The 72089-nt window shown below is 37.3% G+C and overlaps 4 protein-coding genes across 4 annotated transcripts in view; 1 reads left to right on the top strand and 3 right to left on the bottom strand.

Moving 5' to 3' along the window:
- The window catches only part of LOC140327713 (protein DVR-1-like), a 3656-nt gene extending 988 nt beyond the window's left edge, over positions 1-2668 (bottom strand). Inside the window, exons 1-2 of the mRNA XM_072407072.1 lie at positions 2414-2668; positions 1-5 (exon numbers count right to left, since the gene is read on the bottom strand). The exon at positions 1-5 is cut by the window's left edge and continues 988 nt beyond it. Coding sequence (XP_072263173.1) covers positions 1-5; positions 2414-2660 — 252 coding nt within the window. The 5' untranslated portion in view covers positions 2661-2668. The remainder of the gene's footprint in view (positions 6-2413) is intronic.
- A 15316-nt stretch (positions 2669-17984) lies between these two features.
- On the bottom strand, positions 17985-41010 carry CERS1 (ceramide synthase 1). Its single transcript, XM_072404639.1, has 7 exons — positions 40140-41010; positions 28918-29077; positions 27408-27588; positions 22459-22620; positions 22208-22355; positions 20048-20187; positions 17985-18298 (listed from the first exon to the last, which is right to left on the bottom strand). Exons 1-7 carry the CDS (start codon positions 40383-40385, stop codon positions 18256-18258), a joined length of 1080 nt encoding a protein of 359 aa, XP_072260740.1. The 5' UTR covers positions 40386-41010; the 3' UTR covers positions 17985-18255.
- A 3909-nt stretch (positions 41011-44919) lies between these two features.
- COPE (COPI coat complex subunit epsilon) lies at positions 44920-56619 on the bottom strand. The gene is made up of 10 exons (XM_072404638.1): positions 56460-56619; positions 54671-54733; positions 54487-54587; positions 52997-53149; positions 49335-49388; positions 47657-47738; positions 47053-47208; positions 46746-46814; positions 45627-45701; positions 44920-45186 (listed from the first exon to the last, which is right to left on the bottom strand). The coding sequence occupies exons 1-10, from the start codon at positions 56556-56558 to the stop codon at positions 45139-45141; spliced, it is 900 nt and encodes a 299-aa protein (XP_072260739.1). The 5' UTR covers positions 56559-56619; the 3' UTR covers positions 44920-45138.
- Positions 56620-56702: 83 nt separating this feature from the next.
- On the top strand, positions 56703-70143 carry DDX49 (DEAD-box helicase 49). The gene is made up of 13 exons (XM_072404631.1): positions 56703-56853; positions 59074-59197; positions 59853-59938; positions 61074-61195; positions 61345-61532; positions 62572-62712; positions 62838-62913; positions 64085-64161; positions 65092-65189; positions 67504-67578; positions 68021-68109; positions 68215-68286; positions 69496-70143. Exons 1-13 carry the CDS (start codon positions 56739-56741, stop codon positions 69670-69672), a joined length of 1440 nt encoding a protein of 479 aa, XP_072260732.1. The 5' UTR covers positions 56703-56738; the 3' UTR covers positions 69673-70143.
- Positions 70144-72089: the final 1946 nt, after the last annotated feature.

The following is a 72089-nucleotide window of genomic DNA, read 5'->3' as shown; positions in this document are numbered from 1 at the left end:
CCGTCCTTTTGTGGTGGGAAAAAAAAAAAAGATACAAAATAGGAATACAGTCAGTAAATGTGTGCAGACAAACCCACGTTACAGTTAAACTTTTCCTATCTGTTTAGATATAAAAAGCTAAAAACTGGAAACAAATTGATGTGGTTTCTAAAGAAAGGCTCATGCTTTAAACAGTTACTTATATACTGCCTTAACCATTTTTTTCTGCATTTAAGACAGATGGCATTTTTGATTTGAGATTAAGTGTCAAGTGTTTAGAATGACTCATAGAATTTCCACTATTTCATAAAGCAAATTAACAATTTACATATTGTTAAATGTTTGTGCACACGCAATTATCATACTTGTCTGAGCTTATTCCAAAACCATGCAAAAGCCATGAGTATTAATATAAAGTTAGCCCCCACCACATTTCAGTTATATCTTGTGGAAAGCCTTCTCTGAAGTGTGACGGCACATGTCTGGGAAGGCTTTCCAAAAATTTGAAGCTGACTTAGAAAATTTTGCTTACAATACCAATTTATGCCTAAAGGTGTTGACCTAGATGTCAGTTCAGGCCACACAAGTTCCTCCACACCAAATTGTTGGGATTATTTGACTAAATTAATTTAGTTTGTTCACAAAGAAAATGATAGATCACCTTGCCACAGAAATGTTTAGCTTCCAGCTGATATAAGGTTAAATTTGGTAACGCTTTACCTTATTAACCTGAACTAACCTCTGAGCTGTATTTAGGAACACATTTACAATCTAAACATTTCCAATACATAGTTCTGTACAAAGAAGTAGGTTGCCAATTATTAGCTGGATCATTATATTGAGCATTATGAGATGAAGAACTAGTCTCCTAGGCCTCAGGAAAGTCTGGGATCCCCTTTTGCCTGTTCTGGTGATACATAACTCCTAGTCATGCCTGGTTTGGTCTCATTGAGCTCCATATTTTGCACTAGTTTATAATCTGAGGGTTGGCAGTTCCTGAAATCTGAACCTGGGGAAATTTGACTCCTACAATAATAAAATCATTCTAGGTGTGTCCACAGAGCATTATAATCACACACCCTCAGAACACCAAAACTTCGCTCTCATTGGATGGCCCATTCAATCACTCCTCTAGCTATTGGTATAAAAAAAAAAAAGTTATGTAAGCCTATCTATCAGAGAAAGCTCTCACACATACCATCTTGTTGCCAATGCCAAGGACAATGGCATTGGCAGCCTGAGCACTGCAGCCCATTGCCTGTGAAAAACAACTGAACATTATACAAATAACCTGGATCTGGGCAAACCAAGTTTCACTTCCCTGCCTGGAGTAGCAGTGGGTGAGACAGACATTACTAAAAGAAGCAGAATCATAACTGCGGTTGTCATGGGTAACGGTTAATGCTTCTGTCTAAGCAAGTGTTGGCAGTCTATCTGTTAGTGTGTTTAGGAGTTAACAGATGGATTAACCTTGCCCCATGACAGCCCTTCTCAGCCTACCAGTGCTTAGATAGTTGTAGAGCATGCTGGGAAATCTGCACAGGTTGTGGGATGGTTTTCTTAGCAATGAGCAGTTTATGGCTCTCGGTGATATTTTTGGCCATCAGTAAGGGTGACATTCTTTTACTGACCATCACAAAAGTGGAGCTGTGATTATAGGAATTATAGCAGGGGGTCCATGAAGACCTGAAAGTCATTTCAAGGGTTTGCTTGAGTTGAAAATTTAGAGAACGCTGCTTTAGAAAATACACCCCATTGTCTTTATGGCTCGAAGCAGTCCATCTCAAACAGATGACAATGTTTCAAAGCACAAAGTCTAAAATGACTTTGTATGCTGTAGCATTATTAGTACTTGTTACTGAAAACACCTGAACTTCATTTACAGGAGTGTCCACATACTTTTAGTATTGTTGTAGATGTTGGGTGTGAAACTTTTGACCACAGTCTCCTGAACCAGAGGAATGAAATGGTTAGGCTTTACCACTCCTAATATAGAGCTGTAAGTGTAAAAAAAAGATTGAAGAATATGAATGTAGCTTCATAACTGCTGCACTTCTAAATGCTGAAGGATACAAAAGCAAAACAATTCATTCAGAAACTAAGGACATCTAGGCATTTATATCAGCAGCTAAACAGGAATATTGTGAGCAAACCTATATTATAAAATGATCAATATTCACTATTGCACATTTTCATATCTGCCTAGTGGTCACATTATGCACATTATGGTCAGGTTTCTATTAATGTAACAAGGAAAAAGACATTTAGATATGAAATGCATCAGAATAACTGCATACACAATAATTAGGTTGATTTGTGGAACAGAAAATCAAATGTCAGTAAGTGTGTTAAATCTATTCTAGCCAAAAACTGAAAAAAGAAATGCCATTTTAGTATAAAACCAACCACAATGTATGCGAATACCCATATCTACCTAGGTCAGGAAATACTCTGATGACACTACCAGATACATTAAACTCCTCCACAAAACAGAAATCTGCTATCTCCTCTGTTTCAGAAGGACCCATCCTCTGATTGTAGATCTTCCATATTGCAGGAGGTACTGAAGGGGGAGAAACTGGATTTGGCTTAGATGTAAAACCCAGGCTGTTTAAAAATAAATTTTCTACAACCGATTCTTCAGAATCTGTTGTCACTGGAACATAGAGCCAAAGTAACATGCCTAGCATAAGCCACAGCATCCTTGTAGCATCCAGTCACAGAACTCACAATGGGGGCTTTTCTGCCATCCTAGTTAAAGACTAATCAGTTCCTATTACAAATACTTGTGGCCGCAATTAGTGGGAGGTAATCTGAATCACTGACTGTTTTAGGCTTGATTCACAGTATTAGTTGTTTTCTTTTATATAGTTTTTTCTTAGTCTTAGTTTTAAAACACATTAGGGCATACATTTCTGTTGCTAGAAAATTAATTTAATGAATAATCATGATTATCTCTGGTAACAATTATCTAGGGCATGTAGCTTTAGGAGGAGAAAAAAGGTCAATTGCTGTAGGTTTTAGCAATGTTATTAAATTGTGTAATTGTGGCAGATAAACTGCTTGCTCCAGCTACTAAAGATCTCTTTTGTAGAAGTTCACGTTAAAAGTAATGCATTACTAGCACAAATCAGAAATTACATGAGCATTTAGTACTGCAACAAAATAACTTGTATAGCCCCAGGCTACCTGTTCATAACAAAATGTTCCAAGCAACAAATAAAAGGAACATAACAATCATATAGAGGTCAGAGGGCAGATCGCTATCACTGGAAATTATCTTTTGTGATCATTTCCCGAGACAGATGAATGAACAAGCACTGATCACACAGCACCATTCTGTTCACTACAGACGAGAGGGGAAGAATCTTTCCTGAATGGTCATTTATCAATCTTCCTTACTGACGTTAGATGTGTTCTCTAAACTGTGTTTAAAGTGCTACTTTTTGGGTAAAATTTGTAGGTAAGGTCCTCTCCTCCCCCCTGTGTCACTGTCTGTATCTGTCTGTCATTTGCAATCCCTATTTAATGTACAGCACTGCATAATATGTTGGCGCTATATAAATCCTGTTTATTATTAATAATATTATTAATAGAAGTGGTGGAAGATGACATACTTAAAAAAAAAAAAACTGCTGCTTGCAGCATCATCCACTGTTTGTCTGTGTGATAAAATTTTCTAGAGTTTGGAGCCCTGTAATAAAAATCAGGAGAGTATGAAATTCCTTTGGATGTGCCAGCTCCCCCATTATTTCTTCTGGTCTTTTTCCTGTTTCCTGACATGGGGGTTTTTAATCCTTCTCCAGTATGGGTCTGTCTGGAGTCCCTAGCTCACACTCCTATCGTACCCTCCTACCTTCTTTGTTACCCATCTGATGCTGGAGGTCTGCATCATGTTTCTAATCCAGGCCACTAATGGTGACATGGCAAGTTAGAGTTGGGTGGTGCAAGACCTCTACTTACCTTGCCAGACTTCTTGTGTTTATCAGGCTGTTAGTAACAGCAGCACACTGTGCTGGCATCATCTCCCCATGCTGTTGCATAACTTTGTCTAATATTCTGTATACTTTCTTCTGTTATCTGCAGTGTTAGCCTTCTTACGCCCTTTTTATTTTCCCTACCCTGCCTGCTTCTTGTCCTGCCTTTTCCTTATCATATGAGTGTGCCTAGTCACTAGTGATATACACTAAGGTGAGGGTGCTTTTTTAAGCATAAATTAATCGTATAGTACAGTGTTTTTCAACCTTTTTAACATTGGAGGAACCCTTGAAATAACATTAAGGTCATAAAAAATCTCTGCTATAATTACTATATACCACAGCTCACAGTAAGTTAGTATGGTGGTCATCAGGCAACAGGGGTGTAGTCGTAATAGAAAGAAGATGGGGCATGGTAATAGTGAATGTTATCCATGGCGAGCGTGCAGGGATAGCCTATACAGGGGTCTTGAAAAAGTGAAGGGACGGCGTGCCTGCCTCACTACACCCCTGGCAGGCATTGCCTCTTACATTGCTGGCCAAGAGAAAAAGTTTCATTCTTACAAATAGCCAAAAAAATTATTAGCTACACGTTACTCATTGCTCAAGGAACCCCTGGTTGAGAACCACTGGTATAGTGGACCACATGCATACCCTGTTTTCTTTGGAGTGTGTTGACTGAGTCCAACAGATGCCCTGGTAGTAGCTGACAGGACAACCCAAAAAGCAGCAATTGAGCTAGTGTTGCCTCACCAATGAGAAAAGCAGAGGTACTCATGAAACTGTGGTTGGACTGGTAATTACAAAAAATAGTATTCAGGTCCAAATAGGACATCTAGTCACCTGGTCTTACTCACTGCAGGGATTCCATTCACAGTCTTGGAAAATTGATTTTCCTGTTTAGGACCAGGTCCAGCACTCTCCTTATGTGTTCTGTTTTTTTCTTGTCATCACTTTTGTTGGAGATAGCACTTGTTAGGCACTATCCAACCACCTTTGAACTTGAATAGCTTCAACTGTGACTGTTTGCAATTAGCATATGAGGAAGTGTGTAAGGCATTTTCTAGACACTTCTGGCACCAACTTATCAATGGAAACACCAATCAAATAGAGTATCAATCTCCTACCTTCCATGTCTAAATGTTTTTACCATTGACAAACTTCAGCTAATTGTATCTGTGAAGCCCCAAATACATTAGAGCCTCTCCTGATCCAGCTGAAAAAGCCACATCAGAAAAGGATCATGTAAAGTCAAAAAAGTCCTTACACATATACAAACTGCAAAGGGCATTTGAGAAAAAAATGTGACCAATTTTATTGGCCACACACCCATACATTATGGTTTGTAGGGTGGCTCCATTCTGTCCCCGTTCAATGTTTTGGACAAAATAGGACCTGAAAGTATGCTGAAGTTAAAGAGGGTGTAAAATTATTCCTATCATTGATGTCACTATAAATAATAAATCCCATTGTCATGCCAGTATATCAAGTATACCAAGCCCTAAAACTGGCATCAGTGAGATAAAAATAAGCCCCTTCAGTGAAGTTACTGAAATAAGTACCAACATTGCTGGTGCAAAAACAATGATAGCATAAAAAAGATCATTGGTATCAGTTAAACTGACCTGAGTGGCCATACTGCTCAAGGAATCCCTAGGAAACCTCTGGAGGAACCAGTTCTGGAGCAGTTCCATGGAACCCTGGTTGGGAAACATTGTTCTAGAGCAGTGTTTCTCAACCAGGGTTCCTCCAGAGGCTGCTAGGGGTTTTCTTGAGCAATGAGAAGTTTGTGGCTCCAAGGTCTGTTAAAACTGATACTGTAAGCATGGCATTCTTCCACACTAATATACTGTAAGTTGTAGATATAGTAATTAAAGCAGGGGTTCCCTGAAGACATGAAAGTTATCTTAAGGGTTTCCCCCATGTTAAAAAGCACCAGAAATACTGTTCTAGATACTCCTGTATATAAGTACTTAACATTTCATGTCATCCCTCAAAGGAGCTCACAAACTAATGTCCCTACCCAAATCATTTGTCTTTTTAATACAGTCTAAGGTCAATATTGTGAGGCAGCCAATTAACCTAACTGCATGTGTTTGGGATGTGGGAGGAAGCTGGAGTACCAAGAGGAAACCCAGGGAGATCCTGCAAACTCCATGCAGATAGTGTCCTGGCCAAGATTGGAACCTGGGATCACTTCTGATTTTTTAATAATTATTATATTATTTACATTTTATATAGTTTTTACACTGCAGTAGTTATAAGAGACTTTGAATTAGTTCAATGTAAGCATTTATTGTTATGACACATCTTGCCTAATAATTAATTTTGTCATTCCAGCCACAAAAAAAAACACTCTACCTGTTGTCCTGCCAACTTGTGCATGTGTCTCTGGGAGTTCCGTGTGTCACTAGACTAGCATTTAGTAACTTATTATTTTATTAACCAACACCTATGGATGTGCTACTTAAACAACCTTGTTGTTTCCTCAACTAAATAAAAAATAAAGTGGCCTGTAAGAGAAGAGCTATAATCACCTTTTTGGCAGGTGGTGTAATAAAATCTGTCTCCTTAAATAGCTCCTGATATTGCAGTCATTACACAATTCTAGGTGTGTTAGCCTATCCTTTAGCACAGAGATCATTTTTTTGGCATCATCCTTTGTAAGTTGAATAATTCAATACTTATATAGAAGCAATAAGGTATGCTGATTCCTTGTTTTATATGCTATACAGACATAGCTTTATGCAAATAATCTGGGATGTATCTTATAATATACATTGATGAATGTTGAGTCATGTGACACATTCAGGCTTTATTTTTCCTGAAGAAGCAGCATTGCAAAATGCATTGGGAGTTGAGATGACCTTATATTTACCTGATTATTGTGGATGATGAATGCATACCTGTACCAAGTAGTTAACCTTAGATACTATAATCTACTGCATGATCTTACGCTTGTATTTGCCTTTTTCTATGAATGAATGTTCTCAATTTGCCACTAAACCCCCTCACTGTTGATGCTCTCAGTCTATACCTGAGCACAAACCCTTTTTTACTTAGGTTTAAAAACGACATAAGCCCATTAAGTTCAACCACTAGGAAAATAAACGTGCTAGAAACCTGCATATCCCAGATAAAACCATAAAACCAACATTTATACAGGTGTTCCCTGGATTGTGAGTGTTACTTCTTTCAAACTTTAATTTCCAGGTATAGTCTGTGCTTCTAAAAAAGCACCCAGCATTTTCCTAAAGCAATCTATAGAATGTTACAAAAAAGGGAGTTTATTGCACATTTTTACAGACCTTACTATAATGAATCTCTTCCTTATGCAGAGAATAGGCTTTTTTTTCCCCAGATGCAAAGAATGTCCCCTTGTCCTTTGTAATGACCTTATCATGAAAATTTTTAAGCAAGTTCTCTATATGGACCTTTTTATATATTTATATGGGAACTGTGTCCAGGAACAGTTTGTCACTAACAGCCCAGGACCTCCTCAAACTATTCTTTCTGGAAATAATACCCAATAGCCCTTTGTAAAAGAACAAATAAAACAGAATTATGAAAAACCCAGAGGGATCTTTAGGGTGTTGTGGGAGTTCAGAGGGTCTATGATTTAAATTCTTTGGCGTGAGCTGACTAGCTGAGGGGGGTTTGCCAGAGAACCAGAGATCAGAGTGTCCAGTCTACTACCCTTAGGCATCTGATCCCTTGTGTTATAGAGAGTAGGTACATAAATCATAGGTTTTCTATCTGGTGTTTCTGTAGAGAAGTTGCTAGGCTTCCCAAATATCTGGGGCACCACTGATAAAAATGTGGCTCACAGCACTAAACAGTGAACATGACTAAAATTTTAGTGTGATTAAACAAAGCCTAGGCTGGAGACACAGAAAACACATAATGCTTTACCTAATATTCTACCAGCAACAGACACTCCAAGTAAAAGCTTTCTTTTTTAAAAAAGGATCCCAATATTGGTCAGCTTCATACACATAGATTAAATAGATAGATAGGGTTAAAGATAAATGTGTCCAAAGTAAAAACCAATGTTTGTCTCCATCTGTACAATTCTTTTGTGGAGAGACAACATTAAGAAAACATATTTTTTAAAGTGCTGAAACGTCCACCGAGATCACCTTTTCCTTCTGCTTTTGTGACAATATACCATTTTGGGTGTTTGGGGCACAGACAGAAATAAAAATTGACAGGTTATAACGTTTCCCAACACTCTTTCACCCTCCCAAAAAATTGTTGGTCTTTGGATATATTCTTGCCCTAAAAATGTGCATTTTTAAAATACATTTTAAACAATGTATTCAGCAGTTTGCCTAGAATTCAGCTTTAGGCATATTTCACACCTTTGAATGGTACTGTAGGTGTGATCAACATTTATTATATTAATTATTATTTTTATTTTTAATGTACAGTAATGTACAAAAGGCTTTGCAGTGCCATGCATTTTGAAAGGACATCCCAATCCACCTTGCAAACACACAGATGCACATGTGTTTTCAAGCTTCCTCCTGCTAAGCAGAATCATCACAACATAGGATGAATACACACTACCTTTTTTAATAAATTAGATGTTAGTTTTAAAGAAAAACCTTGGATCCTACCCTAATTTTTAAAAATGAGGACCTTCTGCAAAACTATTTGATCAATACATCAACTAGATTGTGATCTTGAATGAACATTCTTTGTTTGATGGATATGTAGCAGGGAGCCCTCCCTAACAACAATCAAACCAAGGGACATCTTCCTATAACACAGCTAAGTAATGGCAGGGAGCACCTTCATTGGCTCTTGTTTGATGGATCAACAGTAACCAGTTAATAGGAAATATCCGCTGTTGTGCATCGACCAACCAATGTATGACCACCTATAAACCTAAATGGGAATTCCTGCCACCATATGGACAGTTTGGTAAGATAATAATCCAGTCCCAAAATACTTGAAACTGTTTTGGAAGTGGTCTATTCTCTCCCTCTCCTACATTTTTTAATTCAAACTAGTAGTAACAGACCACACAATTATGTAGCACGGCAGTGTTCTTTATATATGAGCACTTGGCTGCACCAACCAAAGAGTTCTATAAGTAAAAAAAAAAGGAAACATAGTCCCACATAGCTATTTTTGCTGAAAGTCAATTGGCCAGGCACTCATCTAATCATGGGGCTTTTTTTCTGTCATTCAGCAGAAAAATCTCCACCCAGTTTTGCCAACTACACACCGCTGCCCCAACTTTTATAAATAGAGCTGAAGTGGTGCAGTAAGTAAATGAGAGCCTGTGTATACTGCAAATAAGTGTAGGGACAACAACAGAATATCAGCTGGTACATGTAGATGAAGAAATAAATATGCATATAAATAAATGGTGTAAATTCAGAAGGTGTTAAATCAAAAATTTTAGAATTAGAGGCAGTGTTACAGGTAATCAAATCATACATTAAGACATTATTCCAAGATGATTCCTTATTAAAGAAGGAAACACGCTGATCTGCGTAGAAAGGTGTTGATGACTCGGTCACTCTTTTCCTTGACTTGTGGATTGTCCTCTTTATTGTGGACCACCATTTAAATAAAGAAGGTTGTTAAGCACACACAATGCAGGTCAGGCACTGCAACACATTTTGACACATTAAAACTTAATGTAAATGTAAGCTATTCTGTGTGCATGACAACCGCCGTTCAGGGCAGTTAGTGGTGACCATGTGTTGACTTACAACAGTGCATAAATAATGAAAATGTGTAAGGGATACAAATGTATCTGTGTACATAGCCTGTACCCCTAACATACAGACATACAATACAGACATACAATAACAAAGAAAAATGTACAAGATTATAAAGGAATGATGTAGATTGTACTTATTGCAAATAACACATTGTTTACATTTAGCATTCACCTAATGTACACATTATCAACCCTCCGTCACTACCATTTCCAATCTACACATATTCTTTTGACTTTTGACGTCCAGTCATTATTTGTTGCATAGATTCAACAAGGTGCTGGAAACATTAATCTGGGATTTTGGCATAAAAGCATAATATAATTGCTACAGATTTGTTGCCTGAATATTCATAACAGGAATGATCTTTTCCACCACATCCAAAAGGTGCATTATTGCATTGCGATCTAGAGGCTCAAAATTGTCTTGTTTGAGATTACTTGAGCTTTGTGGCATGGTGCATTATCCTGAAAGAATTAGCCATTAGAAGATGGGCACACTGCGGCCAGCAACAATAATAAGGCTACATACACACGTGCAATTGTTCTCGTCCGATAATCGGCTTAGGGACGATTTCGGGCAAGAATCTTGTGTGTGTTCAGTGCTCGATGTCCATCTTCCGAATGATCACCCTGGTGGATCCACAGACGATGGTCAGAGAATGTTCATTATGCAAGTGAAGAGGAAAGAGCACAGTGCCCCGTTATCCCCCCCACCCCCCCTCCATAGAACAGAATGGTGCTGTACAAACTATAGTATAGTACTTGGTAATAAAACAATGCTCAATTTGCACTAAAGGGTCAAAAGTGTGCCAGGAAAATCTCCCCCACCATAACACAACCACCAACAGCCTGGATCATTGATGCAAGTCAAAATAGATCAATGCTTTTGTTGTTGATGCCAATTTCCGACCCTACTATCTGAAATTTGCTGCAATAATCAAGGCTCATCAGATCAATGTTCTTCAGTTCTTCTCTCGTCCAGTTTTCTTGATTTGGTGTAAATCATTGCCTCAGGTGCCTTCTCTTAGCTGACCCAGTGGTGCCTGGTGTGGTCTCCTGCTGCTGTAGTTAATCGGCTTTAAGCTTTGAAGTATTGTGCAATCAGACATGCTCTTCTGTATACTGTACCTCAGTTGTAATGAGTTTGAATTGACTTTCTTTTGGCTTGTGTGCAGGAGATAAAATAGTTAGTCAAGGCTGCCCAGATGCCTTCTATTTACAAGTCCTGAAAAAATCTGAAAATTGTGTGGCATTGACAAATGATTGCAAAATGTTGCATTATGTTTTATGAGCATTTCTTTTGGCCTTTTTAGGAATTTTGTGGTGCATTGCGAAATTACTTTTGTTTTTTTTTTGTTTGTATTTTTTTTAAATGGCTATTTAGTATAAAATGTATTACTATATAAATTAAAATGTAGCAAAGCCCAGCTTACCACTTGGGTGTGAAACAGTGTATTTCTGTCTGTGTCTATGCAGAGGAGGTTTGCCATTACTTTCTATTTGCTGGTGTATAGTTTGTGATGAACTATATCTGTTTATATTTTGCCTCTCGTGGATCCTCATTTTCTCCTCCCTAACAAGCTAATTAAATGATTAAACTCTTTCTTAGAATACCCATGCTATTTTTAGACACAGTGACATTATTACAAGGTATATCAGATTTTCTATGTATTGCAGGCAGATCATGGCTGGCAGGATGTCGTACATAGCTTCCTAAAGATATGGTAACACCCATATGTGAGGTTGAATCCCCATGGCTTAAAGAACTGAAATTCATTGAAAAGGGCAGGTCATGGACAACAAGGCTGGGGATGAAAAGGCATAGTTGATGCCGGACATCTTTCATCCAGGAAAATAGGTGCTGCTGCCTGATTTGCTGCAGCTTTTATTGTAAACCTGAAAACAGATATTGCAGTTATATCAAAGTAAGTAATTTTTGTACATGGGAGGAGGCTGTACAACTGTACAAGATAAAAGGTAAGGCTTTACACTTTAGGGGCCTTCATACTATAGGGATCTGTTTTGTTGTGTTACCAAATGCACAATAATAAGCAGTACTGAAATCAATACTATACATTGTATGGCCACCAATGCACAGCATCAGAAGGAATTACCAGGCCTGCACCTTTTTCTGCTTTTTTTTTATGCAGTGTATCGTAATTCGGATTGATTTTGCCAGTGAATACCATGCTTTCTAATTTTAAAAGTCTAGCCATAAAAACCAGCCTTTTTAAATTACATGTTACTTGTTACCTGCCATTTATTACAAATTTTGTGGAAAAGTGCTATAGCTACTTGATTTAAAGTTCAATAACAGATACACAATTGTATTTTACAATTGGAGTGTTTTTTTTTTAAAACCATCCGGTTATTTACCAGGTGACACTGAATATTAGATGCAATTCAAAGTAGTAAGCAAAATCCACAACCTGGTTATTACTAGGGCTGTAACTTTTTTTTAATTGTCTAATACTATGAAATATTTCTAAACTGGGAGACTTATATATTGTTTTAATTACATAAAATCTAATAATATGTTAGCTACAGGTAGAAGATCTGTCAATAATAAATAAAAGATAATACACAAATGAATACAATCAATTTGTTTGATAAAAGAAAATACCAGTTGGTTCTGCTAAAAGCCTATGAACTGATAATGTTCACTGCACAGGGGAGACTTATAGGGAGATTGGGGGGATGAGAGACTTTAATGAAGATCTGCAGACTCCAGTCATTCAATGATATGCAAGAAAAAATCCTGCTTTTTAGTTTCTTAACCTCAGGATAGGTTTAGGTCTAGAATAAGTTTAACCAGGTTAAGGGGTATGTCATGTGTACTATTTCCAACTTCAGATTTGTACAATGATGCCACCTACTTTAGTGCCCTATAACAACATTGTGGTCTTAGATTACTCTATTGACCTTCAGTAACACTAGCGAACTACAGTATGTGAGGAACAAGCACAAAGTTGTACATTAACACAGTAATGTATTTTGCTGCCTTCAGCTAAACTTGTCATCATGGAAGAATACAATGGACGACATTGAGAGCTTGCTCCTACGATGACTCTGTGATGTATTATAGAAAAAACAGTGCTTTACCATTTGTGTAGGTGTATATTGCGTCAGTGCAGCCTACACACCAAAAATAAAGAACCACAAAGCACACAAACCAACGGCAGCGTATTTCCAAGTGTTTCATTACATTGTACTGCAATGCATGCAGGGTGCTTTTGAGGTACAATTATGGCACCCCAGCCAACCATTGCGTGTCCTGGTGTCAATTGTATGTTATGTTAATATGCGCATTTCCACGTGTGTGTATTAATGCAAGAACAGGCCCATACCAAGATTTTGCATGTATTTAGAACAGTATTGTTTTAAAGGCCTTACACATCCTGCAAAATGGTTACTTTGCATTTTTATGGTCAGATACTTTGAGGAATTAACTTTACATATATGGATCATTAAATGGAGATGTTTAAAATGTAAAGACATATGTTATTTGTTAATATTTGTTTACAAAAATAGTGTAAACAGTATTTTGAGCTAAAATAAAGGGCTAAATATATTTTCGGGCAAAGGTATCTATGAGGTAGAAGAATTAATACCTTAATAATATAAACAGATGGTAATGTATATTAAAAAAAAACACCTTCAGTGATCTTACTTCTGAGCACATAAATAAGGACTGAATGAAGACCTACCTAATCTGCCTATGTTTTGGACAGATGGGAGAGGGGTTATTGCTATCTCTATTGCTTTAGTTTCCTATATGGTTTAGTAGGAAAGTAAAGCAAAGAAATAAAAAAAAAAGCTTTTAAAGTTCTACTGAATAATGGGACCCCTTACCCTGTTCAGCTGTGGGTCCGTCTGGTCCATGAGATCATGCACCAGAAAGAATTCTCGTGCCGCATTCATGGCACAGGTGAAAGGATTTAGTAATACACAGATCAATTGGAGGCAATTCTTGTAATCTCCAGAATATAGGCACCACCTGCACCCTATCTGACTAGTTGGACCTCACTATACTTCAGCCAAGGAATTTTGGGGTAGGATTCTTGAAATTGTTATCTCCATTGTACATCTTTGTATTTAAACGGTGTAAATTAAACCCTTTTCCCTGCTCTTCCTATTTCCATCACCTCGGACGCTCTAGTTCCAAACTCTTGCAGTAATTTATTGTTCTGTCTTATAGACAAGTGAATTTTGGTACTGCTCGATAGTGGTGGACATGGGTTTTTTGGCTTTGATAAGTACGGTATACTAGTACTAGCAACAAGACCATGTTTATACCTAATAAATATGTTTTCCTACTGTTGAACAGGAATATTGTAGCTGAATTTGTTCAAGACATATTCAGGTCTACTGATATATTATTGTAAGCTGTACTGTTTTTTTGTCTTTTTAAGTTTTGTGATATTGTTATAGTCTTCTTTTTTAACATTATTAAAGAATGTTAAAAATGAACAACAGAATATTACACAAAGTACAAATTCAAATATAATTTTATTACTGAGTTTCATATAAATTACAAAGTAGCAAAATTATCTTCACATTTTTATCATCCACACACAACTAAAACATATTACTTTATACTCACAATGGACATTTACAGTCACCCAAATAAGAGAAGCCCGAGCCTTCTTAGTAGAAATGTTTAGTGTGCCAATGTTACAGTTAGTGAAAGAAATAATAAACATTGTGTTTTTTATTTGTATTTATTTATCCAGGGTTTGTATTCTTAGTACCTAAAATGTGAGGTTACATGATAAATAATTATTGTCCTCAGCCCGGATAAAAGGAAAGCAGGCATTAAAATGTGTTGGCTTTTAAATTTTATTTGTCCAACAAAGGTTTCCTCTATGTTATACCACCACTACAACTTGAAGTTAATTTTTGAAGAAAAATTAAGTAGTCCTAAATAGTGCAGATTACTTTATTGAAAAAGAAGAAATTGTTCAGCTTAGGGATGTACAACTCCAGTACTTAAATGTCACATACAAGCCAGGTCTGTTAGAGAAATACCAAAGCAGATTCTGGCCCTCAAGGACTGAGTTAGACAGCCCTGGTTTCACTTTATTTTTTACCAGGAGCTACCTACCAGGAATTCATAGCCCAACTCTTCCTTGGACTGTGTGATGTGGAGATCAGCCCTTGTTTTATGCTGATCCAATAACATATACTTTCTGAGTCACTAATCTGGAATAAGTATGCAGTGATCGAACCCAGAATTACTCATGTGCATTAATGTAAAGGTCATTGAATTAGAAAATGTGAAAAACTGAATCAGTCTGACAGCAATAGAGTTAGTATTTTCAGAAGCCAAGGTTACAAATGGCAGGCCAAATATTTTATAGTTCTTTTTGCAATTATATTTTCTTGTCTATGCAGAGATATTATTATTTTGTTTCACTTCCTCTATATATTGACGAAACTGTAAAAGGATTGGTTCATTACTAAGAGCAGTGTAATTTACATTGAACACAGTGCTATCAAAATGTTCCTTCAGATCAGTGAAATGACAGGTAAATGTTTGATACACCTAATATAATTTTACCCCCCTTAAGAATAGGCAGTAATGTTAAAAATGATGAAAATAAAATGCTTCCACGCACTGTTGTACACACACTGAATAAATGTCAATATTTATATATATATATATATATATATATATATATATTAGTGACAGATTGTCCCTTATAATTGCAGGAAAATGGTTATGAGACGTAGCGCCTCTACTGAGGTATTACCTGTCATAATGGTTCTAGGGAAAAGAAAGTGGTCATTTGTCGTGTAGGTTTTGGGAAAAAAAACAGGTTCTTTAGCTGTCCAAGGAAAGAGAAGGGTGGGCTCCTTGGCCAATCATGTGCTGGGATGTGTTCACCTGGACTCATGTATGTGTGTGTGTATATATATATATATATATACATATATATATATATATATATACACACACACACATAGAGAGACGGTTTTCACAAATATCTTTTATATCAGTATGTTGTACTGAACGTTCGTTTATCATGCATGCTGAGTACTGTGCACTATCTGTCAAATACTGTAAACACGCTAGATGGCAACAGATTGTCACATAAATGGATACTCTCAGATGGTCTTACCTTGCAAGCGAGAATCCTTGTTTATCTGCATCTTTGGCCTGTCTCTAGTTTTATTCAGTGATTATCGAATGATCAGCAGTTTAGAATTGGTTTCCAATTACTTTTACTCTACATGTGTACCCAGCCTAAACACTTTACAAACTTATCACCATGTTTTATGGTTACAAATACCATATGCACTTTATGTGTGACATTTAAGGCAAAACTAAGATTAACTTTAGGCAAAATACACTTATGTTTATATATATATATATATATATATATATATATATATATATATACTCCTCCCAGGGTATTTTTTTTAGTTCAGCTGAGATAATTACTAGAGACCATCTTTATTCTACACTAGCAGATGTGTGCCTGCTAAGTGGTAGCAATGTATGTCATTGGAATTGTCACTGCATTTTAGTAAGATAGCACTTTCGGAGTACACACTGAACTGATTTTTCTTGGCATAGGGTCTGTAACATTTTGCATGTCCCTTGAAGAATGAATCTATGGCTTACAGTAAGTGTTTAATGCACACTGCATGTCCTTTGCAGAGTGCATTTTGTGATCTTGCAGAAAGCTTAGTGTGTTCTTCATCTCCCTAGCAAAGAATCCAACATAGTCATTATGTCTCTAGCTAAGTGTTTATTGTTGTGATCATGTAGCATGATCTTAAAGGGGGTCCTACATTGTCAACTTTTCTTCAGTAGTGGACAGAATGTCTCTGCAAGTGTGGTTCTTGTGCTCAACACATCCCTAGCAGAGTCTTCCATGTGGTTAATACTTTCCCGGAAAATTGCTGTATGCATTAGGCATGATCCTAGAAGAGTACTGCATGTACTTGTTTTAACACTAACTGTAGTTTGCATGTCCCTAGCAGTGTCTCAACGACCCAGAACATATTCTTGGACCTTGGTTATATCATTTAGGCCTGGCCAAATAAAATGTCCGAAGATTCCAAACCCGAAAGAAGCGTGGGTAAAGATGCCAGAGAAAGAGTGAGGAAAGGTGAGTTTAGTTAAATATTGTCAAGCAGGTAAATATGTTTTTTTGCAGAGAGGACATCACCTGTCCCTTCTACAATACGGAAGCTGCCAGCTTGTAATTTTCTTTTTTGAGGTTTAGTCCTGCTGTAAGCGAGTTTTATTCTTGTTCACTGTTGCTGGTCAGTGGCATTGGGCCTGATTTATCAAAGCTCTCCAAGGATGGACATGATACATTTTCATCAAGCTGGGTGACAGCAAACCTGGAATGGATCTTGTCCAGGCTTGAAAACATTTGCTAACAAGTATCAAATGACTTTTAAGAAATGTATTCCAAGTTTGCAGGATCACCCAGCTTCACTAATGGAAGTGTCCAGTCTTGGAAAGCTTTAAATAATCAGGCCTATTGAGTCTACAGAGTTCCAGGATCTGTATAGCGATATCAGCCTGAGCTATATAGCCATATAGCACAGCTCGGGTGGTTGGGTTAATATGTCCAATATTTTGAGAATCTCTAGGCAGATAATACATTTGCAGTACTTGCAACTAAGTTGCAATATAGTAGGTGTTTCTGTGGTGTTAGAAAACCCAATAAAACCAGAGTTTCTCAAACTCTTTACCTTAACAGAACCCTTAAAATATTTTTCAGATTTTTGGGTAACTAATCTAAAACCAAAACAGGTCAACTGAAAAAGTACACCCTACATCGATGCCAGTGGAAAGAATGCCCCCTTTACAGATAGTTAAAAAGAGCTACTGTCATGCTACTGACAAACAATGGAGTCACCAATGTTTGGGAGGTCAGTGAGAGCCAAAGCTCAAGCAAACTCCAGCATTGTCTAAGGGAACCCTAGGGCTCCCACAGAACCATGGTTGAGAATGGCTGCTCTAGTACTTCAAGACTATTATGTCATGAGAACAGAACAACTAAAGCAAAATTAGGCTGGATTACAGGTTTCATTAGCATTGACATTGCTGTCTGTCCTAAAGCAAAGTAGCATGTCATGTTCTTTATGTAAGAGCTGCTTTTTGATGCTATAATCAGAAGAGGGGCAGCAGCTTCATGGAGGGCTAAATAAATCAGACAGCAGGGGTGATGTAAATGACTACTGCAAATTTAGTTGTAGCACCAAAATGAATTGTTAACCAGGCAATAAAAAAATCCCAGCAACACTTTGAAAAAAAAATACAAACGCTATTATTTTTAGTCTGTTATATTTAAGAAATACTGTAACACTTCATTAAATTCTGCAGCAAATGCATCTTAAAAAAACAAAACAAAACATAAAAGAGGTATTAATGGTCGAGAACGAGTTAATACTTTGTAGCAGATCTGACAATACAGCAGTTAAATAAAATAAGTGTCAGTTTGTTGTAACGCATTGTTGACAGTAAACAAGAAAACGTCTTTTTACTGGATGGAGATCGAGTGCGGGATCTCGGCATGTGGGAACACTGTTTTGTGGTTGCTATACTCTCTTTTTCTTTACAAAACCATTTGCCATGGGCTGCCTGTGTAAAAAAAATAGCAATATAATATTACTGTATTGACTTACATTACAATGTTTTACATATATGAAAGGATTTAGTTTTGTTTAAAGTTTACATTTACTATAATTATTTATTGTTACATAGTAGGCCAGGTTAAAAAAAAACATACCATCAAGTTCAACCACTAGGGAAATAAACATTTTCCTAATATAAAACCCTATGGACACTGTTGGTCCAGAGGAAGTAAAAAAAAAACCCTGGTGCAATTTGCTTTAACGGGAAAAAAAATTATGTCCTGATTCTATGAGGCAATCGGATGTTCCCTGGATCAACGGTCTCTGTTATCTTTACTTTAAAGCCTTAATACCCAGTTATATTCTCTGCTTCCAGAAAAACATCCAGCTTTTTCCTAAAGCAATCTATAGTAGTTGCTGAAACTACTTCCTGAGGGAGCTGATTCCACATTTTCACAGACCTTATAGTAAAGAATTGTAAGAAATAATATATTAATCTGTACCTTGTCAAAAATTGGATGAAGTGAATTGCTTTCCCTGTCTTTACTGCATACCTTTCCTACTGTTTGCTAGCTATGTAAAGTAATGCCTGCATAAGGTCACCTACTTGTTTAAATAAAAGAGATGATGGCTTACATCTTCTAGTAGATGGATTACATGATTGAATTATCGGAGAGCTCAACCATGGATTTTTAAATTAGCTATAGTAAACTTTTCATTCTATAAATCATAATAGTTTATTAAGAGTGAAGGTGGAATGCTCCAGTCACTATATTAACATAAGCCATATTACATCTTGTGTGTTTTCTCTGCCTGTTACACTTCTGTATTGACCTGTTGCAAGAAGACATTGCAACAACAAAAAGAAAGAAAAAGTGTGATACCAAAGTACATTCTCACCTTCTCGCAACAAAGCTCACTCTCTAGCCATCAATGATGCCACTTCTTTGTAAAATTAAATAGCATGCGTTTAGCATCTGTCTTTATCTTGGCTCCAGGAAAGAACTGTGCATGGGGGCAGAAAGGCATTTGTACCACAAACCAGTAATAATAAGATATGTTGGTTTGGTGGCCCTGAGTTCACCATTGAAACTTCTAGTAGAGGTAGCTAGCGGAACAGTGGTGCTATCTTTCCCCCTTTAAGACTTCTGGAAGACCCTTAAAGTCCTCCAGAATTGACCTTCTTGTCGGCTCTGTGGTGCCATGTGAGGGAATGCCTTTTACCTTACCATCCAGACACTGCAGCCCACTGAAATCTTTCCCTATTGTGAAAGGGCTAGGTGATTGTGTTGTTGCTCCCAAAAGTCCCCCATTCTCCCTTGCTTGACTCTGCTATTTCTTCTTAATGCCATGGCCTTTTTTTTGTACAAAACAGGTCTAACCTTTAGCGAGTAAAGATCTTCTTGAGGGTACATTCACATATGGCTTTTAGATTTTTAGAGAATTTTTTCACATAAATTGAAAACCTTAGAATGTTGTCATATTATATTCTGTTCTCTGTACTTATGAATAAAAATGTGTATACACGAGACTTTGAAATCAACAGTATATGAGATTGTGCTCCACAAAATAGAATCATGGTAAATATAATGTCCATTCTTGCACCAGGCCCTGAATAGCAGGAACTGACCTGCCAAATGCATAATATAGTATGTGTATAGTTACAATATTATCCATATAAACTTTGAGGCTGTAATTAAAACATAGTACCTCCTGAATTGCATTCATTCAGTATCACAGCAAGCATTGGACTTACTTGTTGTCTGATGAATTATTTTGCAAAACTGTTTTACTATCATTTGAAACTTTCTGGTTTTCAGAAACATCATAATCCCGTACATCATTTACTTCTTTAACTTGACCTGTTAGCACTTTCACGACAAACATCACTATGTACTGATGAGGAGAACAGAGACACAAAGTAAATAAGGAAAAGCATACTAAAATACACAATTTTTACACAGAAGTGCATATATAGGACTCCACATGACATTAGGATAGAACTCTGGGCTACAAGCTACTGGCAGGATTACCAGGTATTTCCTTTTACAGCCTAACAGCACACAGAAATAGACCGTTTTCGTTGGCAAGCTATAACACCAAGGTAACTTACATTCCGAAAATGTCAATATTTGAGTTTTTTATATCGTTCTCATCAACAAGTTAGATAAAATTGAATTCATTGTTTAGGAATCCAGATTTCTGAGATGTAATGTAGCACATCCATATGGTTCACAATACCAAAAAATAGTCAAAAACAATGATCACTCTATGGGTTATAGAGTTTTTAAAACTTTAAAAGATTTACATTAAAAATGCTACAGTGCTAAGTGCTACAATACTATGGTAGAAATAGCTATTCTAAAAGCTGTAAATACAGTATGACATTCTGTTGATAAGTGTACAGAAACTTGTTAAAGCTGAAATTTGGTTTATATATACTCTGGTTCCTCCTTCATCAACATGTTAATGAAATGTTTAAATAAACCTTTCTGTTTTTATGAATTACTTTATTTTAGACTATGTGGCCAAGAGTGTAACATGACCACCACAGTTGTGGTCACCTTAGTAAGATGGATTTTCTACCTTCTGGTAATAGTCTTATGCAGTTGACTATTTACATCTGAAACAGCTCAGGTTTGGGTGATGTTTCATTTACCCAATTGTGAGTCACACAAAGCAGATCCAAACAAATGAGTATCTAACAAAGTATTTCTGAAGTCAGCAAGACTTCTTTGTAAAGCAGAAACTCTTTTATTAAACAGAAGTCTCTCTGTTTCCTTTTTCCTCAAAACTAAATTGTAACATGTATGCTAATGAGCAGGCTAAACAGATAAATACCTGCAACTCTTAAACCTACCCTTGATTCCAACTCACCAAAATAGATTGAGGAAGCTTACTGCTCCTTTTTCATGCAGAACAAACACTGTGACCTGACATATGACTGATTCTCACATGCTGAAATCAACATTCATCATTACCAACCAAACACAAGACAAAACATTCATTGTTAAATTAGGGAATGCCTTCAATGTGGACCAAGGTACAGAGCCAGTTCCTCGTCGTTCCATCAACATCACTGGGCTTTAACAGGAACCATTTCAAGTTTTGACTCATTTACTGACTATACTTTAAGATTATGCAAACTGCCAAGAAGGGCCCAAGAGGTATTTAGAGTACAACTCTTGGTTAGGCACTTGGGTAATATTTCTTCTTACATTATCATCTTAAAATTGGTCTCTCGCTTCCTATTCAAAGAACTGTTCCTAATTAGTTTTGACAGGGAATATCCTATAACTATCTTCCATGTGTTCTAAGAACTAGGTGATCTGAAACTATAGTTGAAATTGTATATATGTATCCTGAGAGTTCACCCACCATGTATGTGTAGATATTTATTGAAAACATTGAAGCATTAGTTCTGTATTTGATGTACACTTAGTTTCTATCAATGGTATCTCACTTTCTTTTCTCAATAAAAAAAATTGTTATAAAATATTATTTGTCTACTATTTTTGTTGCTGTCTTGTGACCCTAAGCTAAAAGACATAGGACATTTTTTTTGTGTGGGCAACACAGCGTAATACCCACACTCACTCTTTGGCTGTGTTTAGCTTAAAGTTATAGATAACAAAGATTCTAAAATCTGTGTTAAGTCTGTTTCTAACAGCCAAGAAGCACCTACTATGTTTGTATATTGGAGGGTGCAAAGATCTGTTCTCAAAAAAAAAAAAAAAAAAAAAAGCTTTCAGGAAGATTTTCTATTTAATACTTTAAGATACAGAGATGAATGTGTTTTCGATTTGCATATGAGCTTGTTAAGAATATGTAAATAATGTAATGCGCAGTTCACTTAACATTTTAAGAGATGATTTTTCAGGGCGTGTAAGCAATAGTCACAAAGTTGCGCACTTACCATAAACCAATAAATATTCATGAGTGTCAGTGCAAATAGCAGAACATTAAAGAAGAAATAAAAAGGGATGTCTGGATTAGACTCAAGGCTGGAACAACATGTCACATAAAGCACTTTCATAGGAAACCAGTAAAGTCGGAACCAAAACCTGTAAGGACAGCAAGGTGTTACTATGTATAACTATACAAACAATAAATATATAGATAGATATTTAGCAGTGTGAGGTCACACATACATTACAAATAGCTTACCAGCTCACGCTAAACAGGACAGATCCAATGTCTGTAATGAAGCTGTTAACTCTGTGAAAGGTTCCGCCTCTTGTTTTGAAGTAGACGTTTAGTTTGGAAAATTCAAATATTATGTCATTAACATCATGGTGAAAAAGTACCAAAATCCCAACGTTATGGTACCTAAAAAATACAAGTGATAGTTTTTTGTTATTTCAAAAACATTATTTTAAAGTTTAAAACCTGACAAAAGCTTTTTTTTAGCTTTAGATAAAGTGGGGAAAGGCTTGACGTTTAGGCATTTTTATTGCTGTCTGTTTTCCCATTTGGGGAGATTCCCCCTTCTGTTTGTACTGGTGACCACTGTCACTGAAAATGAAAGTGATAGCAAATCCTCAGAGCAAGACGTAAGGAGATAAGGCAAAAAAAATGGAGGACTGCCAAATCTGCCTCTTGTTCATATTTCATGGGTCTGGTAAATCAGGTATAGAACTTACAGTTCATACAGTGGGCAACTGAAGAAGATATATTTCCTGCATACATGCATGGATAAGACCAGATATCAAAGAAGATACTGCTTAAACAGGCTGTACACCACACAATATTTTGAATAGAATGGACATTAGATTCAATAAATATCAAAACTAATGGAAATCAATTAAAAATTAGGGCATTCTATATCAAAATGTAATAGATCAATCCAACTTTTGGATGTCAGAGAGCACTGCCAGGTCAACGTCAGATGTGCTGTTTGATGGGTGTGTGGTGGTAATTTTGGAAAACTATGGATATTGGGAAGTTATTGATCATTTACCCAGTCTTCACCAGTGGCTCCTTATGGAGACCTTTGGATTAGATCTAAAACAACCTATATTATTGTAATATATTTTGTATATGGGGCAATCCTGCATTTTTTAGTTTGATAGTTCTCTCATTAAAAAGGGTTGTTAACAGGTCTTGTGATGCCAAAAGTATATTCCATTGGGGGCCACCATATTGACTCCCTGCCTAAATCTCCCCTTCCTTTCACCTTACCCCAATCTCAGAATTTCTAACTTCGAAATGTATGGTTATTGGATCCTCACCAAGTGGAAAGGAGCGTTTAGTCTTTGCACTGTGCTCCAGCATAATAATATATTTGTTGAAAAAGATAAACTGACAGAGGCAATTCAAATTTAGAGTGCCATCTTTTTGGGCCAAAATGTTTTGCAAATCCCAGTTTCAGGAACTTAGCTTTATCTCAGGACCACAAACTCCACTCTTTACTTATGGTCAGTGATGCCCCTAATCATAGAAACAGCCTAATATTTAGAGGCAGACTGAGCTTATACTTGCATAAGACTCATGGCCCATAAAGTGCTCTATAGGATAATTAAAGGTATGTCGAGTATTCGTTAAGAAAAAAGGAAAGGGAAGGTCATTTGAAAGGCATCCATTATTCAAAGTTATAATAGAAAAAAACCTAGCTTTATTATTTAATATTGTTACATGCATAAAACAGTAATATGTACAACTTACAAAAACATACAGTACAAATAGATAATATCACACTTTGATTGATATTGCTATGTTTGTATGAAAAAGAAAACGGTTTCCTTTCCCGACGTGTTTAGCCCAGAGTGCATCCTTAGGGGATATGGGAAACCAATAGCAAGAATTGTGAATATCTCAGTGTGTTCAATTCATTAAAAACAATGAACTTGTGTTGTTGAAAAATGATTGCTTGCCTTGGGATAATTGATCAAATTGTTTTGTTACTTCCTAGAGATGTTAACACTACAATAACACCTTGTCTGTAGATCTAGGTAGTATGGAAAATCAACAAAGGGAACAATCCTGAAAGTTGTAACCATGCAGGACACACCAAAAATGTGTCTGTTACTTCCAAAATCCTTTATAGATGGAACAGGTCCAGAAAGATAAAATCATCCCAAACGCAGCAAACCAACATTAGCTAATTATGGGAACAGCTGTTCCCATGAATAAATAAATTGAGGGTATCACTATGCCTCTCACAATTAACCACTAGTGAAAGAAAATATAAAATGTGTGATCACTTTTTCTCCTCGGTATTTCATAGTTGCACAGGGCAGAATAACAAAAAATGTTCCACTAACCTTCCCTTACTTCTTGTTCTTCTTGAGTACCCTATTGTTACACAACATGACTTCTAATGATCTTGGAGCACATACAGACAAAACTTCCTTATTAGAGACTGGCACACAACAGTGGTCAAGGATTCAAACCTGCACTATTTACAGCAGCTGTATGTACCACAAAGCACTGTGTTGCCGTGCTTTGTGGTGTAGCTCAGTACGCTGGAGAAGATGTGTTGGAGTGCTATTTATATTTCTATTCATTATTGTTATGTGTGCTATAATTTGTGCAAATATGTGAATGGGCCTTTGTCATCAAGTGCCCATTTTACAGGAAAGTTTTGTTTTAGACTAGAGGCAAGTCCTACTTAAATGCAATTCCACGTAGACCTGTCCTGTCTAGAGATCTGAAATTTGTTTTTAAAGTAGTCCTAAAACAGGCATTTAAACTATATACACAATAATGATTCACAATAGGGAGGACTGCACCTTTCAGCTGCTGGGCCACATTGCACAAAAACAGCAGAATTGTAAAAATTGTACATGGCTACATACTTGCTGACAATATAATTTGACACCGTTTGTCTAGTTGTGTCTGAATAAAGCAATCATGTCAATAAGTATCAAAATGCAAAACCTTCATACCTGGAAAACAAACAAGTGAATACTTACATGTTCCACAGCCCATGCTACTAGAACATCACTAAGTCCAAACCAACAGTTTTGCTGGGGTTTAATCTCCAGGGTCCCTAGCAGTGTTCAATGGTTGCCTCCCAGTTCACCTAAAATCCTTAGCTGAAGCCCAGAGAGAAGTGTTTAGTGGTTCCTACTTCTGACTTCAGTACCCAATACTGATCACCGTAATGACAAGCGAGTCAGACAAAGGAACTAGAGATGAGCGAATATCTCGAAAATTCGATTCAGTCGGTTCGCCGAATTTTCTGAAAAGATTTGCTTCGATCTGAATTTATTTGCAGCGAATCGCGTTAAAAAAGATATTTCCGGTTATTTCTGCTATTTCGCGGTTGCCGTGCAGTACTTCTACTATGTATTCTTAGATAGAGTTTCTCTATCTAAGAATACAGGGCACTAAAGGGAATGAATTGGGACAAGTCCCCATTCATTCCTTGTAGTGCCCAGAGATTGTAGTAGAACTGCAGAGGTCATCTGCAGTTAAGTTTTGCCACTGTGACGTCACATGGGAAACTGAACTGCAGTCCTCTGCAGTTCCACTACAATGTCCAGGAATTACAGGTGATGAATGGGAACCTGTCCCCATTCATCACCTATAGTGCTCTGTATTCTTAGATAGTGAAACTCTATCTAAGAATACATAGTGCAGCGCTGCAACAGCAATTGCGGTTGCCGTGCTGTGCTTCTACTACGTATTCTTAGATAGAGTTTCTCTATCTAAGAATACAGGGCACTACAGGTGATGAATGGGGACAAGTCCCCATTCATCCCCTGTAGTGCTGTGTATTTTTAGATAGTGAAACTCTAAGAATACATAGAACAGCGCTGCAAGAGCCATCGCTCATGCCGTGCTGTGATTTTACTATGTATTCTTAGATAGAGTTTCTCTATCTAAGAATACAGGGCACTAAAGGGGATGAATGGGGACAGGTTCCCATTCATCACCTGTAATTCCTGGACATTGTAGTGGAACTGCAGAGGACTGCAGTTTAGTTTCCCATGTGACGTCACAGTGGCAAAACTGAACTGCTGATGACCTCTGCAGTTCTACTACAATGTCCAGGCACTACAAGGGATGAATAGGGACTTGTCCCCTTTCATCACCTGTAGTGCCCTGTATTCTTAGATAGAGAGACTCCATCAAAGTATACGTAGTAGAAGCACAGCATAGCAACCGCGATTGCTGTTGCAGCGCTGCACTGTATTGGATAGATTTTCACTATCTAAGAATACAGGGCACTACAGGTGATGAATGGGGACAAGTCCCTATTCATCCCCTGTAGTGCCCAAAGATTGTAGTGGAATCTATAAAGTCCTTAGACGTGCAGCCGCCATTTCAGGAAAAATTGCGATTCGTTACCACGAATCGCAAGGAAATTCGGATCGAATCTAATTTTTCCTGAAATTCGGATTGAGTTCCACTTCGTCAGCTTTGATTCGCTCATCTCTAAAAGGAACCACTGAAAAATGCAAGGGAGCAAGCAGACCATCACAGCAGGAAGTGTCAGTTTACAGGTAAACAAAGGGGCATTTTGGTGGTATGAACTTTATAAAAGGTAAGTTTACCCTTGCTTTCGGGTATGGAATCCTCAGCCACTTTAAGGTTTTGTGGTTCTTCACTCGGATCTCATATCATTACTGAGTTTTGTTGTGAGGTGTAGGTCCGAGGAAGGAACCGCTGGACACTGTGAGGGACCCAGGAGATCAACACTATGGGAAGTATTGTTTTTCCTCATGAATATTATCACAAGAAATGGTAAAAGTAAGTATTTACTTGCTTCTTTGGCTCCAAGTATGGCTATTTTGAAACTTTATATTAGGGTTGTTTTCTTTTTTTTTTTTTCAAAGCTGATAAGTCTTTTTTTCATTTAAAAGTCTGGTACACCACTTGGAAGTTATTTATAACTTTTGGGAATTCTGTTGGTGTGGTATCTGTTTTGAGTTCCTGGGTCTGCTCCTGTGAATGTTTTAATCTGTTCCCATACTACCTGTTGTTTTGAAACAACAGGGAGAGTGAAACATGAAATGGTAGAACAGTAGAGACATAAAACTCCCAGGTCCATCATAAAATGAGTTTTAAGAAACTAGGGCTGACTCATGGGTCGACCTATTCTCTAGATCGCTCTGAAGAAAACTATAAAGGATACATTTGAATTACTACAAATGTGACATTTTACTTACCTGAAAGCATAAGAGAAAACTATTAGAGTAAAAGTGACTAAATGGTGCAGAATCATGACAACAGAGTCTTTTCTCCATGCATCCATATACAGGGTTGCATATACTGAGTGTGCATAGAAACTGCCTTGGACCAGATACAAAAGGGCAATTTCTGTGGGAACATCTGCTTCTGACGTCCAACCTAGGATCCACCAAAATAAAAAATAAAAAATAAAAAAGTAACTAAAACATAGAGTTAATACTCTGAGGATCATGTTATATTCAAAAAGTGGAGTTTGTGTATAATAGTCACTGGCCAGAGATTAGCTAGAATTTTTCCAAAGAAGGTTGGAAAATTAACTCATAAACTTACCTTCCTTTTGCTACCCTGTCATTCTGTTCAGCCACCTGTAGTGAAAGGAAAGCCCTGTGTAAGATATGAGTTCCCAAAGTTGTAGCTTACACAGGGCTATAGGCTACGTGTGTGACAGTGCTAACTGGGCCAAGACGAACACTTGGAGCTAGTCACATACTCACCCATACAAAGAAAGGGGACGAAAAATGTAAATTTATGCTGGGAAGGGGTAGAAAATTAAAGCAAACCTGTTGCTTTGCTCATAATGGGCTTGTAATTGTGTATGTAATGTAGGCACTGCCTATTGCAGCAGAAAGCCAGTCAGTGTTAATGGGGGATCATGCTGCAACCAAAGTCTGATTTTTGGTGAATGGGCTAAGGTTGGGTTGGAACCTAGACTGTGTTTTTATTAAAAAAAATACACCTGTCATATAACACATAGGCAGAGGCCTGACCCTTCTATGTATGGCCAGCCTAAAGTTAAACTGTGCCTAGACTACGGAACCTAAAGTTTTAATAATTTAAATAAGCACTAAAAGCATTGAGCTCTTTTTTACCTCCATAGATATAGGCATCAGAAATTGATCTCCAAAGTTCACAACAGCACTGAAATAGTAGCTCTTTTCCTATTACATTTCTTTTTCACCCGAATCTTTTCCATGGTTATGAATAAAAACAATTTTTATAAATTCTATGTAGAAAGCAAATGGAAACAAGGTGTAGGCAAGAGTCATCTTCTACTCTCTAAAGATATGGGTCTGCTCACATAAAAACTTTACTAAAGGAGTTCATATAGGTTGCACATAGTAAAAGGGTTTATATTGGTAAAATTATTTTGAACATCTATTGAGGGTAGCTACATTGAATGAAGATCTGAAATTACACTAGAATACTGATCCTACACTTTAATAGTATTTGTGAATTTAAATATATGGTAATTGTTAACTCTTTTTATAAAACAGGGAATCTAACATTTCGTTAAACATTCCCTGGTGGAAATCAATAACTGCTAATTAAATATTAGTGTTGTTGCTCTCAGTCATCCTATAACAAGTACAAAAAAACAACAATGGAAGTATCACCAAGAATTATTTAAATATTAAAAAATGAAAATGACTAATTATATTTTATTGTATATTGGTATCTTCGATATGTTCAATATATCTTTACACGTACCACGGAAGGCAGAGGGTGGATCATGAAAGAAATTGTGCTTGGTAAAGAAAAGAAGGTATGAGCAATAGGACCACGATGCACAGTAGAAAAGGAATTTCCAGGCACTCTCTGGAACTTTTTCCGCTTCCTTTGGCCGCAATCGGCACCATTTACTAAATGGCTGTAAGGAGAAGCAGAAACACAAACTATGGGTTGTAAGACAGAAAACACATAAAAGGTACAGTTAACAAGAAGATCTGCTTGAAACAGTATTGTGCATTAAGAAGGCTTTTGTGCTAAAATCACAATACACATGAGGCTTCAGAAAGCTTTGAATGCATTAAGAATTGCTCTACAGTGATTAATTAGGACACGTCATGCTTCACAATGACTGCGGTCATCTGTGCCAAGAAATCTGACAGTATCTACACACAACTGTTCTGGAATGGAATGAAATGGAGTCTTCCCACTGACTGGATAATGTCATTGAATAACCCTACTAAAAGAACCAGAGCTATAAAAATACCCCCCTAGTCAAGATGTGTCAATGAACATTTATATTTTGTGAGGCTGGAAATACGCAGTCTGTGGGATCGTTTCTGCTGTCAGCTTGCAATGTTTAGGACGGGAGGTAATCGTACCTCTTGTATCTCTCGGCAGTTTTCCTGTACTATTCTTTGGAGTCTAAGTTTAGGATTAAGCTATCAGGAGATATAAACAAGGAGCATTCCAGTACTCTTCATACAGAATATACTCTACAAAAGGATCTACATAATACAACATGCGCTGTATACTCCATTTACTATATAGATAGTCCCAGCAAACAGATTAGACAAAGTTCAATGACATTTAAAGTGGAACTAAAGTTAAAAATCTGTGAGCAGGCACATTCTTCATTGTTGAAAGGACAAATGATGTCAGTTTTGCATTAAAACAAACTTACCTGCCTGTTCCCGATTTTTTTTCTCGATAACTTGTAGCTGACTTTTTTACCCAGTCCTCTTCTGGGTTCAGGATCTTCAGTCATCTTGATTGGTCAGCCCAGAATGATGTATATTCTGTCCATGTGCACAGGAATTCATTCTTTCCTAGCAGCCAGCTATGCCAGGATTGTACACTGGATTGTACCGTGGAACAGGCAGATAAGTTTGTATTATTGCAGAAGGGGCATCATCTATATTTTCTGTAATAAAGACTCTGCCTGATCTGAGTTTTTTATTTGTTACCTTGTTTTTCCCACTTCAATTTAGTGCATTATTATCAAGTATTTATAACAAAGCAACAACATATTACGCAGCACTTTACAGGGTCCATAAGTCACTAGAGGAGATCACAATCTAATATACCATAGTGTACCCCACACAATCATGGGGGGAACATACAAATTCCAGAAAATAGCCAATATGTTTTACACGTGTGGCATAGATATACATGTTAAAAGAGTTCTGTAAACAATGGGCTTTTTTTTCAGTATTGTATTAGCATGGACACAATGCTAAACATAAAAAGTTAGAATAAAACCCAAAAGAAAAATGCAATATTTCATATTAACCTAAAATAAGAAAAAACTATTTAACCTTGTATTTTTTTTAATTTCTGATTATAATATATACCAGAATTGTATTGTATTAGCATAGACACAATGGTAAACATAAAAAGTAAGAATAAAACCCAAAGGAAAAATGCAAATATTTCATATTAACCTAAAATAAGAAAAAAAACTATTTAACCTCCCTAGAGGTAACCTCGAGTGTGACTCAGGGTAGAAAAAAGTTGCTGAAAGCTGTAACCCCGAGTCACACTCGGCTAGGTAAACCTATGGAAGGTAATGATAAATACAGCTTACAGTGCTTACCTAATCCGCCGGCGTCCCGCGTCGTCCATCGCCTCGATCTCTGTGTTCTTTCTTCTTCCTCCAGCCGGCTTCTGCACCCGATGAGTCACCGGGGGAGTTCCCAGTGACGTTGATGCGTGTGTACGTTGCTGGAGGGGCAGGGCGGGAAATTCAAAAACCATTTGTATTGCATTCAATGCAAAATAACTGTATTGAATGCAATACATCATATTTATATGTGTAAAATCAGTACATTGTTTTCAAGAACATTTATTTTACAGTATATATATTAGTATGAGTATATTATGTATTTTTTTATTTAAAAAAAAATATATTTTTTTAAATATATAGATTTTTTAATTTATGCTTTTTGTGTTTCAAACTTTATTATACCCATACTATTATACTGTAAAATAATTTTTCATGAAAAACAATGTACCGCTTTTAGAAGGATAAAACTGGAAAGAAATGAACCGCTAGGGAGGTTAACTTTGTTTTTTTTTTAATTTCTGATTATAATATAAAAAAGAATTGTAGTGTATTAGCATGAACACAATGCTAAACATAACAAGTAAGATTTAATTTAAAAGGAAAAAAATGCAATTATTTCATATTAGCCTAAAATATAAAAAACAAGTTAACATTGTATTTTTTTTTTTATTTATGATATTATATAACTGAATATAATATTTAAAAAATCACTATACATTTCCTTTACACTGCAAATGTATCCTTTGTTGTTGTACTGAAGGCTGGATTTTCCTGCATACCAGTTCCAGTTAATCCTTCTAATTCATAATAGCATTTTACTGTTTATATCACCAATCACCAGCAAGTTACTACTATTATTTCAATCCTGTTTTACAACTGATAAAGATTTATGTGGTTTTAGGAACTGTTCCCCTTCTTTTTAGATACAGTTAGAGAAGAAGTTGGGACGAAGGAAAAAGAAAAGGAAATGTGGATTCATATTCAAAACAAACCCCACTATTGTTATAAATGAAAAATATAAATTGTTAAAGGATGTAGGGGGAAAGTCTCATGAATTATTGCTGTGCTTTACACACTTGAATCTGACAGCCTACGCTAACACTGCATACATCCTGCTAACAACTGTGGTATGACTCCGCTATAAGCTGCTTCAAGCCTGCTTAGCATATGCACTTGGAAAGCCTGTGCTGAGTGTGTCAGGACAATGGAGTTACAGTTTCCTCACAAACAATTTGTAAGCACAAAAAATCAGCTCAAATTATTCCTATTCAAGAATCAGGCACCAACAGGATTCTAATTCTCTATATTGGCCACACTTTCACCTTGAAGTGTATTTTTTCACTTTTCAAACCAAACAGAAACATAGTGATGCATATAATATTATTCAATACTATTTTTATATTTGGGTGTGGTATGAACATGTTAAAGCTTAAAAAAAAAAGAAAGGGTTACAAAACAATCAAACACGTAGTTCACCGATAGTTCACTTCAGCAGAGAAATAACTTTCCTTAGAGAATGAGGAGTGCACTATGCATGTGTAGGATAGGTGAGAAAATTTTTACTTAGAAAGTATAGGACTCTTTACTTTGGATCGATTTTTTTCTACACAGAATTTAGATACGTTCAGAGTAAACTGGTCACCTTTAAATAGCAATGAATGTAGCAGGGAATTATCATACATCTTCTACAAAGAACTAGTTCATTGGTTGTTGAAGGGTTGGTGGTCAGTGGGAGTTCAGAACTGGCGGTAAAACTTTCCCTCACGGCAACCAGAAAAGTACATCATCATTGGTGTCATGGAGGAATCCGTTTCAGTGGGAGTTCAAGTTCTCCGCCATTAGTTTCAGTGCCATTGGGATGCATATCTAATCATAGGTGTCATTGGGAGGAACAGTCTTCCATCATTGGTTTTGCTGGGAGGTATTATTCCCAATTGTTAATTGTCATTATCAATGGGAGGAATCATGTCCTAATGTGGTGCCAACAGGCCTGTAATTTGTCCATTTATTACTGTGTATGCTATAACACAAGCAACTTATAGCTTACAGGGGGCTTTATTTCACTCTCAATGGCTAAATGGAGCAGCAGGGTAGCAAAAGAGAAAACTGATCTAGAATGCATTAATATGAACTTGAGGGAAGAAGAGATTCATTTAAAGGGATTGCTTGTAATATGCTTTGGCAGTTCTGGACATCTGTAGGCTACCTAATATAGTATAGATAGCAGTGCCTAACTCAGAAATTTTTTAAAGCCGGGTGGGAAGAAATTGTAGGCGGGTGGAAGCCCATGATTGTGACCCAACGCTTCAGTAACCACACAAAAACAGCCGGGTGGTTGCTGAAAAGTGCCGGGTGGTGTGCCCAGCTAAAATGGGCTGGGGAGCACACTGAGATAGAATGAAAGAAACTTTAAACGTGATACATATTTGTGCTGGAAATGCTAACTGGCTTATGAAAATACCAGCTGCTTGTCTGTTTGTATACTTTTCTGCTTACGGAACACATCATCTGTCAGTTGTCCAGGCCAAAACTAATTGTTCTGAGTTAGTGATTTAGAACGTATTGAAGACATTAAAAAAGCACATCAACCAGATTAAAAAAAAAATTTACAAAGAAAGGTCAGGAATGATAACCACCATTTTCTACGCAAGTTTTATTCTTTACTGACCTTTTATAACTTTACCTCAGGTGTAAGGAAACTGAAATAAAGGACAAAATTTACTGGACACTTTTTAGAGTAGTGGGTGAAAAATACACTGGTTTTCACCTTGTAAACATTTATAAATATTCCCATTTCTCAGCACAGGCAGGTGGAACAAGGCATGCAAAAAGTATGCAAACCTACAATGTGTCCAAAATTGTATCAACATGATAATGACATTATTACATAAAACCTTTGGTTCTTCTATATGTATCTTTTTTCGGACTAAGGCTGGGTCTACACAGACGTTTTTAAAAATGCAGGTAAACGTTCCTTTTGCGTTTTTATGCACTTTTATTAGCGTTTTAAAGCTTGCCTTTAAAATGCTGGAAAACGTTTATGCCGCTGTTTTTCACATCCATGTCCATGTATACTAAGCCTAAGTGATTTCATCAGTGGAGGTCGCTCCAGGAAATTGAAAACAGGAAGTTGCAGTAACACCTACATGTGAGAAAGACTTACATTGAAAGAATATAATGAATAAATAGGATGGGTCAAGGCGAGTTCATCCAAGTAGAAAAAGGTTAGATGATGTTGAACTTCCTTCAGCCAGGAAAAGAGGCAGAGTTTATATAACTTGCTGCAGCTTGTAATGCACAGTATGAGAAGCACATAGTGTGCAGTGAGATCAAATTAGGCAAATTTAATACAGGAAAAAAGACTGTAAAAATGTGCAAGACTAAATTGATAATTTATCCTCCACCTTTTAAGCACACACAACTAAAATCACATTAAATGTCTATAAATGGGGACTTTTTTCTGGTATATTTCAATCAATTCCATCACTAGTATTAGCCTGGGTTGATAAACAAATGTGTGTATTATAAAAGAAGTGACATTCAGTAAGCATTCTGTGGTGGAGACTCAATCACTACTAAAAAAACGTGGACCTGGAAGATGATCACTCTGTTGAAGCAATCTACTGATTGTAAAATAAAGCGCAACCAGGATAAATTTCACAAGAGAAGATTGCACATATTTATATTACACCCAATGCATTGAAAAACCAGTCCATCTAGTGTAATAATTTAGTTGCTAATGGCAAAACACATATGACTCATCCTCTAACATAAGTCATTTTCCAGATTCTTTCTACAAGAAGTAACTATGCTTTGTAATATCTGAAGTGTAAATATGTTTTCATATACATTTGGAATAATATTGAATTTTATTTGTGGAGGTTCTTATTTATCCAGGTCATTGTAAACTGTATCTAGTAGTAGTTAGGTAAATTCAACAGGACTTGTTCTTGTAATGTTAAAAAATGTCTTCAACATCAAAAGGAAACGTTTTAGCTCTAGTACTAGCAACTACTGAACTTTAACACTAATAAAGACACTAATAAAGGTCCATGCTACTTCTGTGTACAATAATGTTTGTCTGCTACATAGACATATAATTTTACCCTTTCAGGGAATGAGTACAGGGATACATAAAACCCCTTACTCATTCCCTTAAAGAGTTACAATATGTGTAAAAAATTTTTTAAAGGTTATCCCAATGACAGGATGATTCCCTCGGCTGCAATCATGACATGAGCACAGCCATGGGACTCCTGGCAATGAGGGATCACAGGGCACTAGGGGTTAAATGAGGACAAGGCTCTCCATTCACCTCTAGTGCTTTTTGATTGGATGAGGTTTTCCATTTCCTAGTCATTCAGCACTAGACTTGAATGGGGAGACTTGTCCCATTTCATCTCTAGTGCTCAGTAATTGGCTGAGAAATAGGAAACCCTGATGACAGCTCAAGTATCATCAGGATTTCCCTTTCCTCAGCCAATCAGGGAGCAGAGCAATCAGCGGAGCTCTGCTATGCTTACAGCTCAGCTCCCCTGATTACTCCTGCAGCCCTAGAGGAGCTGTAGTGTGTGCTACAGATACAGAACACATGTCACAACACAATGTTAAGATTTACAACACAAAAATAATTGTTTTCACAACAATGTAAAATAGGAAGATGGTAAATAGATCCTAAGGATAAAAGCACTGGAGATTGCAGGCTAAAAACCTAAAGTTAGCAATGGCACCTGCCATATTTCTATATTCACAAGTTCCCTTTAAGGCAGACCTACCACCTTACAAAACATTAAACTGAACAGCTATGAAATGGACAAGTCACCAAGCCTGGGTTATGTCAAAGAGTTTAGGATTGTACAGATCAACACACAAAAAAAGATAGTATAGAGAGAGAGGCTAGGTACACACGTTTTAGTCACGTTTAGACAAAAGACTGAAAGATGCATGAATGAGTGCTGTACATACAGCGCCGTTCTGTTCTATGGAGAGAGGATGGGAGAGAACAAGCAAGCGGCACCCCGCTGTGCACTCTTCACTTGTATTACGATCTATCATGGATTCGCCAGGACAGATCTATGAACCACGAGGTGATTATGCGATGAGAATCATCTGACATGTGTAGGAAGAATTAGTTTCTGACCAAAGAGACTGGTACATCTGAGCTGTGAGAAGACAAAGGACCAAACAAGGAATTAAAGCACATCTTCTGCTAAAACCAGTTTTTATATGTAGATCAAAACATATCTTTAACGATTAAAATTAAACTTAGTTTTCCTTTTCCCTGTCTTCCATGCCATGGGGTCGCCTTTCGTTTGAGTAGTGTCCTGTGAATTGCAGAACAGTCAAAATATCGTCTAGTGGACTGGAGTGTGTTCATGACATTTGGCCTGCACTGCTTTTCACGGGACTCTACAATCCCTGTGGTGGAAAAACACTGCATCATCAGAAAAATTCCATTTTAAAACTAAGTCTTATCAATGTAAAAAGCTCCATTATCGGCAGACCTTGCTAAATTTTCTTTAAAGACATTCTTGAATTTTCGGTTTCACTGTACAGACCTATCAGTGCTTTTACAGGTATACATACCTCAGTGTTCTCCCCCGCCTCTTTAAGCCGGGTGCACCACCACTTTTTATGTTACCACCTGGTTGTTTTTGGGTGGTCACTAATGAGTTGGGTCTCAATACAGGGGCTGCCATCTGCCTACAATTTCTTCTCATCCGGCTTAAAAAATTCTGGGTTGAACACTGTACCTACATGGATCCTAGTGGTGTAGAGATAAGGATTGCAGAGGTCTCAATTGAGAATAGGTTCCTTACTCCAGAGAGTCTTTAGGGGTGTACTGTTGTGCACAGAATATGCAGAAGAGATCTTCTAACATTGGCTTCCCATTCCTGGCTCGAAATTAGATGTATACCTTCCACATTGTGACCCATTGGTCTGTAGATATGCCACACATGGTTCCACTTCTCTTGCTCTTTTCTCTTTTTCTCTCTTTTATTATTTGCTAAGTGCCTAACTTTGTTAAGGTACTCAACATCTCCTATTCTAATATGTGCATTTGTAAAGCTCCTTTTTTTAGCCCTGCCTTTTAGCTATGCATAGTTTTGCCGCAATGCATCCCACTTCTTTAACCTCTTATAAACTATTCTCAAAGGCTAACATCTCTGCTAATGCGTTAGGTCCTCATAGGAATACATGACTGTTTAAGGGCTGTGGCATATTAACAGTGCAAAAGGAGTAATCCAAAATATTAAGTAATTTCAGATGGAGCAAAAAAAGCCAATGAAAAATGACAGCAAAGGCAAAAGGGAGAGTAGTGTTTGCTGACACAACAGTTATTAGTCATAAGGGCCAATGTTTTTGGTCTTTGATAAACGGTTGCAGGTTGCCTTTAACATCAGTTTGAGATATTAATCAGAAATCATTGATGAGTTCATTTGATCTGCTCCAGCCTGTGATGCATTGCCATGGTCTTTTATTAAGGGGAGATGCAGTTGTTGTGTGAACAAAAGTCCATCAACACAGGCCCCAACTTCCCTAACCTACACATAACCATAGGCAGCACCAAAGTATTTCTTAGCACAGAGGCCTACTATAATTCATATTTGCCACTGCTAAAGCTGAAATTGAACTATAAACTACACAAGAAAAGCGTAATCTTTTTAACATGTGGGAACACTTCAATTAACTTTCAGGTCTTCAGGGAACCCCTTCTATAGTTTCTATATCTGCAGCTCAGAGTATATACATTGCTGCCCAGTGCTGGCTGATTGCTCAAAGAACCCTTAGCAAACTCCTAGTTAGGAAACACTGACATAGAGACTTAAAAAAAAAAAAACATTTTTATATGCTGCTATTAAATGGCATATCCCCCAAACATAATGGAATCATAAAGCAGTGTACAAACTAACAGTTTTTGCAAGTGGTTTTACTGCCCCAAAGCGCTTGCAAAAAATGGTTAATATTGAACCGAACTGGTCTATTCGTTATTGTTTAGGAGGCGGCGGTGCTGCCGCAGGCTTTTTGGATGCTACATGATGCTTCGCGTTGGCTCAGAGGTCAGTGATCTGGCCTTTGCAGTCCCAGGTCTAAATCTCAGCCATGACACTATCTGCATGGAGTTTGCAGGTTCTCCGTGTTTGCGTGGGTTTCCTCCCACATCCCAAAAACATGTAGTTAGGTTAATTAGCTTACCCCAAAATTGACCTTAGACTGTACTAAAGACATAAGACTATGGTAGGGACATTAGATTGTGACATGACTATGGACTTTGTACAGCGCTGCGTAATCTGTTGGTGCAATATAAATACTGTGTAGTACAAGTAATAATAAATGCTTCCAGGTGTGGCTTGTGGGCTCTGCCGCCTTTATAGACTAGAATTGGTGCCTCTTGCAAATGCTTATGAAACACTTGTGCAAGCATTTGCAAGTGGTTTTTACTGTGGTTTCAATTCACAAAAAAAAAAAAACCCGAAGAACAAAAAGTAACTGCTCTGTCAGGCTTTTACAGCTACTTTTGCAGTGACAGGCTGTTACCGCTCCTGGGCTCCTAACAGTAGGTGCCTGAGGGCGATAGATGAAATACCACCAGTCTGAACATGCTCTAAGTATATCTTGTCAAATACACAAGTGATCAAAATAATTATATAGACTATGCTTTTTCTAAGTCATGTTGGTACCACTGAGGAATCCACGTTGCTATGGAGACACAGAAGGATGTCAGCCATTCTGCTGGTAACTATTCTGCAGCTGCAGACATCCAGCTAAATTTCATATCTAGTTTCTTATCTCTAAGGGTGCAACACTGATAATCTGGACTTCCTTTGCATCTTGTTAGTCTTCCTTTTGTGTTTTGGCATGTTTGTCTTGATCAGTTTACTGATAAACAACCTGGGTGTGAACCCATGTGCAGTGCATATGTCTGAAACCAAATGCACTGATGCACTGCAGGAAATATATAGATTACCAGTTCTGCATTCTTTACCTTTTTTTTATGTCACCTAGTCAGCCTGTCAATAGTAAACTTTATGTTTAGGGTGACAATGCCCATTTATGTTACCGTATCTATGGAGGAGCAAAACTGTCCCTCTATGCTGCTCTCCTGATTTGTACTACAAACACCTTCCCTGCTATTTCCATTACCTAGTGGTGTGGTCGGCGGGTGGGGGTTCACAGAGAATACCTTCGAAAGAAGATTTTTTGAGATCCATGTAGTTGGAGAAAATGTACTTAGTGTGAAAATTGAAAACGTTTGCAGCCACTACATTTAAGGGCTGATAAGTTGCAATATATAATAGAATTATAATATATAGCACTTTAAACACGTGTTAGAGCTAAACACCAGCCTTGCCTTCAGTCTTGCACAGTTGTACAGACTTCTTTCCTGTTTTGAAATTGCATACTTGAAAGTTTCTCACAGTGTGCATTAGAAGCTGCAGTTAGACAGAGCCTCCAGCATTTCTTTGCTGCAAGACATCCAGCATCATTTAACCCTTCTGTTCAGATTTACTGCCTTTCATCTGCCCATTTTATTCATTTAATATTCTTTCAGTTGTTGAGGCTCAGCATCACACATGGACATTACCATAATTTTCTGCTTGCATAGTTTTTGCTAGACCCTCCATCCTGCTATGATTTACCTGCATTGGATAGGGATGCACAGATACCCAATGATGATGTCATTGGGTCTAAAATAAGATTTATTTTAAACTTAAAATGAAACATCATCCACAGTAACTATTTTCACATTGCTGTTACTGATGTGTATAAAGCATGAAGTTTTTAAAAAGTAAAATGTCTAAAACCAAGTACTTGTCTAATAATATATAGGATTGTATATAATAGAAGACGTAGATAGGATAAAATGTAGATTTTTTTAAACAATATTGTCTAAACCCAATAAAACTTTATTATATCTGGTAGTAACTTTACCCATAACCCTTTGTACACTTTCTTGTGTCTGTTGAATTATTTGGGAACAGTGGTGGTTGACATGTCTAGCTAGGTATGTGCCTAAACATTGGTTGATGCTATGGGAACATTTGAAAGTTGCATTTTATAGCTATTATAGTGGCTAATTCTGTATCTATAAATAGTGGGCAGTAATTAAAAGCAATCAGATATGATGTTTTTCATGTCAATCAGTTGTCCTAGGCTAGGGGGCCTTTAGCCCACTAAAGGGAAAAAAGTTTTTGTTGGTGGCCTTTAGAAAGATTTTTTTAATGATTCAAAACTTAGAGAAAGTGATGAGTCTTATGTGTCCAGCTGTCTCCTATTTCCTCCATATTACAGTAGAGGGATTGAAAGGAACTTGTGTTGCTATTGTGATGGTCATACAGCTGCTGCCCTCCTCCTTTATGCCTACTCTGTTCCAGGCACATGGCCCAACATACCCATTGAAAATGGTATTACTGACCTGGAAGATCCATTTGGTAGTCGCTATTCGAAGACCTGTCCATGCCAGCGCACACACAATCACGCAAAGCATCTCAATCCAGGTGAATTTGGCATGTGCTTGTAATGTTTTCCAAGAAGATGTCAGGCCACAGTCTTTACATTCTTTCAGGGCACCAAAAAAACATTCCCCACTTTTGATGAGAAGGTCCACATACCCCAAAGAGGAAGGAATCTGGATGCTTTGTATTTTATGCTCCTGCTCCATGATGGGCACAGTCAGATGCAATTGATGCTTAAATTTAGCACCCCGCAGACACCTAGGTTTTTCTTTTTTTGGGAAATCTGCTCCAATTTAGCTTGGCACATTAATAAATGGCAGCAGGAAATGATTCAAGTCATCCATAAAAACCTACCCATCCATTAGGAGATTGCACAGGCACCAGACACCCTTTGGCAAGCCTTCATCTGATGACCCCTGTAAAACATGCAGATGGAAAGAAAGGACTGCTACCTCTCTATGGCCTTATCTCTGTGGATGTGGTATACAGGGCAGTGATGCAGGATGTGGTCACACAGGGGGTGCACAGGGGGTGATGTACAGGGGAAAGATGGGGGGGGGGAGACGAGTCTAGGAGCCCCAAGTCTTCTCTCTCTTGCTGGAGAATAAGGGAGGGGGGCAGCTGGTGCAGTGAATTTCTTTTCTGCTTCTGATTGGAAGAATCCAGTGTAGCAAGGCAGGTTCTAGCAGGGAGGAGAGGCTGCAGATGGCAATCAGATCTGTAGAAGAAATCTGAGCACACCGGCTAGCCTGGCACCATGTGGGTATGTTGCACTGAAGACACTGGCACATCCAGTCCTAGGTACGCACCGACACAGCCTGTCTGCAGAATAAGAGCAGTCAGCGTTATATATTCAGAGCACGTTTGAATGAAGGGGAGGGGACAGCAGAGAAGGAATGTCCTCCAGCCAATCACAGTCCGGAGACAGGAGGGACTGAGCACATGTGATGTGAGATCCTACAAGAGGCACCACTGACCAGCAGATAAGTGTGACAGGGGCTGATTTGTCTGCTGTGATCACACACATCCCATTGTTATACTGTACTCATAAATAATATCAGTGTATCATAAACACTTGTCATTTGTTTAAATATTGATAATAATAATATTCATTTTTTATTGTGTTGCAATTCAGTGATGCTGATTACCTGCAGCCTCATTGGAGTTGCATCCCACATGTCTACAGGTGTTGGGTGCATTGAATTTACATGGTGGGTTTCCTACAATAGCAGACCATGCTTACATAATGTATGTCAGAATGGCTACTTGTAGCCAGTATTGGAAGCCTGTGTGATTGGTTGTCAATCCTGAAGCATGATGGGGAGACAGGAGCTGGATCAATGACCATATGCACAGTGCAATCTGCTGTATATTTCCATATTTTAGTATCCTTATTACATTACATGTTCAAGCTGGCCACCTGCGTCAAGGTGATTCCTCTCTGGTCAGTCCCTGCTGTAGTTGCTGTGTAAGGGGGGATAGATCACCGTGTATAAGTATATAAATAGTCTATATAGAGAACCCTCTTCTTAACTTTTCACATTAGGATCAATACAAAGGACAAGAGCGCATTCTGTGTCTAGAGGAAAATAAGTTTAAGCTCCAAGTAAGAAAGGATTCTTCACTGTAAATGTGGAACAGGCTCCCTCAGCAAGTAGTTTCAGGAACTACTATAGATTGCTTTAAGAAAAAGCTGGATGCTAGAAGCACAAAATATAACTGGGTATTAAAGTTTTAAAGTAAAGATAACAGACTGTTAAACCAGGGAACACCTGATTGCCTCTTGCAGAAAATTGAACCAGGCTTTATAAGGGATTTTTTGGCTTCCTTTGGATCAACTATGTCTATATGTTTTTTAGCTGGGATATGTTTATTTCCCTAGTGGTTAAACTTGATGGAATTATGTCTATTTTCCACTAACTATGTACTCTGCACACTTACTTACAGTAGAAATTTATGGATATGAAGTGCCAATATGAAGCATATAGACAAAATAGTAGAGAAGATACAGAAGTCACACTAATGATGAAACCCAAACAATTATATATATAAATAAAACATTACGTGCTAAAGTAGTATGACCACAGAAGATCATGTCACTAAAAGAATAAGTGGTCAAAGAAAAGAAAGCCCTTTATTGAAAGGTATTTGAATAATATTTTAATGACAGCTAAGAATTTTAAAAATTCCAGATTTTAGAGACTGGGTTTTGTTGTAAAGTTTAACTGGCAATTATGAAAATATGCCAATTAAAGGGTTTTAACAAGCACATAGCAATAATATCAGCTGTGAGTTTGTTTTTAAAGCAAACTCCACTTAGTATAAAAGTGGTTGGGTGACTGTAAAGCTGCAATTAGTTCTACAGTCAGCAGAGGCAAGAGCCTATCACCCAATGCTGGTCTCAGATATCTGTTCTGGGAACTTGGGATCACTGAAAATACCCATACATTCCACAATCTCATCTGTGAGATATGAACTGTGAAGCTCTAGCGCCTGGGTAAGCAAATCTGCTTGAGCTCAGGGTACATTAAAACTCTAATAGAACCCTAATATCTCCATTGTACCTGTCTCCATAGCATTACCTGCACTTTCCATTCAATGAATGGGCGTGTCTGGTCCCTGGTGACACATTGACCTAGGAGATTCTTCACCAGGAAATACCAGATTCACTGCTTTATAGACTCCAAAATGTAGATAGGTAGGTAATGTTGATTGCGTAAAACATATTCGAGTGAGAGAAACATCTAAAGGTCCATCACTTATGGAGAACTTTATAACTATGAGCTTTACTACAGGTTTTAGTTCATCATTCATGTGCAGTTTTGCTTTTCATTCATAAATTCAATAAAATATCAAATTATAAAAAAGGAATTCTTTAAAACTTGTAGCATGGTAGGTAAATCATATTTTGCAGCAATGTGACATATGGGGGTACCTGGATGGGGGTACTGTTGTTAGGAAGGTTGAGAACCACTTTCTCAAACTAGTTTATTTTCCCGAAAAGGGTTAGTATATGAAATACGGTCCGTAAATGTATTAACCACATACAGTTATAAGATTACAATGTTTCCTTGTGATAGTTTTCATTTAAGGCACATGATGGTTGATGATGATGATGATGCCAACATCCTGCAGTGACAGGCAGAATAATAAGTGTGAGAAGTAGTGTCATACTTTCTTATTACCTTCTATGCCCTTATCTTCTAAGGCATATAGAAAAGCCAAAGGATTCTGGTGAAAACCAAAGAGGACAGGTCTTTTCGCTCTTGTAGAGAAAACCCCCTGAACAAGGAATGGTGATTGCATAACATTTGTTATAAGTTAAAAACTTTTATTAGGAAGATTATCTCTAAACTTTTTAGCTTTTCAATGTTAACAGTCACATCAAGTAATGGGGTTCCAGGTCCTACAGCCAATCATACCAGCAATCAGTTGTTTATTGTCCTCTAGTGGATTCTCCATAGCAATATGTATAGAACGCACTCCAGAGGAATCTCAATATGTAAAAATTACAATATGTGAAATCACACTTGTCATAAATAACTTCAAAGCACATATCTGCCAATTGGTGGAACAGTAATTTTAAAAAATGGCCCCAGTAAAGGACAGGTCCATGCACAGGTGGGCCTGGTTTGTCCCAGCTAAAGGCTTTCATTGAGCTATCTGGTTTTGGCACCCAAAGGGGTATTTAACGCCCAGCTTTGCCTAAATATATTGCGGACCAGTCCTCAGCTAATTATGTGACCTTGTTACTGTGTCCTCAAGCTAGCGGGCTTTGTGTTCCTGACCTTGCTTAGACTTCCTCCTTACTGTTGCAGATTATAGACTGCCTCTCTAAATAAATCTTTGCATGTTCCCTTTGCACCCCTATTGCCAACTCTAAATTGTCCTGTTATTGCATACTTGTATCCAGCTTAGTATTACACTGTTAAACTGCTACCAGCCCTGACAATGTTCATTTTTTGCAACATGCTGACAGATGACTTGATTTCCAATGCTGGCAGTGCCTCTTTTACAAGGTGTTGGGTATAAATGAAAAATAATAAAAAAAAATATAATGTGAAACATTCTAATGTGTTTGAATTTTCATACTGCATCAGCTGGTCCCCTTAGCTCCTGAATATATGGATTTTTGTTTTTAAAATTATGGAGAACTCGAATCAGTAAAACATCACTGCTCTATAAAATAAACCATATATTGGTATCTTTAACTCATGTTAATTGTCCTATTCATCATTCCAGTAGAATTGAATCTCTGGTATCTAAATGGAGAGCCAAAGAAGCTGCAGCTGTCATTTTGTGGGTTAACATTTGCACATAAAGCACCTTTACATTAGACTCCTTTGGTAGTTTTCTAAATTTTATGTGTTTTACTAATAAATCTAAAAGGTACAGCATAAAATTATTATTAAACTATAGCTAAATTGTCTATTTTGGACACAAAAGGACTTTGCTATTTTTTTACTTATTTTTTCCTGGACTGCTATGTAGAAAAAAAAAAATCCTATACTGAATCCTTATCTCATACTCCTACTACAGAGACAATTTTTAGGGACTACATTCTCTCTATACAAAAACAAAAAATGTACTACAGCAATTTGTCACAAAACATAAAAAACATTAAATGTTTATTAAAAAATAGCATTTACTAGTTTGGGTTAAAAGTATTATATAAAGTTATTTTACCCAGAATTAAAGAAAATAGGACACAACAAGCATATTGTATATTGTACACATACCTTTGGTAGTAAAAACAGATGTTTATTGGGAATGTTAACAGCAACAGAGGAAACAGATGAACAACTACAATGAAAATTTGTAGAAATATATCATGCTTTCCACTGGGAAATATCCACAGTAAACCTACTGTACCAGCTTTAGTCACAAATATTCGTTATAAAGTAGATAGAGTTTCAGCCTGTTTCCGAAGCATACAAATATAAATTAATCAGATTCACTTCATGAACTGGGAGCATACTGCAGAACAAGGCGATCAAACTCATTTTCCTGTTGAAAAAAAAAATAGAAATAGAAAGTAAATTTACACTGTGTAATATTAAACAAATGCATTTCATTCTGTTATAAGCAATAATGTTAACTTGACTAACTTAAGAAGCTATTGAGTCCCTGCCCACAAAGATTGTACACAAATGCCCCTTCCACCAGTTAGGGTAACATTGGTGATTTCTTTATGTGTAAAAGAACAAAAGCCACATAGGATCCTACATGTGCATGAAGTTGACATCCATTGTACCAGCAAGAAAAAAAAAGTGAGTGTGAGTGATCCCATATGTTTACTATTTATGCCAACAGTGATATAAGACACAGATTAGCAGTTAAAAGCAAATACCTATGACAGGACCCCTGAAGCCCCTAATATTGGACTTGATATTCCCCATTGATATTCTTTAAAATGCCTACTTCGTGTAAGTGGCGGTGAATATTACCTTAGCTTGAAATTCCTTTATAAATGGATGATTTCTATGTCCATCCTTCAGCTGAGATACATACCGGTTTGTGACCTATTAAATATATAATAATGTAAACAGTATTTTACTGTTAAATTTAAACTATTAAATTTTTGTATGTGGAATTTTATTTTGCAACAACCATAACAAGTTAGAGATTACATTTTGCATCATTTACCAAAGCAGCAGAGATTTTTTTTTAAGGAAAGAATTTTGCTGAACAACAAAACTTCTAAGCTAGCAGAAAATTCAGCAGAAACCTTCAGGTACACTGCCATCTACTGAGAAATAAAAAAAAACGGTAGGCACATAAGTCCTAGTACCACCAGAAGGTCTCAGTTTTGTAGCAGAACAGTACCAAGAGAATGATAATAAACACAGAGGCGAAACACAACCCAAACACAAAAAATGTCTTTCTCATTAGTTGAGGGACACAGGAAGTCTTTCACTTTTGGGATGTTCAAAACTTTGTAGCTAAAAATAAAGGCTCCCAAAACAGGTGCCTGCCAGTATCTCAGTGAGATGCTTGATTTAACTTCTACCTGAAGCTGGCATTAGATGAGGCTGCAACAATCACCTGGGAACATTTAGAAAATAGAAGAAGGGGGAGAACTGGGAAACAAGAGCCTGAATCCAAAACGCTACAAGATGCAGTTTGGTACTGGAAAGGGTTGAGCCCAATCATTGAGAATGTAAGATCTTGGATCTTGCTAAACAGAGAAAAAATTTCAGCTATGTCTTGTGTGCCCTCAAAATGTTGAGTCCACACCGTGTAAATATTTGGTTCTCTGTTGATATGAAGGCATGCTAGTGACCCCTTCAAAATATTTTGGACTATTGACCACAATACCATCTGTTGGTGGTTCATTTTGGAACTCAATCTTTTAGTGCCTTTCTTAAAAGCAACCATCAGAATTTTCTGTTACTTCGGAGTGTTCCCTTGCAAGAAATCACCCCTACCCACTTTTCACAGTGGGAGCATTATTGTTATCCTCAGTAGACACCTGGACAATTTGCATCCTAGACATGTGGTTGCAAGAGGTTCCCAAAGATGAAGCACACACAAAAAAAAAAAAAGAAGAATACACTTATTCTTACCTCTGGTGGCTTGCCAATGTGCTGAGTGAGTACAATGAAATTAATCAGAGTTTCAGGATGGCTGCTGTCCTATAAGTTTAGAAAATATATATTAGTGCTGTACTTCTTAGACACCTCACTCCTAGTCATATATGCAATATTATCTACAAGGATACATATTTTTGCAATACAGAATAAAATATCCCCAAGTATGTACCCAAATGAACACCCAGCATTTCACATTCTTATTCTATAGACACACACAGTTTGATTATCTGAACCATTTTGGCTTCCAAATAGTTTACATAAACTCCAGTGTGACCCCTACCTTGTCCAGGGCTTCCTGAAGCACCCCCTCTGCATCTTCCCACTTGCCCTGTCCCATGTAACAAGTGGCCTGTCCATTTAGTAGCAGGAGAGTGGATGAGTACTTGTCAGACATTTCTTGAAATATATAGTAGGCGTCCTGCAGTTTTTCACCGCCCTGTTACAATAAATCACATATATAACAAACACAAAAGCTAGAGAAACATGTACAGATTAAAGGACATAGCCTAAAAAAATGCAAGAAATGCTAGGTTATTTTGTATATAACGAACACAATCCCAAGTACCGGTACATGATGCACACTACATTGCTGCAGAAATGTAGGCTAGCTACTATCAGAGAAAACAAATTCTGTTCTGAATTTATATTTTACAAAGCGATACATTTATAACAGAATTTAAGTGATATAAAAAACAGTGAGAAGAACCAAAGCCAAAAATGTACAATGTATTAAAAAGAGACAAGACAAAGGAGACCACCATTCACTGTACAGATGGTTTCAAATGAAGAAAACCTTTTTACAGGCAGCAATTACTAGGGGCCAATCTGTCTAATTCTAGTTGAATTGTGCTCTTGACGTTTAGATGCAAACAACAATTTCTTACCACAGCGATGTTAACCCATGCTGTTGCAAGCTGTGTTAGTGTTGCATCTTCATCCATCTCCACCATTTTCTTCAACTCTTTGCTAATTAAAAAAACAAAAAAAAAAATAAACAGGGTTGTTCAAATTTAAATCCACTTAATACTGAAACTTACATCATATATTTACGTAAAGAAAAATATATATTCAAGCTTAGGATCTTCTTCTAAACTTGAAATGCCGGCCATTTACTATAAAAAGTTAGAAATAGATATTCAGCCACTGGAGATCCTCCATTGGCCTGGTATACCCTGTGCTTTCGAAAACTAAAGATCCTAAGTAATATTTGGGCAAATTAAAACAAAAGTGTTCAGGAGGTCTTACCTATTGACTGGTCTAAAATTCTCCAAAATACTGGATTACAGAACATCTACTCCTTCTGAAGATGAGCAGATGTACAGATGTTCTGTAATTCAGAATAGGAGAACAGAATACGGCTGACAATGCTGCTTGAGATTTAGGTGCAGAGTTGTCAGTGTAAACATGAAGCTAGGAGCTAATTGGATTTCCGTCAGAAAAATGAGACACGGAGTTCAAAGAATACATTACCACAACATGCACCTATATAAGGCTGGGTCTACACGGACGGTTTGAAAAAGGCATGCAAACGTTCCGACCAGGTTTATATGCATTTTATTGCACTTTTACAAGCATTTTAAAGCTGGTCTATAAAACGCAAAAAACTCTTATAAACAGTGTTTTAAAAGTGTTTATAAAAGATTTACTCCTATAGCATTTCAGGGAATGAGTACAGGGGTACATAAAACCCCACTCATTACCTGAAAGGGTTAAAAAATATGTGTAAAAAATAGCTGAGCAGAGTTTTGCTGATTTCTCCACTCCGTGATTAGCTGTGGAAAGGGAAATCCTGATGACACTTGAGCTGTCATCAGGGTTTCCCTTTCCTCAGCCAATCATGGAGCACTAGAGGCAAATGGGGAGACTTGTCCTCATTTGTCCCCTAGTGCCTGGGGATCCCACTCAGGAGTCCCATGGCTGTGCTCATGTCATGAATGCAGCCGTGAGAATCATCCTTTCATTGTGGGATAACCTGTATAAAAAAAAAAAAAAAGTTAAGTTACACAAAACGCACACATTCAATAAATTACTTATTTTTTTACACATATTTTTTACCCTTTAAGGGAATTAATAAGGGGTTTTATGTACCCCTCTACTCATTCCCCAGGGTGGGGGTGGTGGAGATCTGGGAGTCTCCTTCTTAAAGAAGGCTTCCAGATCCCAAAGTCCTGCTTAAAACGCTTATAAAAGCCCCCATTGTTTTCAATGAAACCTTTCATAAAAAGCCTAAAAACACTTGTAAAAGCCTCTATTGAATTCAATGGGAGTGTGTTCAAGCGTTTTCCCTGCTTTTTAATTTTTAAAACGTTGCAAGGAACGTTCTCTATAGCGCTCAAAAATGTGCCTCAAGGAAACATCCTGGTGTAGATTAGCCTATTGGAGTGCATAGGAATTTTTAACATGGGGTTTTTAAAGCCTCTGGTTAAACGCTGGGGAAAACGTCCGTGTAGACTAAGCCTGAATATGATTATACAGCTCAATTTAAATACAGCTAAAATCTATACAGACAATTTAGTCTAGTAAAATGTGAAACATCAATAATATGAAATGAAAAGTGCTTACCGAGCTAGATCAAGTCTGTCAATTTTCAGCAACACTTGGACTATTGTTGCCAAGCTATAATGGATAAAAAATATAATTCAATATAATATTTAAATAAGTACAGGTAACAGGTTTTACAGACAATTTGATAGAAGGGTACTTAAAAAGGTACTGAGCTCACTGTGTTGAATATAAGGTTATCAGAGCCCTTTCAAGGTAAAACACAAATATAAATGTTTAGAGAATCTATATTCCCCAATTAATTTTATAGCACAATGTGACAGCTGTGCACTTTGACAATTGGCCACTAGATGGCAGAATAGTTTATTCTTTTAATGAGAACTAAAAGTGTAAAGATTGGAACAGCAGACAGCGAATTTCGTACAAATTGACAGGGAATAATTTATAAATAGATCCCTAAAAGATAAATAAATAAAATTAAAAAATCAAACTTGTCAAAGCTTTGTATCAGCAACATTGTAAAACATGACAAGTTTTAGAATAAAATGTAGACTTTTTAATCTAGACAAGTAATTAGACATAACATCCCAAAATAATGTATAGTTTGTACCAGAAATAACACTAGTCATACTACCTATTTTTAGCTTAGTTTTTTTAACTTTTTAAATGACTAAAGTTATCACTGAATAATAAGCCCATAGCAGGAATGTAAAAAATGCTCTGGTCCATAAAGGGTTTACAGGTGAGAGAGCTTTAACGGTTATTCTTCATAAATACCCTGACTACAGTTGCTGACCTGTGCTCAGCTTCTATTAGGATCTAAAATAATACTCAAATACTAAAATCCAAGCCTCAACATGTTATGATCTGTATTTTAATCTTCTTAATACAATATTGTTGTATCAGTCTTCTCCACAGGCCCCTTTAGACGGGTGCAGCACCCAGCACATTTCAGTAACCACCCGGCTGTTTTTGGGTGGTTACTGAACAGTTGGGTCAAAAATTTCTTCCCACACAGCTTAAATAGATTTATGGGTTGAGCACTGTTGTATCTACACTGCACTACATAACGTCTGTACCTCACTGACATGCATGTTTTTTCAATAAAATGTTATATTTTAGAAATACATTTTAAATAAAGCTTCAGTTCATTTAAGTCAACATGTCTTGAAATCCTTTGTGAATTCTCAATTCAAAAAAACTTTAAAAGGGGGGACGTGACTATGCAATGGCAGTGTGAAGAAGCTTTTTGTGAGAGCTCTTGCCATCACCAAGAAGGCCTTTCGATCGGGTGAACTGGGCGTAAATGAGGCAAGTCCTTAACTACATAGGTATTCCCAGTCGTCTTTTCGAGTGGATTTAAGCTTTGTATCAGAATCCTACGGCCTCCATCAGAGTTAATGGGCTTCTCTCTCGTTCCTTTCTCGATTACCAATGGAACGAGGCAAGACTGTCTGCTGTCCCCTTTACTTTTTATTCCGCTTCTGATGCATAGCCGTAAAAACCCGGATATTAAAGATGTCATGGTGAATAGAACGGAACACAAAGTAGCCGCCTAAGCGGAAGACCTCCCTATTTAAAACTTCGCCCTGCATAACTCTTCTGAACCTCCGTAAAGAACTGAACAAATATGCGTAGTGATCTACAACGCTGGCGGCAGCAGGCCTTTTCATGGTTCGAGCGCTGCATTATTCTAAAAAAGAAAATTATGCCTCGTCTTCACTACCTGCTACAGACTTTGCCGGTACATATCCCTCCACATGTTACACAAATTTAGGTCTGAAATCCTAAAATTCGTTTGGTCTACCGATACTCTTAGACTTAACAAGTTTCTCTTGAGACTCCCGAAGGACAAGAGTGGGATTGCTTTTCCTGACCCGATTCTTTATCACAGGGCAGAACATTTGACCCGTTTGGTGGACTGGTGCAGGCATGCAAGTTGTAAGAGAGGGGTGAGATTGGAAGACTCGTTGTCTCCCATAATGTTGAGTACGACTGTATGGTCCCCTTCGGAATGTTGCAGCTCTCTTCGCTATCCTCTGATAGGGGAGCAATAGATTGAAAAGGGTATTTTCCGAGCTATACATTTTATGCAGCCCCTTAACTGGACTGTGATCGGGCAGATTCAAATGGACCATTCCCTCCCCCCTTTAGATATTTGGAGAATGGTACAGTTTCAATATTTCATCCCCTCGTTGCCATCTGCTCGGGCCTTTCATAGACCCCTCATCCCTCTGGAGAATTTATGTATACCTGGAGACCCTCTGAAAGGTGTATTATCCTACGCATATAAAATGCAACTGAGGATAGGTGATGCCCCAGCGCCCTTGTTTCTCTCTAGATGGGAGAGGGATCTAAATGTCAAGTTTAAGGATGAACAGGTAGAGTGTAATTTATATTATGGACACAAGGTCTCTATTGGCAACCTCTACTAAGAGACAAACTATAAGCTACTGACCAGATGGTAAAGGACTCCAGATTTATTGGCCAAAATTTACCCGCATGTAAGCTCTATGTATTGGAGATGCGTTTGAAGCACACGGGCACACTACTACACATCTTCTGGAGCTGCCCTCTACTAGTATCTTTTTGGACGGTGGTTGCAAAGATGGTTAACAAGTTGACAAGGATATCTATTGAGGACAGACCAGAGTTAGCACTATTATATGTGTCTGCAATTTCAAAGAAGCAATATAAACGCTCCCTACTGCGCCACTTCCTGAATGCTGTTAGAGCATGTATCCCTCGGCTATGGAAACATACTGCCCTGCCCACACTTAAAGAATGGATTTCCAGAGTGAATGATATACAATATATGGAAGAATTAACGAAACCAGAGGAGTAGCCATCACAGAGACCGGTACGCACCCGGATTTACTGGGATGATTTTAAGAGCTCTGTTGACTATAGACCGTTGCTTTTTTATTATGCTCTGTATTATGTATCACATTGGTTTTGTATAAAAATAAAAAATAAAACTTAAAAATTTAAAAATATTCCTGCACATGCAGCTTTTTTTATACCACATAAAGATCTATTTATAACACTGCATTCTTTTAACCCTTTTATAAAATGTAGGCTGTGATGTGGAGCTTGTGATGTGCTGAAAGCAGCCAAGAGAACTCTGAAACTGGGGGTGAGGCTGTTTACATGACCATGGCAGATTACGTGAAATGTCTCTCCTTTCTGCGTTACCATACCACTGCTTACTTTATATTCGATCCTTTAGTTAGTCGATTTTATATAATTTCTATTACCCACAACCATCAATTTTACAACTGTAAATACCCCTATTAACATAGGGATTTTCAGTACCCCACTAGATTGTTTTGTGGCCACGGTTCCTATTCCTTTGCTTGTACTTTACTACTTCCTAGATTGTAAGCTCTTCGGGGCAGGGTCCTCACTTCCTCCTGTGTCACTCTCTGTATCTATCTGTAATTTGCAACCCTATTTAATGTACAGCGCTGCATAATAAGCTGGCGCCAAATAAATCTTGTTTATATATATTAATAATAATGACAGATTTAAATACAAATTTATTTAGGGTGTTCTATAGAACAAAATATTTGAAATAAGAAGCCTCATTAGCTTCAGGAGCTAAATAAACATTGTGAACAGGTCAGTTGTAAGAACCGTTACACTAAAGTTGAACCTTGCTAACAATTGCAACACATCATAGTAACCACTGGATATTTTGCAATAGGATGGGATTGTCTTACCATTCCAGGCTGTCTCCTTGGTGAAGAACTCGCAAAGCAGCATCTGTATTGCCATCATGGAAATAAATCGAAGCTGCCATTAGCAGGAAGGTTGTGTTAGTGATGTCCACACTCTTGGCAATTTTCTTATCCAATTCAGAGACAATGGCATCCCTATTTGAATAAAAGCAATACAGGTAAAGGCGTGGATTGTTTTCTTGTTTAGGGGGATATTTTGTGCTGTACTGTCCACATATGCAGAAGCAGTAAAAAGTATAAAAGAGAGCTCAGACTAGTTTTATTGCTAAATAATGCAGACACTTGTAACACAGAGAATAAAATTTACGATCTTCTATTATTCACATTTAGGCAAAACTATGTAATTAATCTTAGACAGGCACAATGTGTGCCAAGTGTAAAACGCTAGGCATTACAGTAGTGATTTGCAGACTTACTCATCTGACTCATGAGCCACTGCAAAGCAAAGATGAGCTTTACATCCAAGGATCTTTTACAATGAGTTTAGCAATGGCATATAATTTCTCAGTGGTAGGTACACAACACACAGGTGTATACAGTCTGCACCACTAGGGGGAACCAAATTCTGCTGGCAGTGTGACTGTATTTACTAGTGTTTCTATCAGGCATTTTTATTTTTGGATGATAACTATATAACGTTGATAAACGTGTTTTGTAATAATGTAACAAGCAAAAGTACCAAAATACATTGTTCAATATTTGTTACCTTGCATGTTTGAACAATTGCTTTACTAGACAATAGTTTTTGGACTTGGCAGTATATACACCTGTTACACCAGGCTGAAATAATTTGAGATCAATTAACCAGTATTAATCAAAAAAGGCACATCTATATTCACTGCATGGGATTTTTGTTGTTTTCTTTTATTCCTACCATCCCATTCTCCAACTCCACAACACAGGCACTGTATTCTGTAGCACCAATATAAGAATAAGAAGGCCAAAAATAATCATTCAAATAATAAAGAAAATGTGCATCAAGACACAGGGTAACGTGACTTGACATGTTAACATGACATGATAAACAATTTTTTTTTGGAACAGATTATGGAACAGCCATGGAAGCATAAAAATTTAGGGCCATCTGTTTAGTTAAGCTCCTTGGGGCAATGCTGATGACCACTTTCTATACATCTTTATTGGTTCCAAATAGGATGAAAATGCTCAATGAGAAATAGAGATGAATAGGGGTGGAGCAGAGTTATCAATGACAGAAGTACAAAGAGGCCTTCTGTGTTTAAGGTTTCAATGATCATGGTATGTGCAAGCACTTCTGTACACAAGTATTTATTTCCAGCTGACAATTTACATAGCTTCACCTACACGGGTATACTGCAAATAACCTTAATAAAAAGATAGATACATTGCCTTTAATTATGGAGTCTTTTCTAAAAAAAAAAAAATTCTATAGATATAGTCTTACTGTTGATTTGGTTTATCCCAACTTAGATACATAAAACTGAAATACACACCTGCGGTTTTCATTGGATAGATATTCAGCAAACATGCGCACAGCTTGCAGCTCTGGACTAGCATTTGGACGGATTTCATCCAGCACTACGCCATACTTTCTCTGTGCCAAATGACAAAAATGTCAAACACTAACAGTGTATAAATATATTAAAAAAAAGCAGGGCTAAGACAATAGTATATTACCTGTGCTATATATGCTCTGTACAGAAATACATCTCTCTCCACTTCTTTTTCAGGGCTTGAAGGCTAAAGAAGACAATACAAAAAATAAATGTTGACAAAAATGTTCATAATCCCTTAACACAGATCATTGATTAAAGTGAAAACATTTTAAATCAGCTGCATCAAAACAAAGGATGTTTGTTATACAGGTACGTTTCTTTCTTCAGTAGCTGAGGAACTTATGCTTCCTAAAATTTGGAGAGCTCTGATTCATTAAGAGGCATGTTGGAGTTCTACATAAAGATCATAACTTCCCCCCAAAGAGAAGAAGGGGTCCCACTCTACAGCTCCTGGCAGGAGACTGTTTTTTCTGTGTCTGCTTTACAAAGAAAAACAAAACACTAGACATGAAACACCTTTTGTTTTAATACACCTGATGAAGACTGTCTGGCATGCTCAGTAACCTATCTATCACATTGATAAAATGTATACAGGTTGGTAATCTATTTCTGTACTATTAGCATCAGGCTAAGTATACACATTCAATTATGTCAATGGAAATTTCATGATAGTTTCCAGTGACAGATTTACGAATGTGCACTGTACAGCACCATTCTGTTCTGTTCTGTAAAAAGGAGGGGGATGGTGGGGGGGGGGCTGAGCGAGTGTGATCTCCTCTCTTGACTTGTATTGCAGTCATTCATGGATAGATCAGGATGAATCTATGAACGTCAGTCGACCGCTGTACACGTCAAATTCTAGCCTGAGCGAGAATCATCTGACATGTGTACACAGCCTTAGACCCACATTTCCAATGCAACAAAGCATATTTACCTATTACATGGGATCATTTATAACCATACTTTACACTCATTCAAAAATAAATGCATACAATACATACATACATACATGCCTAACAAATGCATACACTATTATCATGCCTGTATATTATTTGCTTATTAATATTTTCCATTTTTTTAACTCAGTTTAATAAAGAGCTTCAGAAATCCCTGATGTGTGGAATAATAATTATTTATGTCAATTCAGTGCTCAACCCAGAAATGTATTTAAGCTGAGTAGGAAGAAATTGTAGGTGGGTGGCAGCCCTTGTATTGTGATCCAACTCTTCAGTAACCATCCAAAAACAGCTGGGTGGTTGCTGAAAAGTGCCAAGTGGTGCGACCTGCTAAAAGGGGCCGGGGAGAACACTGTCAATTTACAGAGATTATCACACAGTGCCCCCTCCTAAAATGAAATGTGCCTTCAGGTTGGTATTAACAGTCAATCAATATTTTGGAAGGGTCTATTGGACAGAGCAGGAAAATGATCAGATTTTGAAGTTACTAACAAGTTAAAATATTGAAAACCAACTCTGCCCAGCACCTGAGCCTCACTATTAGAGGGTAAAAGTCAAGAAGCTGTGTGTCAGTACTTTGCCCTACACAATACTTCATCAGACCTTCCAGACGTGACGTTTCAGGAAGTCGGTGAAGCCTGTCATATGCCGGCTTCCATTGCTGACCAACCTATAGAAAATGCTAGGTGCCTGGCTCTAATGTCTACCGTGACTCGTCCTAAATAAGTATAAAGATCAGGAAAAGTTAGGAGGGGATAGTTATTACAGATCTGTGACTGGAGAATCACCAGGTTAGGAAGATCCCCATGACCACCAGTACTTTCAGTAGGAGAGGGCGCCAGTGACAATCCCCAGGGGGGAACAAACATTGGGGCTCATATAGTAATAGTCCATTCTCTGAAATCCCATTTTCACACAGAAACAACCTTCCCAGCGATGTCTGCAGGCACTCACCTTCACTTTCTGAGCTTCATTGATGCTTTGCTGGTAACTCCCAATATAGAACCAATTCTTTACATCAAACAGCTCATCTATTTCTCCCTGGGCGGCCATCTCTGCACCGGACACGTCACCCGGTCTGTCTGACACTACTTCCGGATACCTGAACGCTCGCTTCCGCCCTCGTAATAGGAGGAAAGCCTGGCACGCAGCAGCCAATCGAGTCTTGCGTTTAGTGATGACGGTGATTGCCCGTGACGGAAGTAATAATTGTAGTCACGTGTGGAGCTAGGGATGGAGGAGTTCGCAAAGTTGGGGCTGTCATCATGGCTCATAGAACAGTGCAGGCAGGTGGGGATCTGCAAACCCAATCTGGTCCAGCAGAACTGTATACCGCCCATCCTGGAAGGTGAGTGTTCGGGTGCTGAGGCACGCTGTATATATATACCTGTACCTGAATGCAGTGTGTAATAGTGATTATCTATAACAGATCTTATGAGATGGAGTGAAGTAAGATCAAAGCACTACAGAACAGATTACAAATCACAGCATAATCTAATATCTAATAATCTTTTTAGAGGTAGTCACCAGGTTACATACACGATAGGCACTGAAAGTTTGTTCTTAAGTTGAATTTGTATGTAAGTCGAAACAGGTACATTATTTTAATAAATGGAATTAGCACAGATGTTTGTCTCAACATATTAGGCAGTGTGGTGTCAGTTACTGTATAAAAATCCTCACTGTATGTTAATCGTAAAGCAAAAAAAATATATATTTATGGCTCCTAGACATTCATTAACTTCTGGAGCAAGCTATGCTTTGATATGCAAAAAGAAACAGCTGCAGAGTTTGTCTTGGTCATTAAAGAGCTACAAGAGGCTGTAGAAAGAGCTCACCCCCTAAGATAACCCACAACCTCAGCTGTGTTTAGCAAAAGATTTTTGCCCTCCCCCCATCAAGCCTTCGTTCTGCACACAGCAAGCAGGGAAGCCCTGTTCGTATCTAGGAGGTGTCCGTATGGCGGATGTCCTTAACCCAGGGACTACCTGTATATTAGGATATTCCTGATCAATGTTAGATCAATATAGGATAGATCACACCAGAAATGTGCATTCTATGTCCGATCAGGTTCTGACTACTCCACCTCATTTTGACAGGCTAAGCGGAAATGCTCTGTAGCAAGCAGCAGCTAATGGGAGCTCCCGAATTGTTTACTTTAGCACAGATCTTCTTACTTTGACTATTATAGTAAAAAGTGGGAAATACTTTCATTGCTCCTCACTTTTTTAGATTATTCCATTGGAATGGGCGTACTGAGTTTCTGGCTTTTAAGTGGACTAAATAATGGATGCATGGTGATTATGCCTGGGTAACAATCAGCAATCATTTACCTGGTCATGCAACCCATTGATCACCCAATAGAGAACCTAATGCATTTAAACATTGTACCAGCACCACTGCTGTACAGAACATAAATCTTTAATAAGAAGATTTACATAAATCATTTCATAGTCACATACCTTGTGACCATTCATTCCCTTGCTACTCCTTGCGGCTGGCAAACTGCCAGCCACTCAAACATTTGCGCTGCAACGCTGGGTCTGCAGATTTGACAGCTAGTATTAGTAAGCAGTAATAATGTGACTCACTGCTGTCCCTAATTATTCCCTATGGAGCTGCTGCAAGGGGACACTACCATGTATTGTCTCATGAGAGGCAGCAGTTCCTTTGTGAGGAAGCAGTAAATTCACTACAACCTCATCACTAGTGTCAGTAGTTTAAAAATAAATGTGTGACAAAAAAAAGGTTTTAGGCCTCCGATTCTCTACCTGTGGCCCTATGGTAGAGTTGTGACCCTCAGGATCCTTGCAGTCAGTCAGTGTTCTTCCATAACTTCTATACCATGCCTACTAAATAAAGCATGCTATAGGAAATACAAATATTGCACAAAGCATGTATAAGGGACATTAACAGTGATAGTAGTCCCTTGTTATGTGTTTCCAATCCTATACCATGTCTACAGCCTCTGACAGCCTTTGGTAGCATTGCATCCACTGAATATTGTGTGGCTGTTCGGTGAATTTACAGGTGGTGTGTGAATCCCCAAAAGCGATAAATGTTGACTATCACTATGTAAAGACTATTGCTCTCATTAACCATTTTTGCTTTAGAGACATTTACATCTATATATTCATGTCTTTATTGCTAATGATACAGAAGGTGGTCCTGTAGTGCTGTGTTCATCATAAATAGGACAAATTTATTTTGGTGGAATTGTCTGCATTGATGTATTTTTTAATGTAAATTATAAATGGAAAAAAAAGTTATACATTTTAGTATACCTTTAATAGTGAGCGTGTTTTATTGCATTAGCTGCTACAACTGGATCTTAAGCTTTCAAACACTTAGCAAGTATTTGCAGTCACACACATCAAGAGGGAAGAATCTACGCCCTACAGGCCCCAGAGATATCATAAAATGCTTATTACTTCTCCAAAACCAACATATACTGTACAAATAAAGTTGTAGTTATTTATTCATGCCATTGTGTAATAACCCACATTGCATTGAACATTGTAAAGAATAATACATTAATTTTTTTTTCATTTTCTTCATGTGCTTGTAGGTCGGGACTGCATGGGTTGTGCCAAAACTGGCAGCGGAAAGACTGCTGCATTTGTGTTGCCTATCTTGCAAAAGCTCTCTGAAGATCCGTTTGGAATATTTTGCCTGGTACTCACACCTACCAGGTTAGTATAATCCATTTAAACCAAATCAATACGGTTGCTGATGACCTTCCCTCGCACAGTAGTCTATTCCCACTCCCCCAACGACCTCAACTGACTGCTGGGGGAAAAATAATTACTTGGCAAAAACACAGTGACATTGTGCCCCAGCTGGGAACTTTTACATATTCTAATTCTTTCTTCCCTTCGTTTGCATGCTCCGATTGCCAACAGTTCATACTGAATTACCCATGGACATAACATGTCTGAATGCCCTGTGCATAATTACTGACCAGACCTTGTAGTGGCAGATATTTGATTGGACAACTTAGCCAGCCTGTCCCAATCGCTTTGTAGAGCTTGGATTGTGCATACTTCTGATTCCCATGTTCCAGCCAGGTATATTAATGCAGGTAAGGACTCCTTGACTTCCCTGAGCTGAGTACTTAATCCATTTGGGTGACACAAAGTATCAAAGGGAGTGGGTCAGACAATATGCCAGGCCATTTGCGTTTTTCTGAGCAGCTCAGCTGTGGCAGCTCCAAAATCTCTCTCATAAAGGCAAACTTCAGGTAGATAGGAAGTGCTGTGAATAGTTTAACATTTCTCATAAAATAAATAGATTACATTCTTTGTATTTAGAAGGCTTATCCCATTCCTTTTGTTTTTTCATTTGCAGAGAACTGGCCTATCAGATTGCAGAGCAGTTTCGAGTCCTAGGCAAGCCATTAGGTTTAAAGGACTGCATAATTGTTGGAGGAATGGGTATGTATTTAAAACTTAAAATCGAAATGTGTTTCTAAAAAATCTAGTTGGAGGATGCCTAGTATTTGGACATATTTTTGGACATCTAGTATTCCAAGGAAGTGACAAGGAGTCATGGTTAATTGGCTTCTGACCCTGTGATCACTTTGATAACAAATCATTAACAAATAATAGTATCCTGCAGCAATACTCTGTCTATCCTTCCTCCCTGTCAGTTGGACCTCTTGACTGACAGATTCGAACTTGGCAACAAAGATTTTTTTAGGCACATGTTTTTGTATATATACTGTATGTACTCAAATTTAAACCTGTCTGAATATAAAACAAGACATCTACCTTAACCTGAAAAATACTTTGACTCGAGTAGAAACCCAGGTTACAAAATTACCGATTATCTTTAACATTCAAAACGGTAGTCAATATAAATGTAAAAAAAATAATGTGAATAACTACATCCATGGTGTGTTATTTATTTATTTATTTAAAAAGAAAAAAATACAAAAATCACCTGGGCTCAGCCTAGATGTGCCCCCCCCCCCCCCCCCCCCCCCCCCCCCACCACCCTATTTTATTGGTTACGTTAGTACTTAGTACTGTTCAGTTATCATTTGCTTCTAAATGCATTGTTGTGGGCCACCAGCAGATGGTGCTGTGTCCCCATGTAAAGTTTTACTTTACAAATATTTTGTTTGACAGCTCTGATCCATCTAACTAGAGACAAATCCAGGACATGACACTAGGGTCACCCAAGTATAAACTAGAATTTTTTTCGGGTCAAAAAAATCTTTATAATATTCTGTGTGTGTGTGTATATATATATATATATATATATATATATATACATACACACATATATATAATCTTCCAATTTATCCAGAACAAAAAAATGTTGTTTAAATAGACCTAAAAACATACATCGCAAAAATGTATAAAACGGTCTGGTTGGGAGGGGGGGTAGTAAAATGTTGGTACTGAATGGTTTTAATTAATCATCCCACTGGGGTTTAGCCTATTTAGTTTAATTCAAAATTTAAATAGATTTTTACTTTCTGAATAAAACACATGTTCTGAGCCAATTTTGAAGTCTGTATACTTTCCCAGTACTTATTGAGTCTTTTTTCAATTTTAATTCTAGATATGGTTGCCCAAGCCCTGGAGCTGGCCAGAAAGCCACATGTTGTTATAGCTACACCAGGTCGTCTGGCTGATCATATTCGAAGTTCCAACACATTCAGCATCAAGAAGATTAGATTTTTGGTAAGATTTTGATAAGATATGTGTATATATATTATACTTTCTTATTTGGAATATGTATTTTAGGATTCTTTTTAGTTGCTATCGGTAAAAAAACATAGATTACCCACCTATTCGTTTTTAATACTCTTGTATTTATGTGCACCCTTCAGGTTTTAGATGAGGCAGATCGGCTGCTGGAACAGGGCTGTACAGACTTCACTCAAGACCTGCAGGTTATTCTAAGTGCTGTTCCTGCCCAGCGACAAACCCTACTATTTAGTGCCACTCTAACAGACACCTTGCAGGAGCTGAAGTCTGTTGCCATGAACAAGCCTTTCTTCTGGGAATCTACTTCAGAGTAAGAAGCAAAACATTTGTGATTCCAACTACTTGTTTTATTTAGCTTTCATAAAAAAATTGGCAAAAAAGTGATGATTTGCAAAGCTTTAAAACGTCTCCGTTCAATTGAACAATTTATTGCAAAAGAGACATTGTAGGTATGTTCGGCAATTTCCTAATGCTAGCTTTTTTCATGTTTTACTTTAATATGGTTTTTTTTGTTCTGTAAATGGTGGTGGGTTAGACCTCCACCATTAATCTGTTTTTGAAACCGCAACAAATCTCATAAAGGATCAGCGAGACCAGAACTTTTATAGCAAAAATCTGTAACCATTATAAATCACCACGTTAATAATGTTTTGAATTATATATTTTTAAAGTAAAACATGGCAATGTTTCTCCAGTATTGCACATAGAAGTTCTGGGGAACAAAGAATGAATTGCAGTAGTCATATCCAGGTCGGCAAAAATACTGGGACCCTTTATCGACAGACATTGCATATTGTTCTTGTTTCTGACTTAAAGCTGGACTCCAGGTTACATATTGTCAAAATAATAAGCAGATAAGTTCTTAAACCTTTGTGTGTGTTTTCCTTTGTGGTTCTTCCTTATCAAAGCAGTATTCCATTATGAAATCACTCCACTATTTTGCTGCAGTGTAAAAGTTTTCTGTATTATAGACTGATCACTTCCACTCTCTGTCCTTGTGTAGGTTGACTGGCCTGGAATCCTTCTCATTGTAGTTTTCTGCAGACAGCCTGTAGTGGGATAAGCTGAAAAATCCCACCCACAGCTCTACTCTCTGCAGTTAATACCTAGGTTTGCAAGGACATTTGGTGCACACAAAATGGATTTATATTTCCTAGCTATTATGGATTATATTTAAGTTCTAACAGCATCTAAATTTAGCAAATCTCTAAATATGTGGATGCAATACATAAATGGAAACTGTTTTAGCTGACAAAGAATTTGCATTTTAGTAACTTTGTTGTGCACTGTACTATTTAATGAAATAAAATGTGTTTAATAAGAGCACTCTTTAATTTGCCTTGCTTTAGGGTGAGGACAGTAGAACAGCTAGACCAAAGATACATTCTAGTACCTGAGAAGGTGAAGGATGCCTATCTGGTGCATCTGATCCAGAAATTCCAGGATGAGCATGAAGATTGGTCCATTATGGTCTTCACCAACACCTGCAAGTGAGTTTTGTGTTGATACATATGACATAGCTGATGTTGGGACCTTTAATGTTTTTGTGCTAATTCATTTTTTAGTTCAATTTATTAAGTTCTTGTTATGAATAATACTGTTTTTTTAAATGTAGAAACTGCCAAATCCTGAATATGATGCTTCGGGAGTTCAACTTTCCATCTGTAGCACTGCATTCTATGTTGAAGCAGGTAAGTTATTTCCTGGTAGATTGTTAAAGTGTGACACATCAAATACCTTATCAACTAAGCTGAGTGCCATTATTCCTCACATTGAAAACATTTGAGGACTAGTTCACTTGGACAGTTTTGTAGCACTTAAAGGGCTGTTGTACCACCTAACAGCGTTCACTCTACCAGTATGCTGCCTATTACTTAAACTAATGAGAACATTGCAGTGATACACAAAAGCAATTGTGGTAGATCCCTCATTTTAAAAAGATTTTTGCATTATCTATGAGTTGTCTGTTTTATCCCATTGCCTGAAAAAATGCTTGTCTGTCAACTGGTAAGGCAATGTAATTGGGGATGGTTGCATTTACACATGGTTGTGAAGTGGTAACTGCACCACTCTGAAACTGGCAACCTCACCTTTTTTTATTTAATGGGTAATTGAAGTAAAAAAAAAAACAAAAAAAACCCCCCATAAAGTAACGAGCTGTAAGCTCTGCGTGTCTTATACCTGCATTTTGCTACCAGTTCTAACATTTGCCGCATCTGTTGGGAAAATTCTACCTTTTGTACATCTCTAGCTGTGAGTCAGTGGTGGTGGGGTGGGTGCAGGATCATTGCAACAAAATAACTGCTTCCTCATCAAGTGCATTGGTCCACTCTGCAACTTGCCTGCAACAAAGAAATGTTTGAATTTTCACTGATGCTTACATTTATACCTCCTTTTTATAGTTTAGTGCTTTTTCTAATTTTAAGCAAAAAATGCCTGGAAAACTCTATATTCAGTTTACCAGGTTTATTTTAGGAATGTTGTTGCATTTTCACGAAATCAACTGTCTAGTGGAAGTGGCGCTTGCATGACCAAGAACCTATTTTAATGGGTTTTGTTTGTGTTGAAATAAGTTTGAAAAATTTTTAAATGTGTTAAATTTATTTGACCTGCTTCAACCAGTTTTTACTTTTTCATAAATTTGGTTAAAACAGTATTTAAAAAAACAGTGGGGAAATAAAACCCAGTCTAATGTAAAGGCCAATGGACATGTAAATTCATTTTTTTTTTATTGTAATTTTGTTGGATATACAGTTTGTATATAATCCATTAGAGAAATTGAAAAGGTCATTGCTGTATTAATCTAAAAATAGTCATACAAATGGTATCTAGTTGTAAACATTTGTCTTTTTCCTATTGTAGAAACAGAGATTTGCTGCACTTGGAAAATTCAAATCAAGTGTTTTCAAGATTCTTATTGCAACAGATGTGGCTGCCAGGTAAATAAAAAAAACTGTTTAGTTACACAAATGCCCTTAAAGTTTTTTGTTTACAATTTCAATCTATGGGGTTTCTGATGTGTATGAACTCCAGTGATAATATAATTATTTATTGTATGTATTTATGTAACGTATGCAGCTTACATTCTAACCTCCCTTTCGGTCAACTACACACAGACAGGTAACTCCCAGTATGTTTCCTGTTTTCCTTGCGGGAGGAATATCCAAGCTAACACAGGGAGAAAAGAATGTATTCTCTGGAAACCAATTCAAAAACCCCAGCACTGCAAAACATACACTTAGTTCCTATGCTTTGCACAGTTGAGTTAGGCCTGTCGTTTTCTATGTAAAGCTTGTAAGGAACATTTAGATCATTTAAAATTAAGACTCAAGAGAAATATATAAAAATTAAACTCTTTCAATTATTTTATACAGGAATATTTTATAAATATTTTATAAAGTAAAAACTGACAACTGGGTAGTAATATAAAGTTTAAAATAACTGGTACTTTGTAGTAAGTTGTGCTCATAATTTAAACACACAAATATTCCAGCTTTATAACTTGAGGGGAAACCCTGAGCCGAGCTCCTTGGATGCAGTGAGAACGAATATACAGGACTACTTAGCGGCCTCTGGTATCCCTAAGATACCGGAAGAGGCTTTGACAGCTTTGGATGCTCCTATTACTTCAGTGGTTGCTAGATATGACTATTTCTGTAAAATTGTATGCCTTTTCATGCTTTTATTTGCTTTTGCCATCTGTATACACTGGTTTGAGTTTTGTAATTGTCTGTTTTTATTGGTTGCTAATAAAAAATAAATAAAAAAAAAAAAAATAAACACACAAATATTCCTATATCCTGTTAGTATAACAATATATCGGAGCGGTTTGAACCCGAAGCATATTACAATAAACTTTTACGTTGCAGGGGTCTGGATATTCCCACAGTCCAGGTTGTCATCAACCACAATACACCAGGACTCCCCAAGATCTACATTCACCGTGTAGGAAGAACCGCAAGAGCAGGTATGGATGTCTGGCTTCTGCTATGGGGATAAATCTCTACAGCTGGTGTTTACATTTCATTTGTGTTGGGTAGATTTTCTTAAACTGAATTTCCCCTTGATTAAAACTAGATCTTTTTTTCATACAAGGGAGACATGAAACTATGTTGACTTCAGCTACTCCAGTTGTAGACCCCCTCCTAGTTTTATATTCCCTTATCTCCAATGTGGCTAGATATCTATGAACAGATTGCAGAGCTACTTGTCAAGATCATTTTTATGAAGCTTCCAAGTTGAGTTTCTACTCCACACTAATGTTCCATATTAATGACTAATAATGCAGTGCACATATACAGGCCTAGTAAGTAAGGTTTTGACAAAGTGGTGTGTAGCCCTTTTGGTTGGGGCATGTGATTATTATTATTTTTATTATTAATAATAAACAGGATTTATATAGTGCCAACATATTACGCAGTGCTGTACAATAAATTGGGGTGTGGGGGGTAATGGTTGCATTAGTTTTTGTTTAAGTTCCTTTTTCTGCAACAATAAAAAATACCATGCTATGAGCTTGTAACATCCATTGAAATTAAATCTCGAACAATATACCGTATATACTTGAGTACAAGCCGACTTTTTCAGCACCCAAAATGTGCTGAAAAAGTCACCCTCGGCTTATACTCCAGTCAGGTATCAGCCTCATCAGAGATGAGATGTGGGCGCCGTCATCCCTAACGTCATCGGATGCGGGCGCCGTCAATCCCTAACGTCAATGGATGGGGCGCGGCTTGTGCGGGACCTGCACAAGCTGCTTACCACATCACAACACCTCTGGAGTGTTAAGGCCAAGGCTGTGTACACTGTGCTGTGCTTGCTTCCTTTTCTGTGCACAGCGATCTCCAGCACAAGGAAGTTAGGAGCCAAGAGACTCCAAACCTGATAGCAGACCTATTGAAGCTGCAATGCTGGAGAGAGTGAGGATCACTGAGCTTGGCGTTCTCGGTTGATTAGATACTAGAATTACCAGTGTGTTGTGTGAGAGGGCATCCTCTAATAGATAAATTTCAGGATTGCCAGGGTTTATTTTTAGAGGTCACCATCTAGTGCAGTGTCTGTGCAATGTCCTGCCATTCAATGTCTCATTAGCTCCAGTCACTTCTGTGCTATAAAATTTTGCTTTATATATATATATATATATATATATATATATATATATATATATATATATATATATATATATATATATATATAATGTATGTATGTATGTATGTATATATATATAATGTTTAGCATTTTTATTGGTGGTAGATCATTTTGACTTGGACAAAAAAGTGTGGGCACCCTGATCCAGTGTTTGGATACTAGGGATTGCCAGTATGTATTGTGAGAGAGCCCCTCTGGTGGTTGGATACCAGAATTGCTAGTGTACAGTGAGCCCTGCTAGCAATATTGAAATAAATATTTTAAAACATATACCCCACTGATGCCCTAATTAATGTAATTTTATTGGTATTTTTTTTAATATTGAAAATTGCCAGTAGTTGCAGCATTTCCCACCATCGGCTTATACTTGAGTCAATCAATTTTCCTGTTTTCCAAGATAAAAATAGGTACTTCGGCTTATACTCGAGTATATACGGTGACCAGATTTCCAAGATGTCTTCTGGAATACAGGACACTTTCCTTATGTTTGTTGTTCAAATCGGGAGAGCAGTTTAGAGTGACAAAACTGCTCCATAATAGATACAATATAGTTAATGAGCCCGGGTGTTACTAGCAAGACTGTCGCGTGAAAATGGAAGAAAATAAGAAAGGAGTAACAACTACATCTAAGGATTGCTCATCCAAAATTATTACTTTATTAACCTCCCTAGCAGTCTAATTCCGTGCAAATTTCCATGCAAAAAGTGGTACAATTTTTTGCATGGAAACATATTTTTCATTGTAGGCTATAATTCGTGGGCATAACTCACCAATATTTAATACATTTAATAATAAACTTAAATAAAACACAAAAAAATAAAAAAATATTTAAACATGTAATGTAAGTGTACAGTAGCATATATATATATATATATATATATATATATATATATATATGTGTTCTTTGTATTGGACTCAATACAGCTATTTTGTTAATATTGAATTTCCTTTACAATTAAACTAAAATTGCAAATCTTTTTACTTTTGTACTTAGGGGGCACGGCACACAATTGCAAATATATTGATTTGAGAATGTGTACCTGAAAAGGAAGCTAATAATATTTGGGATTTAGTAATGACCTTGGTAATGTAAATAATATTTTCTGATGACTATTCACTGTATTTTATCATAGGACGCAATGGCACGGCAATTACACTGGTAACACAGTATGACATTCATCTTGTACATGCAATAGAAGAACAGATCAGTAAGTTGTTTGACAAAATATCTATTTTGTTATTGGCTTCCATTTTAAAACAAAAGAAAAGCTAAATATAGGGAGGCAAATTATTTCTTTTAGCGGGTCATATACATGTTAATGTGAAAGTGTTTTAGGATTGTGATAATCCCTTAAATACAAAAATCTAGTCTGAGCTATTTTCAGTGCTAAAAGAAAATTTATTTGGAGGCTGATGTCTTTCTGTTCACAAAGGAGTCCTCCCCCATACAGAGGAGCATGCGCTTTTGTGTCACTTGTGCAGAAGTTTAATGGCATCAGTGACTAATAGAATTGCCAGTAAATGCAGCGGCCATTGAGATTGGGGGAAATTATTGGTGTTGATCTAATACCAAGTATCTTTATGGTGTTCTGGCTTTATACTTCTTTCACCCATGATTAATGTGTTTGCTTTTTCAATGTCTTTTTATAGATATGAAACTAAAAGAATTTGGTGTAAAGGAAAAAGATGTATTGCAAATCCTTACGCAGGTCAATGTGACCCGACGAGAATGTGAAATTGTGAGTAAACTTTTCATTCATTGGGAAGGTGATGGTTCACTGAAGTACTGGAGTTAGTAAGTTTCATGCCTCTATGCAATAAAATGTATTGTCTCTTGATTGTAGAAACTGGAATGTACAGATTTTGATGAGAAGAAGGAGATAAACAAACGGAAGCAGCTTATTCTGGAAGGAAAGGTAATATGCATTTTAAAAAAAAGGATCATCCTAAAAAATTTAGTCATTTTTTTTATTCTTCCACTTAGCAAAAAACCGGTGGCTTAAAGCTCCAGACAGGTAAAAGAAAACACAAATGAAATACATACATGAGAAACTTTTAATTAATAAAGGAACAGAATTTCTGTTTATCAAGTTCTGAGACTTTTATAGCCCTGCTAAAAAGCAGAACTAGGTTAGTAAGTGAGGTTTTCTCTAATATAGGTAAATTCAACTAAGGTATCTCTGTGCCCCAACCTATGCTTGGGCAGTGAAGGAAGGAGCTGCTACACAGGAATCCCATCATCTTGGCACTCTCTCCTCCTGTGAACACGTCCCTTGTTTTCACACGAGTACTGCAGCACACGTAATTGAATAATTGTGCTGCCTCTCCCTGTTCCCTGTGAGTTCTGTACAGGTTATTGAAGGAGATGGTTACCAAACATATTCAAGTGCTACAATAGTTTTACTTAAAATACATTAAATTAATACCAAGCAACATCATTTATTTGCCTGGATTTCAGCTTAAATATCTCTCAGGGCAGTTCAAAGAATACTTGATTCATAAAGTATAGCCTGTCTGAAAAGCACTCCACTAGTACTGCTCATTTTGATTGAGTGTCACATGGTGTGCCAAGCCTTTGTTAGTAGCAGCCTAAACATAAATCTGTTGTCAATAATTATTACGTATGATGCACGTTTCCTAAACACACTTGGCATCTATAGTACAGGTATAGACCTTTTTTTCCACTGTTGCGTTCAGTAAAATCTTTGCCTTTGTGTAAATAGCATTTTTTGACAAATTGTGGTAATGTATGTAAAGCCATCATGGGAAAAGGGTACATGCAGGGAAATTATCATTTGAAATCACTCAAATACTTCTACTGTGTTGCTTCCTTATTGGCTGAAATACAATAAAGTCTTGCTCATTTTAATAAGTGTCAGCACTAGTAACATGATTGCTACTATGGCATTGATTTCTCCCTTCTCATCAGTACAGTTAAACCTAGTATATATATATATATATATATATATATATATATATATATATATACACACAGATGAGAGTATTAACAATAGGCTGATCATGTTTATACATTGCTTATTAATAATGCTTATGTTTGGTAACAGAATTTTCATTTATACTATAGTAGTCTGTAAACCTACCCCTTTTCCCTATCCCTTTTAAAGGATCCTGATCTAGAAGCAAAAAGAAAAGCAGAGCTTGAAAAGATCAAAAAGCAAAAAAAGAAATTTAAGGAGCACATTCAGGAGACCATGCAGAAGAAAAGAGATGTTGTGGTGCGCAGGAAACTGCAGAAGAAACGCCTGAGACAAAAGAAGAAGGCTGCCAAGATGCAGCAGTGACTTAACCAAGAGCCGGCAGCAGTGACTTAACCAAGAGTCAGCAGCATTACCTACATCTGAATGAAGTGCTGATGTCAATTCAGCAAAGACTGAACTTTTTTTTTAGATGTATGTATTAGACATTGCAGAGCAATGAAGAGTATTTGTTCTCCTGGGAGAACCTCCTGCTCTTGCCTTGGTAGATCCCTGGCACCTGTTTATACTTTCTACATAGGATTGAATTACCGCCACCTGTTGAGCTTGTCATTGGCCTGGTAGCTTGGAAAGACGGATGTACCTGTGTATGGCAGAAAGACTGTTTCATATTAACCTTATTGCTCACAGATATTTGTTATAACAAGTGAAGGTTCCTATGAAATGATACATTTTTGTTCTTTTTGGGGAGGATGGGCTGTTTGGAAAGTAAAGTATTATATTTCTATTGTAACCAGTAACAGTAAAGTTTGTCTGAAGACATACATTTTAAATATGTTTACATTACCCCTAATGTTGGTCTTGTCTCACAGTTGTACAGGCTCTGGAGACTAGACTGTTGCACTGCGTGAGCTTATACTTAAGTGTGTATTAGAAACTTCAGCCAGAGTAAGCCTTTTCTGGCTAGAGAACATCCAACATCATCTAGCCTTTTCCTCCCCAGGCTGGACTGTTCCTGGGCCCCTGCTCTTATTTATTTTATTTTGTTTTAGTCATGAAGGCTTAAGGTGCGTACACACTTCCAATTTTTATCGTTCCAATCGAACGACGAACGATCGATTGGGCAAAAAATCGTTCGTAAAAAAGTAACCAACGACGCCGACGAACGAGGAAAGTCGCTGGAAACGAACGAACGACCGGACCGACGGATCGGATTGGGCGACGATCGTTGAACATCGTTCGTGTGTACGGTCGTTTGTTGATCGTCCATGTTCAGAGCATGCGTGATGAACGAACGTCCGTTCACTTTCCTGTCGTGCACATAGTTCCTCTATCGCTCCAACGATCGTATCTATTGTGTGTACAATATCTACAAACGATCGTGTCGTTAACTCTATGTGCAGGATCGGTGCTATACGATCGTTCATATATATCGTGCATGAACGTTCGTCGTTCGTTTTCCAACGATAATAATTGGAAGTGTGTATGTAGCTTTAGTATCACATAAGAATGATACATAGTGTGGTCTGCATTCAAATGCTATCTGCCTAGGGATGCCTACATCTCCAGAATGACATCCACCCATGCATATTGATGTTTTCTTATTTTGGTTCTGTACATTACCACAAATAATTTTAAATGAAACAACTCAGATGCAGTTGAACTGCAGACTTTCAGCTTTAGTTGGTTTGAACAAAAAGATTGCATAAAAATGTGAGGAACTAAAGCCTTTTTTTACACAATCACTTCATTTCAGGGGTTCAAAAGTAATTGGACAAATTAAAAAGCTGAAAATAAAATATTCATTTCTAATAATTGTTTGAAAACCCTTTGCTGGCAATGACAGCCTGTAGTCTTAAACTCACTGACATCACCAGACGCTGGGTTTCCTCCTTTTTAATGCTCTGCCAGGCCTTTACTGCAGCGGCTTTCAGTTACTGTTTGTTTGTGGGCCTTTCTGTCCGAAGTTTAGTCTTCAACAAGTGAAATGCATGCTCAGGTCTTTTGGTGTTGCTGAGTTCACCGATGCTTTGTTTCTTACTCATGATGTACCAGACTGTAGATTTTGCCACTCCCAATATTGTAGCAGTTTCTCAGATTTTTTTTCTGTTTTTGCAGCTTAAGGATGGCTTGTTTCACCTGCATGGAGAGCTCCTTTGACTGCATGTTGTCTGTTCACAGTAAAATCTTTCACATACAAGCATTTTAACCCCCGCTATTTGTGTAAGGTGCTGAGCAGTGTTTCACCATCTTCCCCCAGCTTCTACTGTAAACATTGTGAAAGAAATTTATACCTTGACCAGACCCAATAGAATGATTATAATACATCTGGTAATAATATTTTTAATTAGTATTTATATAGTGCCAACATATTAAGTCATAGTTATGTCACTAACTGTCCTTCAAAGGAGCTCCCAAATTAATGTCTACTGTAGTCATATGTCAGTAACACAATCTAAGACCATTTTTTTTTTTTTTAAGAGGAAGCCAAAAACTCTAACTGCATGTTTTCGAAGTGAGATGAAACAGGAGTATGCTGAGAAAACCCATACAAACCTGAGGAGAACTAATTTCTTGCAGATGGAGTCCTTGCCAAGATTTGAACCTGGGACCTAATAAAACCAGATTTCTGTTTAGCAGGTGGAGTTTTAGCATTTGTCTTTACTAATCATAATAACAAAAAGAACTTTAAAAGTGTTGGTGAGACAGTAACCTGTCTATTTACCCACTTTTAAGTTAGTGCAGAGCTGTAAATAGACTGGAAGATGATCATCTAGCAGCAC

The sequence above is a fragment of the Pyxicephalus adspersus genome, chromosome 3 (assembly GCF_032062135.1).
Source record: "Pyxicephalus adspersus chromosome 3, UCB_Pads_2.0, whole genome shotgun sequence".
Lineage (NCBI taxonomy): Eukaryota > Metazoa > Chordata > Amphibia > Anura > Pyxicephalidae > Pyxicephalus > Pyxicephalus adspersus.
Note: the sequence above shows the minus strand (reverse complement) of the source record. Positions and strands in the feature narration are given on the sequence as shown.

Coding starts and splice junctions, on each gene's coding strand:
- CERS1 (XM_072404639.1), bottom strand. CDS start 40,385: ATGGAGCAGGAGCATAAAATACAAAGCATCCAGATTCCTTCCTCTTTG. Junction 20,188..22,207: donor TGAATATTTATTGGTTTATG/GTAAGTGCGCAA, acceptor TCTCCTCATCAG/TACATAGTGATGTTTGTCGT. Junction 18,299..20,047: donor AATAATTCATCAGACAACAA/GTAAGTCCAATG, acceptor TTTTTTACACAG/GCAGCCCATGGCAAATGGTT.
- COPE (XM_072404638.1), bottom strand. CDS start 56,558: ATGGCCGCCCAGGGAGAAATAGATGAGCTGTTTGATGTAAAGAATTGG. Junction 53,150..54,486: donor CTATCCAATGAAAACCGCAG/GTGTGTATTTCA, acceptor TTATTCAAATAG/GGATGCCATTGTCTCTGAAT. Junction 47,739..49,334: donor GACAGACTTGATCTAGCTCG/GTAAGCACTTTT, acceptor TTTTTTAATTAG/CAAAGAGTTGAAGAAAATGG.
- DDX49 (XM_072404631.1), top strand. CDS start 56,739: ATGGAGGAGTTCGCAAAGTTGGGGCTGTCATCATGGCTCATAGAACAG. Junction 62,713..62,837: donor GTCTTCACCAACACCTGCAA/GTGAGTTTTGTG, acceptor TTTTAAATGTAG/AAACTGCCAAATCCTGAATA. Junction 67,579..68,020: donor TGCAATAGAAGAACAGATCA/GTAAGTTGTTTG, acceptor GTCTTTTTATAG/ATATGAAACTAAAAGAATTT.